Below are 59,416 nucleotides of genomic sequence, written 5' to 3' on the forward strand. Positions count from 1 at the left end.
TCAATCTACAGGAGAGGAAATTTAGGTTTGTGACTAGGAGGAACTTTCTGACTATACGAGTTGTCAAGGATTGGAACAGGGTACCTAGAGAAAGTGTGGAATCTGCATTCTTGAAAGTTTTCAAGAGCCCACTGGAAAAAATGCTTGGCTGGGGGTGTTAGTCAGGGAAGATCCTGACTTGAGAAGGAGGCTGGACTAGATTACTTTGTGAGCTCTCTTACTTTCCTATGACAGTGGAGAGAGTAGATTAGTATCTTATAAGATGGACAGGACTTGTAAGAGAGGGCAGGAGAGTGCTCGGTGTCATACATGTTAGCTTCATCCTTCTGGAATGAAAATCAGAGACCTTCACATTGTTAATAACAATCCCTCAGGCTTTATTTTCCTCTCTGCAAACACAAGTACACATGCCTTCCTGTTAAGGTTTCTGGGTAATGTCTTTCAACAGACCTTTCCTGCAAGAAAAAAGTACTATAATGAAGATTCTTTATACATTTTGGGGATATATTACAGTCACACTAGGAAACAGTTTCAAGGACCATTAAAGAAGCCTGCTCTCTACTCCATAACTATATAATGATAAATACACAAAAACATTGGTAGCAAGGATTCATTTCCTCCATGACAAGAGGAAGTCCATATCCCTGGGCTACTATATCAGAATGCTTTTTGCTTTTTCTCCTTCCACCCCATGATTCTTTTGCTCTTGTCTGCCTAGTCGTTTAGCTTCAGCAGGTGGAAATGGACCTAGACCCTACACCTCCTATATTAAAGGGTAAATGCTTTGTCCACTAGGCCCGTGATTCTTTTTTCACCAGCAGGCCAAAACTTAAAATCAAAAATGAGCTGAATGGCATTTCTAGAGCTCCACACACACAGTGAGCTTTCACTAGTTGTTTGTGTGGACTGTGGCCGGAGCCACTGATTCCACATGGTTCCAGAGCCCAGGGGGTAAATGCTACGGCCACTCATCACTTCCTTCCCCCTTACTATCAGATTCCAATGGGCACCTCTGATCAGTTTTATTTCAATGAATATGTAATAGAAAATATTTAAATATTCAAAAGTATATTGTTGTATATCGTATAAAAAGGCATGGGAGATGAGCAAGGTCCTAGAGGACTGGAAAAGGACCAATATAGTGCCCCTCTTTAAAAAAGACAAAAAGAGGGCATGGGGAATTATGGACTGATTAAGCTCACTTCTTTACCTGGGTAATTACTGGAGCATTTCTTTAGGAGGTTTGCAAGTGTCTGGAGCATGAAAAGCTGATCACAAGCACCCAGTATGGATTTACTAAAAATGAATTGTGTCAAATAAACTTGATCTTCTTTTACAAAGTAAATACTTGGGTGGATGAAGGGAATGCTATGGGTATAGTGTATCTGGACTTCAGCAAAACTTTTGACAAGGTCCCACATGACCTTCTCATAAACAAATTGGAGAAATTCAGGCTGGACAAATCTACTTCGAGGTGGATAGACAACTGTCTCAATATCCACAAAGAAAGGGTAATGATAAATTGATCCATATCAGAATGGCAGGAAGTTTCAAGTGGAGTCCATAAACTTCTGTTTTGGGATCAGTGCTGTTCAGCATTTTATTAATGATTTGGATGCTGAAACTGAAAAATTTTAAAGCGATTTTGCAAACGACACAAAACCAGGAAGACTTGCGAATAGGTTGCTGGACAGAAGCATGATTCAGAAGGTTTTTGACAGATTGGGCAGCAAAGCTTGGGCTAATAGAATGAAGCTCAGTGTTGACAAATGCAAGGTACTACACCTTGGGAAAAATAATATAAATATACAAATACAAATACAAAGTGGTTGACACCTGGCTGAATGGTAACATTGAATGGAGGCTTAGTAGATCACAGACTCAGTATGAGTCTGCAGTGTGATGCAGCTGCGTCAAAAGTGAATGCAGTTTTGGGTACAGAAATATGGAAGTACTAGGTATAATTGTAGAATAGAAGTTTTATGTGCAAGACATAGGAGGTGATAGTGCCCCTCTACTTAGCACTGGTTAGGCCTCATCTAGAGTACTAAGTACAGTTTGCAGCTTCACATTTTAACAAGAGAAGTAAAGAAACTTCAGAAATGGGAAACAAGATAAAGGGCTTGAAAGGCAGGTCACATGCAGAGCAGCTGAAGGAAATGTTCAGCTTACAGAAAAGAAACTTAAGATGAGACATGATAGCAGTCTTCAAGTACCTGAAGGGCTGCTAGAAGGAAGAGGGAGAACACTTTTCCACTCTTGCTATAGAGAGTAGGACATAAAGTTGCAGCAAAGTAGGCTGCATTGCAGATACCTTAGAGCACTTTGTGAGTTTAGCTCCCTTCAGGCAAGAGAGAAAGAGAGAGAGAGAATTTAGTCTCTTTGAGGCCAAAGGGCCTAGAAGGAGGTCCAGAGCCCAGACTGTGGGGCTTAAAGCTGCAGCCACACAGCTGCTGTTGAGAAGCCAAGGCCAGAATAAGTGGTCCTATGGCTAAAGCTGGCCACCAAAGTAAGTAGGATCAGACCAAGAGGGTTGGAGTATACACAGATTCACATAGTGGAGCCAGGTGACCTAAAGGAAAAAACCACTCTAAGGCTGGGACACCTCCCATATAATTGGCTATTCCATCAAGACATGGCAGGAAAGACACAGGACGGCAGTTCAGAAAAGTTCAGGTGGGGGCAGGCTAGCTGGCTTCTGGGTGTTGCTCCTGCCCAGGAAGGCTAGTTCTGTCACAACAGGCATTGGTCAGGGATGATCTAGTTGTATCTATGCCTATTTATTCCCCATGCTTCTACTGTTTGCTGGTTGCTACATGAGGGTAGGAGATACTTTTTCCCCCTCCTGCTACTACATGTGTTAAGATTTTTTTAAGCCCCTCTGCAGAAGCATTGGGTGCTGGGTGCAGCCAAGGCTTGGGATTTTCCCTGGGGTGTGCCAGTAATCCTGTTGGGACTTAAATCCAGAGGTTCCTAGATAAAGATTCTTGTTCCTCTTCTTGGGGTCAGGCTGATCACCGTACTTAGGGTTAGGAAGGAATTTTACCGTATGGTCATATTGGTATAGATTTTTTACCTTCCTCTGTAGCGGGTTTTTGCCTTTCTCTGTAGTGAGGGGCATGGTCCTCTTCTTTGGGTCTCTTAGATTTCAAAGATTTCATAGATTTCATAGACATTTGGGCTGGAAGGGACCCCAGAGGATCATCAAGTCCAGGCCCCTGCCCCAGGGTCAGAAAGTCAGCAGGGATCATAGGATCCCAGCAAAATAAGCATCCAAACGTGTCTTGAAGGTGTTCAAAGTGTGTGCTCGAACCGCCTCCGGTGGCAGTCTGTTCCAAACCTTGGGGGCTCGGACAGTGAAGAAGTTCTTTCTTATGTCCAGCCTGAATCAGTCACAGTGGAGTTTGTGACTGTTCGGTCTTGTTATCCCTTGGGGCGCTCTGGTGAACAGACGTTCCCCCAGATCCTGATGAGCACCCCTGATAAACTTATAGGTGTCCATCAGATCATCCCTGAGCCTGCGCTTTTCCAGGCTGAATACCCCCGTTGCTCTCAGCCTGTCATCATAAGGTCTGTTTTCCTGACCTCTGATCGTGCAGATGGCTCTCCTCTGCACCCTCTCGAGCTTCTCCACATCCTTTTTGAATTGTGGAGCCCAAAACTGGATGCAGTACTCTAGCTGTGGCCTCACCAAGGTCGAGTACAGCAGGAGAATGACATCCCCGGATCTGCCTGAGAAGCCTCTATGGATGCAAGTCAGCGTTTTGCTCGCTTTACTAGCCACAGCATCACACTGAAGGCTCATGTTCATCTTGTGGTCAACCATGACCCCCAAGTCCCTTTCATCTGTAGTGCTAACCAGCATAGCATATTTTAGCATATTTTAACAGCCATAGCAGCAGCAGCAATTCTTTAACTGTGTTATGTCTTGTGTTGTGTCAGGATTGACTGCATAGTTTTGCTAAGAGGTTAGATAATGAATTTGTCTGGGATTTTATGGCTGGTGGTGGATTATCCCGACTTGGGTAAGTGGTTGGACAGGATGGCCTCTGGAGTTCCCTTCCACATCTACGTCTCTATAATTCTATGACTAACTCAGGACTCCCAGTCTAACATGAATGCCATAACCACTAGGCCATGTAGACATGCTCACTTTCTCTGACTAAATGAATATTTAATTATTCGACATAAAAACTAACAGAACCTTCCCACAATAGCTTGTAACCTAGTAATTAGGACCTCATTAGAAAATGAAAAATGCAGGTTCAGTTATCCTAAAGTACAGGAGGAAATTGATCTCTTATTTTCTACATTTTCATTAAGTTCAGAACCGTTAAAGAAATGGGGAACCCCATTAACCATACTTTGTTCAGAAGCTAATCTATAAATTATGTTCTAAGAGTGCTTATCATATGAAAAATCTCATGAAATACAGGCAGAAAATGACCTATATTATAGAGTTTAGGTTTGCTTAGCTGTTCAGATATATTCAGACTAAAGTACTTCTGTGTACCTGTTGAAAATGAATGTTAAAAATGTGCCTCCAGGGGAAGTAGCAAAGATTTTGAAGATGTAGGTTTGGGACATAAGCACCTAAAAGGAAGGTAGGCAGGACACAGGCATCTTTTTTGTAGCTTTAGCACTGAGTATATTCATCTTTTCACAATGCCAGTGAGAATAGTGAGAATTCAGCAGCTCTCAGGAAGAACTCAAGGAATTACAGGAATTTAAGAGGAAGAAAAACCTAAATTATGTGCTAATGAGACACTGAGAACCTCTCTAGATGTACAGGTAAAGGTGTGATGGGATTTGATGTGATGCACAATCCATTCAATTTTGCTTCCTGCTATGCCATATATTCATGGCAGGAATGTGTGGCACATCAGATCCCATCACTCCCTTTTGCTAGTGCTGGAGGAACCTGAAATCATAGTCCTGGGCTCCCTTTCCCCAGCAAGTAGCAAGCTCCCACAGCTGGGACCCCCATCAGCTGATGTGGGTTGACTACCACCTGATTCATCAGCTGGAGACTCACAGGCTCGGGGGCATATGTGAGTCCCCTGTCTGGCAGCCAGTCAGCTAACAGGGTTCACAGCCACATGAGCCCATAGTCACTTGTTCAATTAATGCTGTGACAGAAAGGAGACACAAAGTTATTCCACATATTTTGTAGAATAATTTTGTGGCTTATTCCTCCTTTTTCATGCCATTAATTGATTAAACATGTAGCTGGGTAACAAATTATGACATGATTAACTGGTTAATCACATCATAAGTGTAACGTGGCAGGGGCTTGATATAGCTAAGTACAATTGCAGCAGGATTGGGCTTTCATTCTATGAATCAGATGCACAATGTAGCAAATGAGAAGCTACAGAAGGAACAGGCAAAACACAAACAGCACAAGCACAATTGAGGATGACAAGTGGCTTAATGTGACTTTTTAGTATTTCTTTTTATGTATTACTCAGAAGAGTTTGCTGTCAGACCATTTATTTCAAATGTAAATAACAAGTACATTCAAATAAATATCATATCCTAAGGAAGTAAATTTGCTTTTAAATAGAGGTTAGCCAGAGATATCCACTGTTTGTGTGAAAAAATATTACTAGAAAGGAACTTCCACATATCAGTTAATGTTTACTAATGCTCTAAACATCTGAAAATATTATTTTTCCTGTTTGGAAAAAGAAGTATTCTTCCACTGAATTGATGCTATAATTATAACTTAACACATGCAAAATCCAGGAATGATTCTTTCGAAAAAAACCTGTTTCCAGAAAAAATAACTTTTGTAATAAAGACTCTTGTTTGAAAGCACCCACTGTTTCAGGACTAAACTTTTCCATCAGTTCCATAACACTGGTTACAGATAACCAGCTTCAAAGCACTGATATAGAATTGTTGACTTCTCTGATGTTTCTGTGGTCCAGATCAGCACAACAATGTTGTAAAACATTTCAAACAAGTCTTCAGAAGACGGGGTGTTTCTACTGAAACAGGATATGAATAGCTTCAAAATCATTTTTATTTTTCCTTACTCAGATTGCAAAAAAATCTGAACAGGTCAAAGCCCTGAATGAATGTAACAGTCCATTTGGATGCTAAATATGCTTAAGTCAATAGCACATAAAGGAGCAATGTGGCTAGCATCAGATTCAGCTGGCTTTGACTTCTAAGCCTGAATAACTAGGTATTTATTTACAGGTGGGTCAAATAAGGGCAACCTTCAGCAAAAGTCCAGAAAGGAACCTTAAAATCACAGTGCCATCCCTTGTACTGGTAATAGTATGACTCCAAATGTATTTATACAGGGTGCCTACAGCCATTAACTGTACTCGGTCTATGTTCACACAGATTATTTTAAGTTGCCTAAACATCAATCATCAACTGGCATTCGACAATCCTACAAACCATGCAAGGAACCCATGTAAATAATTTGGAGTTTGGGAGGGGCAGGTGGGAATAGGAGAGTTAAGCACCAGAACATAGGCAGTCTTTCCTGGGAGCAGTTACCTGAAGTACAGATGTACCCCCAACTGGTTTCCCAGGGAGCTGGTTTCCCAGGGATCCCAATGTGGTCTGCTGTCAGAACTGGATTCAGAAGCTATTGATAAAGTCAGACAAGTTGGGGTCAGAAGGTAAAGCCAGAGACAAGGTAACTCAAGAGTTAACCAGGATCAGAAGACAGAATCAAAGGTCAAATCAGAATCACAAGCAGAGCACCAGAATCACGAAATGCCTGGAGTCTTATTAGAGTCTGAAGCTGAAGTTAGAACAGAGTCAAACCAGAAGATCAGCAAGGAAGCACATAGAGAGTCTGCAACAAGAACTGTTGCTTTTGCCCAGATAAAGAGAGTGTGGGTGGGTCTGGCTTTTTAAGGTTCAAGTTGGTGGGGCCTGCTACCTGTGGCTTGCCTGCTCTGATTGCCTCCCTCAGTCCAGCTGGGACCAGGACACTGCTCTGGGATTGCTGCAGGTGATGCTTGTTCTGGACATGACTTGCCCTGATCTGTTGATTGGGACTGGCCGAGTCTAGATTCTGGCCTGGCCTCATTACAGGGTGGGGTGGGGTGGGGGAGAGGTTAGCAGGTCCAAATGGGGGGGTTGGCAGGGCTGGGAAGGCTGGTGGGTCCATGGGGGTTGTGGCAGAGCACCTTTGGTGCCTGCCACTTTAAGGGCTGAAAGCAGTTGGCAGATGTAGGCCAGCCCTGATGTGGCAGTTGCAGGACCTCAGAAGAGCCCTGTGATTAGAGTAGAGAACTGAGCGGCCTGCATTTTAGCTCAGGCCTTCAGGGCTAAGACAGCAGTTTGCTGGCAGGTAAGGGCAGGAGCTATGGGTATGACAGGAGGCTCCTGGTCCTGGGTATGACCAAAAACTGCACCCTGCTGGGGAAGGATGGCTTGGTGAGACTGCCTGTGGTGGGCAGTGCTCCAGAAATGCCAGGCCAGTTTCCTCCCCAGTGAAAGGCAGGTAGGGGTGCCTTATAACCCCAGCCCACACATCCTGGTGGGTCACCCAGATCTAAAGACAGGCATAGGGGCCAGGTACCTCTGCAGACACCTGAGCCCTGTGGGATGTAAGACCCCAGAGGCCCCAGTGAGGGGGAGCAGAGAGATAGAGTGGCCCAAGTGAGTGTGGGGGCGGAAGTCTGTATGGTAGCCCCCAGAGAGAAGAGTGCACCGTTGCAGCCTGAAGGACTGTGTGTTGGGGTATAGAGTAGGGTTGCAAGGGAGACCTGAAAGGCTGCACCGGGGATGTACTGAGTAGGACTGTAGAGGCAGCCTGAAGGGCACCACATGGGCCAACCCCCATAAGAATATGAACTTGTAAAGTTGCTTGGAGAGGGATTAGGGGCAGAGTCAGCCCAGTGAGAGGCACAAAGCCAGTGCCACATAGAGTAAGGTTGCTCAAATGACCCAAAGGGCTGTGTGTGGACTGGCCAGATAAGCCTGATGGCCCAAAGAGGCTGCTCATGGAGCAGGGTGGGTTGAAAGTGGCCCAGTGAGGGGAAGTGTAAAAGAGGCCCTGTGAGAAGGGGCATATGAAAGAGGCCCTGTGAGAAAGGGTGGTATGAAAGAGACCCTGTGAAAGGCAGAGTATGTGAGATGAATATTAGGGGCCCTACAAGGGGTAGAGTTTGACCCAGCCACGTGGCAAAGCTGTTACCAACTTATGATGCCATCTGAGACGCATGGGACATGGTAAGAGAAAGTTAGAGCCATGTGTAATGCCCTTAGCATCAGGATACTAAATGGGCAGCCTCCCACACCTTACATTCATTTTATTAACCAGAAAGTCATGGCAGGCCCTAGACAGAGGGGCAGGCTGCTGTTAAGATCTGGTCCTGACTTAGCCCCCTGTCACAGGAGGGTTGGTGGGTCTTTGGGGAAAGGGGTCTGGGGCTAAAGATATCCCCATCAGTGTCGAAAAGCTCAGCCCCAGAACTGGGAGGAGTGGCTGGGTTTTCCCAGCCCCAGAGATGCACCGCAAACATGTGCAGGTGTTCATGAGATTAGTGTCAGGATATCACAGGATATGGACGTGGGGCCCTGTGTCCTGATGACATCCACTTGCCTTACTTGTACCAGGGCGGGTGTCAGTCAGCAAAACTCAGTCCGACTTCTTCTCCACTATCCTTTCTGCCACAACTTTGATGATTTGATTAAATTTGGGAGGACGGTGGTTTCCTGACCCAAAGCCGACTGCTACTTATTCAGATGGAAGGTATGGCCAGATACAAAAAAAAGGAAAAAGAAAACTAAAGAAAACTCAAAAATCCTGACCGTGTCCTCTCATTCTCCTTCTCTCTTTCCCTCTGCCCACAGTTCAGGATCTCAGGGGCTCCTCTCCTTCCCTGTTCACCTTCTGGGGCTCTCAGTTGTGACTCCAGCAATCAAGCAATTTTTTTTTCATCTGCTCCCCACTAATTGCTGTTCCACTGACTTAACTGAGCACCAGCCTCAATCAATTAACATGGAGCTGGGGTTTCCTCTCTCTGACTCTCTCTTTTTTTTTTTCTCTGAGCTCCTCCAAGCTTTGAAGACCCAATAGGTCTGTTGCCCCATTCCCGGGGACTTCAGTCCTGCCCAGCAGGTGTGGTTTCCTCTCACTACCAACCCCTCTTCCTCTCTTTTACTTCTTTTCTTGTTGCTGGCTCCCAGCAGCGTAATTAAACTAATTTGGTTCACCCAAGGAGCTGATAAGGCTCCGCTGGAGTGGATTGGGAGAACCCTCTGGAGCCAGGCCAGGTTGCAATGGCTGAATAGATCTCTTCAGTTGGGGCCCTCCTCAAAGCAGGTACCCCTGACCTTTCCACAATTAAGTTAACTGTTTCTTAGACTGGGTTAACCCAATCTCAGTCTAAGTTAGTGCACCTCATTAGATGAAATAACTTCATAGTTTCATAGTTTCATAGATTGAGGGTCGGAAGGGACCTAGTAGATCTTCTAGCCCGACCCCCCGCCAGGGCGGGAGAACAACAAAACCCCAAAACTTAGATCAGGTGAGCCATTTTGGGGAGGTTTAAGACTTCTAAATGACTACATGATTGGGCATTTAGACTGACCTAATGTCTGTATGTACCCTCAGTGAATGAAAGCTGGCAACAAAACACACTGAACCAAATGCATGGTTTAAGACTGATCTAGATATAGGACTGATATTGTTCATTTATTAAATTACTACAGGTTTGGGAAACCATTTCCAGAGATTCACAGTGTGGCTGATATGAATGATTTGGTCAGAGGCAGAGATATATCCCTCAGATTGATTTCCATTGCCTTGCCCATCCCAGAGATTGATAGGCAAAGAATACTAATTACACAGCCATATATATGCACACACATCACACATAATCATTCCTATCTAGCAGTAGCTATCAGTTTTAGCATTTTTTCTCAGATACCATTAAGTGGTCCATGTGTGCAAAATATTTTTCAAGTTGACTTGTTTCTCAACAGACATAACCACGCCTATGCTTCCTGACATAAATACATATGTTTTCTCAGCTATGCAGTGTTCTAAAAGAATACAAATAAGGCAATGTCCTTGCAGTGTGCAGTTTCTTCACTCTACACTTTAATTATGCAGGGTTCATGTTTCCCTCTTCTATCCAGTAAATCATGTTCTTTATTCATAAATTAGTGGCACCAATTAATAGTATTAAATTACACCTCATTGTTTGTAACAAAAATTCCCTGCAAAATGCTCATATGCAGTAATATAATTAGTATTAGTATTCAAACCTTGGCACAGGCTACAACCTCCAGCAGGTCTTACGTATCAGCATTACCTTATACTTGGTAGGAGCCATCAGTGAGACACAAGATGTCTCTGTCCAGTTTTTTGAAGCCTGATTTCAGAAGAGATAAGTCATCAGTTCAGGTACTTCGTTTGTAAATTGAAAAAATTTAACAAGCAGATTTGAATATTTCTATTTATGTTTTTACAAACAAAAATAAGAAAGACATTTCATAAAAGCTAATCTACAAGGAATTTAGTGGTGTATTGCCTTCTGCATGTAATGGGTCTATAGAATGGTTGGTATACAGTAAAACTAACATGCTATATAGTTTTATAACCTATACAGAATATAACCCATTAATAAGAAATGATTAATAATTCTCTTATTGTTTAGGGTCACCTTCTGATAGTGCTTCTGTTATAAACAAAGAGGGGAAAAGTAGATGAGGAGCTGATTGTTTTAGTGGATACATAATTGTTCATTAATTAACATTCTGCCCTGAGTCCTGGCAGATTTTTTCTTCTCTCTATTCCTACACAGTAACACTATTTTCCATTTCTTGTGCCCATTCCTGTTGTTTTCTCAGCTCATCATTTTTGTATCTAATCACCTTTCAGGATATAGTACAATAATCTGTATGTTTATGAATATGCTATGTACAGCTATCAGTTCTCTGCAGCAGTGTACAACGTTATGGGAAATAATATTGTGAAAATGATACAACAAAGCCAGGGCATGTCCTGGAGATTTCACTCCCCTGGAGCCATATCACATCTAAATCAGTGTACAGATTTTCAATAAATGGCACAGTTGGCTTGGTTTGATTTTGTTTAGCTGGTCTTTAGTTGTAATAGGAATCCAGAACATATATTTGATTCCCTTTCACCCAAAAATAAACTGTTGCTGAACATAACAGTAAGATTTCCACTGATATCCTATGTAACAGTAGAAGTACATTTCTGATATTGTCTTGAGCTAACATCTCTATCAAGAGAGATACTGGAACTTTCTTTAACTTAACTGACCAAAGCCCCTTATTACTTTCAATAGTATATATTTCCTAAATTCTGAAATACTTTCTAGAGTTGCAATTTAAAAGTCTTGTTCTACTTTTAAAATACTGTAAAAATGGCACTTTCATCCTCCCTAGAGCTATTGCTTGTGTGTAATAAATCATAACTATATACTTCTTACATGCTAAAGTATCACAGAGTCAATACATGTGTGGAAAATAGGATGGATTCTTATGCATATTGTGCATTCTTAATAACATTGTCTCCTAGATTCTCACTAGTTACACTTGTGCAGATGCAGGGAAGTCAGTGACAATGCACAGATACTCAAGAACATAGTTTGGCTTTATTACTGGGGAAGACTTGCAAGAAATAAAGTTACGTAGCTCAACTATCAGGCCTTGGGATGAGCCTGTTGTCCCAAGCAGGACTGAAAAACAAACGTGGAACCTCATGGTATTATTTTTAGAAACTCAATTTCCAGGCCTACTCTGTTTAAAGTGCTGTTACTGCTGAACAAGTTATCAATGTCTACATTAACTTTAATGAAAGTTTGGTGATTTTTTTCCCCAGCTGTAACACTAAATACTAAAGTAAATATATGATTAACTTGTTGCTAACTCTAAATAATTTCATGAAACATTACATGTCTAAAAGGTGAAAACCATGATATGTATCTATCTGGATAGATAGATATGTGTGTATGTATTAAATAATGTCATTTTTGCTTTTAAATGATTAAAAGTTGGTTGATAGCTGCTACTAGACTCAGTCTGGGCACTGTAATAGTTTATAATGAAAGGACTACAAAAGAAAACTGATATTGTAGCTTCTATAGACTCTAGTCACAGTAAAGATTCAAGAAATATAATGAAACTCTTCAATACTGAAAACCTGGGAAAGTTGTCTTTATGAGCTGTCTTCAAAGTCACAGCAAGGACACCACTATTTTAGGGTCCATTTTAAAGCAAAAGGCCCTGCATTTTCACCAGGACTTGAATCTTGATACCCCATTTGTTGCTAGTGAATGATAGTTTAAAAATTTCAAAAAGACATGTGGCATGGCATGAGACATCATGTCAGGTTCTAATGAGTTCATTGTCGTTTTCCAGCAAAAGGTTCTCCATTTAATGGCAAAAGAAAAATGATAGAAAAGTAAATTAAGGATACAGAGGAAACTGGTTTATTTTAGAGATTTCTTCCCTAAAATAATCTGGCCCCATATTCTGTATGTAATGCACCCATTTTGAGAACAGAAACAGTTTTTAACATACTTGGAGCCTACATGCTGCAATTAATGTTTGTTCTTAAAATATCAGTGTTTCAAGCATCCTACCATATACTTTACTGAAAAAAATCCTAAACTATTAAAAACCTCTCTCTTCAAAATTTATTCTCAAATATTTTCCTTGTGTTTAAAATTCATGCAGAATCTAACAGCTTCCTGATAACAGCTCTAGATTTGATGATAGTTCCAGACTGCTCCTACATAGTGAATTTTTAATGACCAAAGGTAAACTAAAATATGAATTCCTCCAACAAATACTACCTCATACTATCAGGTATGGATCAAAGAATCTTGGCTTTACTGAAGCAAACTTTTACAAGCAAGCTTGTAAAAGAAGAATAATTCCATCTTCCTAGATAGCATTGTTAAATCAATAAGTATATATGATGGACTTTACTGCTTGCTGGTTCAAAAAACTAGATACCCAGTTAGAGTAGAGACAGTTATAAATCCAGAGTGCTTCAAATGTGTCTTTGAGGTGGCATGAACTTCAAAATGTTCTCTGTACTGATATTATTTTGGGTTAGCCGTAAATGATTCAGAAGGCAGTTGTCCTAACACAACAAGCAAGGAATAACAATAATTTTAGATTCTGAAAAAAACATTTTCAATAGTAATCTAAAGAAAATTAAGTTGTTACCCCCAGGGATGCATGACATTTAGATCCTCACTTGAAGTAGATTATGATATAAGTTAGATACAATACAAAAAGTAATGATGCACAGAAGAGAGTGATTGTGGCAGGCTGCATAGAGTTCCTGCCAGCTTAAGGAGAGAAGCAGCTGGCATATCAGCCTGCAGGCAGGGCCAGAACTGAATACAGGGTCATCTGACCCAGGGAGCCTGCAAGTGGTGTCCAGGGCTGATTGGCAGGAGTCATCTGACCCAGGAGGAGCACTGGGCTTAAGGTGAACATAAATCCAGGCCCTGAGCAAAGCTGGCAGTAAGATCTTGGAGCTTTCTGAGAGTACACCACCTCAGCAGGATGGCTGCAGCTCCAGGGGTGCCTATACATGAGCAGGAAGGCTGCTCTGAAGCACTGTAATTCCAGAGCAGACTCAATTAACCTAGTCTGCTGGAGCAAGGCAATTACCATGCCCCAGCAGCCTCCCACATTTCATGTATCAATGTCCCCACACTTCAACAAGGAGACAGGTGGGTTTCATCTAAAGTTCATTTGATGAACTTTAAATAAAGCGCCCCTGCTGCCATTTTGAAGTTCAGGAGCAGTGTTACATGAGATACTCCAGGCACTTTAAGTACAGTGGCTATCACAGTCTCTCTAATTAAAGCACTACCCCCTTGCCCAACAACTCTTGGAGCACCTGTATAAATGTCCCAGAAGGTCAGCATGGAGGGTAACACCTAGAGCAGTTTGGTGGTTTGGGAAGGAACTATAGGGGTGGAGGAGGTCCTTAGGAACCCAGAGAAGAGTCCAGGTCCCAGAGAAAAGGGCCAAGTGTATGCAACCTATTGAGGGGTCTGCGTAAGCCTAGAGAGAGGCCAAGCATGTGGGGCCTGATGAGGAGTCTGAAGCCTAAAAAGGGGCCATGTGCATGGGATCTAATGAGGAGACCAGAGCCTACTGAGGGGCTGAATATGGGAGTCCACAGAGACCAGGGGCAGAGAGAGCCAGGGCCAGAGGTGAGACTGAGCTGGGGCCAGGGTGCCAGAGGTCTGTAGCCCAAGAGGAACAAGGAATGGGGCTGGAAGTCCATGGCCCAGGAGGAACAAGTAACATCAGAATCACCAGGGCAGGATAACCCAAAGGAGGATCCTAGGTATGAATGAGAACTGCACCTTACTGAGGTTTGTGATCAGAGTGGTGGGGCTTCTTGTGGTGGGTCTCCCCTCGAAAGTTCTATTGGTGGCAAACCCCAGGGCAGGGTGAGTATGGGGTGCCTGAAAATCCCAGCTCCCACTGCCTTGTGGGTCAGTCTTTAGCAGAGGAAAGCTAGGGGAGCTTACCCTAAGAAAAAAGCACTAAAAGGAGGTTTCTAGTGGTCCTAGGGCCCAAGAGGGGGCTGTGTAGACGGTCCACAGCCAGGGTGGTTGTCAGCAAGGCAGAAGAGCCCATTGACCTAGGGACCCAGTGAGGAGTGAATTGGAGCCAGGAAGGCCTGAGAGATCTTGGGCCTGTAGATGGGAGTTTGTTAGTAGACCAATCAGACCCACAGATGAGTAAGGACTGGCAGCCAAAGATTGATCCAGGGAATCTCAACTGGCCCATGTGGGGCCAGGGCCCAAGAGGGGTCAAAAGGTCCAGGAGGGACCATTGCAGAGACTGCCAGAGCCTTGGGATCCTGGAGATCTCAACTGGCCCAAGGCAGGGCCAGGGCCTTGGAATAGATAGGCCAGAGGTTCATGTGTGGCTACAGCCTGAGAAGAATGGAATCAAGGAGACTGTAGTCCAGCATGATGATGGCTGAGATGGTACCATCCAAGTTGGGGAGGGTCCGAAGGGAAAAGGGAAGATAGGAACCCTAAGACAGACAGTGGGGCCAGCAAGAAGTACAGGAGTCCTGAGGCTGAGTGTGGGGCCCAGTAGGGAGAGCAGAAGCCTAGATACAGTAGGACCTGTAGGATCCAGAAGCCCAGCAAGTGACTTGGGAAAGAGTGGAACCAGAAGGGTTCAGAGGCCTAGCAAGTGACCAGGAAAATAGTGGGACTGGATGGGTTCAGAGGCCCAGTGAGGGGCTGGGAACAGGGCAAGACCAGCAGCTCAGTCAGAGGGCAGTGAAGAGTGAGACCAAGGGATCTGAGAACCCAGGGAAGGGAATGAGTGAGAAACTATACAGCTCACACAGGGGCTGAAGGAGAGACTGAGGGTGCTGGCAGCCCACAAAAAGGTTGAATGCGAGACCAAGGGGTCTGAGGGCCCAGGGAGGGCTGTGTGTGTAATAAGAGAGCACCAATGAGGATGACAACTGAGAGGCTTGGGGCAATATGTAGGGGTGGAACAGAGCCATGCAAATAGTCCATAAGGCTTGGACCACAGACAGCTGGTAGTTATTCAGTTGAGACCCAGGCAGCCTCCCATATTTTAATGACAATTAACACCAAAGCATGGCAGGAAAGGAGAGCAGACTGCCATGTTTTACAAAGAGCAAGGTAAAAGTATTTGTTTTCATCCCCAGGGGCTTTAAGGCCACCCCTGGAGATGGTCCCCTTGTGACAATGATAAGAGTAAGTTAAGGGTTATAAATAGAGGAACTCATTTGTAGAAAGCAACTCTAAACTTTAAAATGATAAGTGCATGAAGTTAATCTCTTATCTTCATATTTGATATCTTTTATTAGACCAACTTAAATAGTTGGAAACTTTTTTCTTAGCAAGCTTTCAGGTTTAAAAACCTGACAAAGGGTTTTTAAACCCAAAAACTTCCTAAGAAATTATTTTTCCAGCTATTTAAGTTGGTCTAATAAAAGATATCAGATTCACCCAAAGAACCCTGTCTGCCTATGTCCTTAGACCAACATGGCTATGACCTTCACTCCTATATCTATATTTAGATTTCAAAATGATTTTCAAATTAGCAGAGAATTCAGCAACTACAAAGTCTGTAAGTATAGTCAGCATCGTATTAAACTATACTTTTTATATATCTAGGTATTTGTTAGAATACAAAATTGTTTCTAAGATATCATTACAGACGGTCCAAATGTAGGAATTTCCATTTGGTGATACCATTTTCAAACTATTTTTATCTAAAAGAAAAAGATGTTATGCTAATATGAGGATACCAAAACAGCTGTTCCTTTAATTACTAATCTCCAGCTAATGTTGGAATTGACTTTGATTTAGAACAGAATATAAGATGTTTCAATTACTATTAAGTAGTAACTGCATTGAATGATTTAAGCATAAAATAAATATAACAAATTATTTAAAATGCTTTATATTAATTATATTTTTATGTCACTAGTCCTTCCTTCCCTCCATTTTCTTCACAGTAGTGACTCAAGGTGATCAATCACATGTTGTGCTCCAACTCCAGATTGCGCTCTGGTTTAGGTTTGGCATATGAACTACCTGTCACATTATTCTTTTATGTCGTCTAGCCATGTCCAGTATGATCTATCTCCTGGCCTCCTGCCCTCACAAAGGCTAACGGGCATTACCTTTAGCACATATTAATCTCTCATGTAGTAGATGTGTCCAAACCACTGGAACTTTCCCCACATTGCCACATCACTGCCTCTTTTTCACACAGATCATCATGTCTGATGATGTCTTACCTACTGACCTCAAGTAGTTGTGTAACATTTCACTTCAAAGGTCAGCAGTCTTTGTGCATCAGTCTTTTTTGAATCTCCAAGTCTGTATTGCATGACATCAGATCAAGAGAAGCCTGATTTTTCTATTTAAGAAGATTTTGAGCCTCTGCAGACCACATTTGCCCGAATCACTTGTATTCTCCTTGTAATTTCTTTTGAACAATCATCCCATATTACAAAGTTTCCCAGGAAGACATGGTTTATCTGCCATGTTGTCTCCTACTTTAAAATCTACATCACTTTTCCCCTATCTTCTGCAGAAGACAACAATATTAATATTGTCCTGCTGCCCAAATAATTTTCCATTCCTGTGGAGTGTTTTGACCTGATTCTGCAAGCCCTTATTCTGCATTGTCAGCAACTCAGTGTTAACAATGAAATTCAGGCTGATCTCTGTGCTGTGTAGTTCTTTATATAGTAGGCACATCTACATGAAATGCTATGTCACCATCAGAACAAGCTACAGTGATGTAGCTCATTACTATGGTGACGTAGCATCAGCAGACATGAACCATGATGCCAGTTTCTCCTGCGCAGTAACAATGAGTGTTGGAAATGAGCTGTTTGGAACCAGGACTGTGCAGTAACAACTGGGGTACGTGTAAACGGGCCCATTTTGTATTATTTTTCTACAGGTATGTCTTGAAATAATAAAGAATAAAAGATAGGAAAACAACCAAAACATTGAAATTCTGTAACAAAATTTTGAATTTTCTAAACTTTCTTAAAATAAAAATATCTTGTTTAATTTATTCCACCGTAAAATTTTTTGAAATCTATACATAATAAAGTTGGCTTCTTCAAAACAGCTTATTTTTTCTGAAAAGGGGCTGGCAAACTTTCCAATCAACTATAATTTTATAGCCTTTTTAAGATACTCTTCACTTAATGAATAAGCACCTCTCAAAAATAAATTATCATTGGGAGATCCATTTGATTAGCTCCTATTTACAGTTGGGGAATACTGGCATCAACACATCCAGTGATTTATCCAGCAAATCACAGACATTTTATGGTATAGGAAAACAAGTCAAATGCTTTGAACCCTTCCAGAATATACCACAATAAATCATTTCTTTATAATATTAGGTGTGACTAGGGATTAAAACATATGGTGTGGTTATGGTGGGGGGAGGTTAAATCCTTTTTAGAGTAAACTCAGAAAATGGAGATTGGTACAAGAACTCTGACATTTTTATAAGAATTGTCAAAAGAGGTAATGTTGGGTTGTATTAAAACAGAAACTATCGTGCTGGAGAGAGGTTACTAGCTGAATGACTTAGGAGTCTGTCCTGAGACCAATCTCATTTATTTTTTCTTTTACTTACTAATTACATTGGCACAAAAAGCAGAGGCATTCTAATGATATGTGCTAATAACATAAAATTAGAAAGTATTGTTTATACAGAGAAAGACTAGAATATTATACAGAAAGAACTAAATGATCATGATGACTGTAGCAATAGAAATGGGATGAAATGTTATAGTACAAAGTGTGCAATCGTGCACTTGGGACTAATACGAATTTTTATGATGAGAGATCATCGTGAAGAAATCAGAGGAGGAAAAATCAGTTCTGTCCATGTGATATGATTGTAAAGAAAAAAAAAACCATCAGGTGAGATCTATTAGGCAAAGTATTTCCTGTCAGGATAGAGAAGTGATGATGTCTTTTTACAACTGGTGATGCTTTTCTAGATTACTATATTCTACCATGTTTAAAATAGATGAATTCAAGCTAGAATAAGTACAAAAAACCCCCGAAAATAGGGCAGGCATAAAAAGCTTTCTAGCAGAAACAAAGGCTATGAGGAGATATCATTGCTCTCTATAAATAAATCAGGGGAGTAACTCTAGAGATATAAAAAAGCTATTTAATTCAATGGACAAAATCAGGACAAGCACAAATTATGCCAAATGTCCATAGTAAATTTAGGGTGGAAATTAGAGGAAGGTTTGTAACTATTAAAGGAGTGAAGATTTAGAGCAGCCCTCCAATAAAGTGATGGGAGTCAAGAAATTTAAAGATGGAGCTTGTTCAGTTGTACCCTTGAAGCACTTCCTAAAATTAAATGTAAATATAAAAGTCATTTTATGGATTACTGTTTTTAAAATACCAGAAATAAGACAAACAGAATACTGAATAATGTAAATGTAATATGGTGGAAATGGATTTATTCAATAAAATACTGTATAGCAGTATTCCTAAAGTACTGTTGAGGCCAAATCCCTTAGTTATGCTAATGGGGTCATTAATCCCAATTAAGGATCAGGTCAATAAAAGAAAAGGTGTGGGGGCTTGCTCTCATCAGATTGTTAGCCTGTAGCCTGGCTCTCACGTGACACTAGATAGTTAATTAACGAACCAGAGACAAAGACTCAAGATTGAGGGGTAATAACAATCAGTATATTCAACAACAAGGTAAGCAACAACAACCAATATCAACAACAGTACAGGCATTCCTCATTTGAACCTAAGATGATGCGAACCCAGTCAACCCACAATCCCATTTGTTCACTGACCCTCAGGTGCAGGCTGTTTTATGACACTCACTCCACTGAAAGTTGTCCGTCACTCATACAGCCAATCACATGCCCATGCACATGACACTTGTGTCCATTTCGCATGGCACACTTCTATGCGCACAACACACAGCCGTCTTGCTCAGGTCAGTTTAACATTTACCTCATAACAACAAAGCCCCAACTGGGCATGCTCGATGTCATAGACTAGGTCAGTGCCTCAGAACAGGTCAGCAGTTCATCATTTCTGGAACCTTCTGCCAACACTGACTAGGCCAGGGAACACTGAAGCTTGTAGCCTACAGTGCCATGCCAGTCAAGATGAATGGACACTTCCATTATGAAAACTTTGGCCGTTTGAAATGATGCTTCCTCTGCCTGAAGAAGGGTGTTTGCACCTGAAAGCTTGCAAAGAAGAATTTTTCTAACTATTTTAATTGGTCTAACAAAATATACTACGAAACCTTAGCATTCAGCTTGGGAATGAAAATCTTTTACACATTTAGTGTTAGCCTTTCTTTTCTCCAAAGGCTGAAATATTTGGTCTGGTCATTTTTGAGCTATGAAAATGTATGTTTTTACATTTGGGCTAGTTTTATGATCACATAATCCCCAACTAATTGTTTTGCAAAGCTACTTCTGTAACTGATTATAGCCTTTGTAAATAAATAATATAATGCATTGGGAAATGCTGACACAAATACTGACTCGCAGTTGAATTTGCTCAGGGCTGCCATTTTGAAATCATTCTTTTCCTTATATGCTGATTGGATTACTACTTGGGACGACATCGAAAGACCTTTTGGAAACTTCAGTGGCAACTGAAAGAATCTCCTGCTTGCTTAGGTTGCATACAAACATTTGCTGCACCGAGTCCACATGTATGCAACTTATGTCACATTAATTTAGACTGGCAGCAGCATGTATAAGCACTCACTGCTCCCAGGAGCTGTGCAGGGAAGATGGTGCAAGTAACTCATCGTGGTGTAGGGGCCTTTTCAGCATGTGCTGGTCCACTTTTTTTCCCCCATAGGTTTTTTTGATCCCTGGATATCCAGGGGCCAAGAAAACCCATGGAAAAACAAAAACCTGGAGCAGCGCATGCACAGGCAGCGTGCCCTTTCCAGCAAGGAAAATGCCTGACTGTGAGGAATGTGGCGCTGCAGACATGTTTGTGGCACCACATACCACACAGCCATGCTCATTTGGCTGTGCCCAGGAGCAAGATAGATTGAGTTAACCCATTCCTGATCTAAGCTAGTTCACATCCTCAGGTGAACTAACTCAAATCAGGCCTACCATTTTGGGGGGAATATATTCCCCCGGTCTCCTAATTAAATCTGTCTAAATGTCACAGCTGTACATAGCCTTAGATTTTTTTTACAGCATGTCATGTCTCAGTTCCAACGATTGCACTATTTTAATTTTATTTCTGTATATATTTCAAAATGTTGGTTTTAATCTGTAATATCCTTTATAAGCTAAGTTAGTAGCATGTTAGGTTCCTAGTTCCATAACTGTACATGGTCAATAAGTTCTGGCACAGGCTTTTTAAAGGATCAGAAAAAAATATCATATAGACTGTATGTCACTTTACATTGAGTATCTGTTTTAACCTTTAATTTTTTTTCCTTCCATTCTACTTCTTGGTAAATTAAAGCAAAGTAATTTCTTTCCTTATACCTTTTGAGCATCACACCTATTCTATTCATATTTTCCTAACTTGTCCTTGGGAGTATGGTCTTAGGCCACAAATTTGAATGATTTGGAATATTATCTTACATATTTTAAAATATAGCATGCAGGTGAAAATCCAGACAAGAAAGGTTAGTAATAAAAATCAGAGCAATAAACACTTCATGTTACAAGTAAAAGTTTAATTAAAAAAATAAATAAACCTTCTTGGCCAGCTTTTGGAAATCCACATGGCACTGTACTTAGTTAAATATAATGTGCAATAACCAAAAAGTCTGGGGCCTCTAGATTTTACTAGCTAGCAGCAAACTTAGAGTTAAATATTGCAGTACTTTCTTATAACGAGCTAAGGACTATGGGTTGGATGAATGGACTGTAGGGTGAATAGAAAGCTGGCTGGATCATCAGGATCAAAGAGTATAAATTAATGGTTTGATGTCTGTTTGGCACCCCATATCAAATGGAGTGCCCCAGGAATTCATCCTGGGACTGGTTTTGTTCAATATCTTCATAAAAAACCTGGATGGAATGCACCCTTAACAAGTATGAAGATTACATCAAGCTAGGGGTAATAGTAGATATGTTGGAGAACAGGGCTAGGATTCAGAGAGATCTGGAGTATTGGACCAAAAGAATCTCATGAGGTTCAATAAGGACAACTGCAAAGCCCTTAACTTAGAACAGAAAAGTCCCATGCACCAGTACAGTCTAGGGACTGAATGGTTAAGCAGCAGCTCTTCAGAAAAGAACCTGGAGGTTACAGTGGACAATAAGCTGAATATGAGCCAAAAGTGTGGCTTTGTTGCCAAGAAGGCTAATGGCATTCTGGGCTGCATTATTAGATGCATTGCCAGCAGCCCAGGAAGTAATTATTCCCTCTATTCAGCATTGGTGAGGCCACATATGGAATACTGTGTCCAGTTTTAGGCCCACCCACTACAGAAAGGATGTGAAAAAATTGGAGAAAGTCCAGCAGAGGCCAATGAAAATGGTGAGGGAGCTGGGGCATGTGACTTAGGAGGAGAGGCTGAGGGAACTGGGCTTATTTAGGGTGGAGAAGAGAAGACTGAGGGGAGATTTAATAGCAACATTCAACTATTGAAGGGTGGTTAGAAAGAGGATTTAACTAGTAGGGCTGTGCAAAATGGCACTGTTCCATTTTGACTTCAGTTTTGAGGTTTGGACGGAACAGTGTTTTGTTTTGAATTTCATTTCAGGTCAAAACAGCTGTTCCATTTCACTTCATTGAAACAGTGAGGTTGTTTCAATGCTGTTTCGACATTTTACCTGACAGTCAGGCTGAGGAAAAGAACTCAGCCCAGCCCGATCATAGGGCTGGGAAGGAGAACTCTGAGATCAGGATCAGTTCCTTTCCCCAGCCTGATCGCAGTGCTTGGGAGGGAAACTGAGCCTGGGCTCCATTCCCTTCCCCTGCACTGTGATCGGCTTCCCAAAGCCCAGTGGCAGGAGATGGGAAGAGCCAGCGGTGCGCTCCCAGCTGCTGCTTGAAGTACAGCCATGGTTATCCCGTCTGCCACTACCTCACTGCTGGCTGCTTCGAAACTCAAAACATTTCACAACTTTTGAAATGTTTCAACTAGCCTCATTTTGTTTTGAGGTTATTTCAAAGTCCTTTGTTTTGATTCAATTTTGCTGTTTTGAGCTCAGAATGAGTAGAAACAATGTTGAATCAAAACAGCCAGAAAAATGTTGCCCAGCCCTAGTAGCTAGACTGTTCCCAATGGTGAAAGTTGATAGAACAAAGGGCACAGACAGAAATGACAATTTTTGCCTGATCTGGCCATAGGAAGTCATCTATAGCCATGACCAAACACAAGTGCATTGCTGCAGACTGCTTCAAAAATGGCTGATTGGGTGACAGTCTGAACTCCTATTGTATGATGGTTCAGAAGAAGATATTTTAAAACATAGCATCTTCTGTAATTTGTGTCTGCACTGCCTGCCAGCCTCTGGGCTGTTTTCCGAATGGGAGGTGGGAAAGGGACTGGACGGAGTTTGGTCTGGGGTTTTTTGAGCCCCTGCTGGAGGGTGTGGCAGGTGTTTTGGAGACCCTCAAGGTGGGGGAGCTCCAATTCACCCACCCCACCCTCCAATACTGGGTGGAGAACCCCTAGAATGAGCTTCTTCTGGTCCCTTTCCTTCCTTCCACTAAGAAAACAGGGACAGACTGGGAGGGAGGAGGGGGCTCTTGCTAAGAGTAATGGGCTGCAGGCTAGCCACCAGAAGCTAGATTCCTCTTGCCCCTGAAACCAGCAGTGACCTTCTGTTTTTTCTGGGGAATTGTTGTAACTCAAAGCACTTTCTGCAAAGCATTCTGAGTTTCAGGAGAGAGCTGTGCTTCTGTCTGCACCCAAAGAGCAACAAGGGAAGTTTAAGTTAGATGTTAGGAAAAACTTCCTCACTATGGGGGTAGTAAAGCACAGGAACAGATTATGCAGGGAGGTTGTGAAAGCTCCATCCTTGGAGGTTTTTAAGGTCCACTTAGACAAAGTCTGGGATGGGATGATATATTTGGGGATGGTCTTGCTTTAAGTAGGGGGTTGACCTCCTGAGGTCCCTTTCAGCCCTAATGTTCTGATTTAATTGTTGGCTACAAAGGACCAGCTCTCAGGATCAGATTAAATTCTAATTTATTGTATAGGATGTGAAGTTACTAATAAAATCATAAATGCGAACTTTGAGTTATGACAGGTACTGGTCACCTTAGTGCACTTGCACATGTGCACACACACACACATTCACTCATTCAAACCCATGTCATTCAGACCCATGTAGTATAGTGTATAGTAGCTGATGTAGAGATTGTGAGAGCACTGGTTTCAATATATCTACCTATCTGATGCCCTGGAGTCTACTGTCGATGGTCAACTTCCTTCAAAGCGATATCTTCTCCAGAAGAGGGTCACCTGCTTGACCTTCTGTCTTGGTAGGTAAGGTGCTGAATGAGAGGGTGCTCCTGAGGGTCAAGCTTCACTGCCTTTCATCCATTTCTGGCAGACTTGTGTGATCCCCCAGCATCATCTTGGCTGCCCAATCTGGAGGTTGCTGTCCCACGTGGGTTTTGAATAGTACATGACAGCTGCTAGTCACAGGGGTCTCTGCCTGCTGGTATCTGAAGTTTTGGGAGTCCACCCTTGACTTATTGACTTAATGGCTGTATTGTCATGGGTTACAGGAATAGTCAATAGGGTGGGTGCTCAGTTCCAGGAATCAGTTCCTTGGCTTGGTTAGGTTAAAATGGATTGTAGAGTAGAATTTTGTAATGTTAAGTTCCCCTGGCTAGGTTACTGTCAGTTAAGAGCCAGAGGTACTTGGTTTGTCATTCATGCTCACATTCATTCAAGGCCAATATAGCAAATTTTATCACTTTACAATTACTATTTCAATGCAGTTTTAACAATGGTCCAAGGTGTAATGTCATTCTACAGGGAGGACATTCCTTAAGAGTTTAAAAGTATAAAATATAAAATACAAAATGCCATGGTAAAGATGAGACAGATGAAATATAAAAATGCACTGTGAGAAATATATAAAAATGCTATGTGAAGTAGTAAGGATCAAAGGCTACTGGGTACAGTAAGTGAGTTAGCACCAGGATGTATTTACAGTCTTTGAAGTGGATATTTTAGATCTTTTGTTTTCTTTAGTGACACTGAGCTTAATTGATATGTAGATGTAGTTTGTAGGTTTCTCCTACAGAAAGCCACTTCAGCTTTCTGGCTGACTCTGAGTCTTGCCACACCCATGCAATGAGTGTGCTAGGTCTCTGCCATTACTTAGAAGGAAAAAGAAATGCACAAAATTGGAGTGGGGGGATGCAGGCAAGAAGGGGCTTCTGTTATATCAATGTCAAGAAGGGAAATGTACAAAGGGGGCTTTTTGCTACACTATAATACTGAGTGGGCATGTCTACATGTGCATTAATGCACTTTTCCTAATGCACATTAAATTTAGTGCCTCCAATATGAGGTACTAAATTCATGCACTTTAGACTGCCCTACTGTGCAGTAGCACCTGTGCATGCTTTTTAGTTGACGCTTAATGCACAGCAGCCTATTTTACTGCACAATAGTGTAACAATATGGTTTTTTACACACTTCTTTAATGCACAGTAAAATAGGCTGCTGCATATTAAAGTGCATGTGTAGACATGGCCAGTGGAGATTTTGCCTCAAGTAGCTAACAAATAGGTGTACTGAGCCATTTTATCTTTTCTTACAAATAACTGTATGTCAAAACTTTCTTGCCTTACTTAAATCAATGTTAGTCTGGCTTCAGTCTTCAAACATAAAGGGTTTTTTCCCCCATTAGCTCCTTTTTTCCTTATTATTGCTGCCAAACAACAAGGGTATATTGCCATAATTAAATCATTCCATTCTCATAGGCATTGCCACTTAGGTGTTCCAGTTCCTAAAGTTTAGCTGTCTTAGCCCAAGAGAGTGATCCAAGTTAATGCACTGAGGTGCTGTACCTAGACGCTAAATAGTCAATGGCTACAGTTATCACAAATTGCCTAAATGTAAGGTTAGGCACTAGGGCTGTGCGAAACAACACCATTCTGCTTTGACTTCTGTTTCAATATTTTGGTGGAACAGTGTTTCATTTTGAGCTTTGTTTCATTTCAAAAGCATTGTTCCATTTCATTTTGTCGAAACTGTCTCACTGTTTTGATGCTGTTTTGATGTGTCACCCATAGGCTATAAAGGGGAAGCACAAAACTGCCTATAACTTTGTTATTTCCAGCCTGATTTGAATGAAACTTGCAGAGATGGTAGTCCCTTGCATCTAAGGCATGAAGGCTACCAAGCTTCAAGGAGATAGGTGCAGAGGTTTTTGGGAAACTGCACCTCAAGTTGCTGACAATCAAAACTGTCACTTGCTGGATGCGGCAGCCTCCTGTCATTCAGCAGGCAGATCCAGGGGCCCACACCCCCGGGAGGGCTGTGGGGCTACACAAAACTCCTCCTGGTGGTGCGGCCCCCAATCTGACTTCTGGATGACAGGAGGTTACTGTTGCTGCCTGGGACCAACACTGGGCACAGCCTACACCCAACACCAGGAAGACTGGTGCTGCTGCCAGTCCCAGCAGCAGGACTAGGCTCCTGTCATCTGGCAGGCAGCTTGCAGGCCTGCACTCCTTGCACAGGGTGGCACAGTCTGGCGTGGCTCCTGCAATCCTCCTGGGGGTGTGGCCAGGCCCCCGATCTGCTTGCCAGATGACAGGAGGCTGCTGCTGCTGGCTGGAGCCAATGGCAGCAACAATCTTCCCACACTGGTCTCAGGTGCCAGGAGCAGCCTCCTGTCATCTGGAAGGCAGATCGGGGGCTCTCTGCACCCCCAGGAGGAGTTGTCAGAGCCCCACAGCCCTCCCAGGGTTGCGGGGGGGCAGGGGCTGACCTGATCCTGCCAGCTGGGACGGCAGTGGACACAGCTCACACCCAGTGCCAGGAAGATTGGTGCTGCTGCCCATGCCAGGAGGCAGGAGCAGCCTTTTGTGATTCAGCAGGAAGATCAGGGGCCCCAAACACCCCCAGAAGGGCTGTGGGGCTCTGCCAACTCCTCTCAGGGGTGCAGGGGGTCCCCAATCTGCCTGCCAGAAGACAGGAGGCTGCTCCTGCTACCTGGGATGTTGCTGAGTGTAGCCCGCACCCAGCACCAGCAAGATTGGTGCTGCCACCCATCCCAGGTGGCAGGAGCAGCCTCCTGTGATCCAGCAGGCAGATCAGCAGCCTGCACCCCTGCGAGGAATTCGGGGCTCTTCCAGACTCCTCCCAGAGGTGTGGGTAGGCCCCCAATCTGCCTAGTAGATTACAGGAGGCTGCTGCTGCTGGCTGGGACTGGTGCTGGGCGCAGCCCACACCCAGCTCTAGGATGTTTGGTGCTGCCGTTGGTCCCAGCTGGCAGCAGCAGCATGCTGTCATCCAGCATGCAGATCTGGGAGCTGGTGCCCCCCTGGAAGGATGGGGGCTGTGCCAGAATCCTCCCAGGGGGTGCAGCCCCCAGATCTGCATGGGATGACAGGAGGCTGCTGCTGTTGGCTAGGACCGGCACTGAAGCCAAGCCCAGTTGCGAAACTCAAAACATTTTGAAAGTTTCAAAATGTTATGAGAGCCCTTGTTTCATTTCAAAGCTGTTTTGAAGGCTTTTGTTCCATTTTGATTTTGCTTTTTCGAGCTTGAAATGCATCAAAATAGTTTCAAAATGAAACACCTGGTGAAATTTTGCACAGCCCTATTAAGCACAGGGGTATGTCCAAACTCTGGTTCTTTGTCTGACTTAGGTGTCTATCTCAGAGCTGAAAATTGGCTTCCTCTACAACTTCATAATCAAAAACACCCAGAAAGGAGGGGCACCTGTAGACATGTGGGACACCTGCTCTCATGCACTGTAATTACAGCGCATTGGAGCATACTCAATTAATCGAGTTTGCTTGAACCTGCTAATTAGCATACTCGGGCAGCCTCAGCACCCCCTGTATTCAGCATCCCCGCACTTCAAAATGGTGACAGGGGTGATTTAACTAAAGCTCACCAAACAAGCTTTAGTTAAAGCACCCCCGCTGCCAGTTTGAAGTGCAGGATGCTGAATACATGAGATGCTGCAGGCACTTTAATTGAAGCAGCTCCCAAAAGTTGTTCTAATTAAAGTGCTCTCCCCTCCCCCACCAGGACCATATGTAAAGACTCCCAAACAGCCTAAGTCATTCTGACAATAGCAGCGAATTCTCACTTTTGCCCCACTAGCTAATGGTTAAAGCACTTAATACTAGACCTCAGAGCCAAGTCATTTTCAGAGATTCTAGATATGTGCTCAAAATTCTTTGGATACTAAATAAAACTTGCCAAGCTCATGAGGATATAACCGCCTCCACACCATATCAAACCATCTACCTTCTTTTCTACCCAAAAAGTCACCATGTCCACCTCCCAGTGATGGTCAAAACTTATAACTTGATGAAAACCACAATTTAATTTCTATTTCAGTAGAGCAAAGAAATCCCCATCTGAAAATACTGAGTTAGGATTATTTATCTGTTCTTTTAATTTGCCTTAATCTGTTTTTAAGTTTTGACTTTGTTTATGAGGGGGGAAAAAGTAGGGTATTTTATTTCTTGGTGCTCAAGCATGATGTCTATGTAACTACATGAAATGAATTTGAAGAGTGTACATGGAAATTGTGGGGAGAAAGCGTTAGCCAATTTGGGCAGGAGATAAAGAATATGACAGATGTTGGGACAGGAGGACAATACTGAGAATGACATGTCTAAAAACTTGCATGGCTCTTTATCTGAAATATTACCTCTTCCATTAACAAAAAAGTTATTTTGTATTTTATACAATGTGGTGTAAACATTTTCAAATGTCTGTGAATGACTTAGAATTCCAAATCCAGTAATGGAAACAAGTCTTTTAAGTCATGTAGGTAATGTTGAAAATATTTCCTGTAATATTAAAATTCACTTGTAGTTCTCCCTTAAGCAGTCTGAAATTATTGGACCATCCTATATTTTACCTTTTTTATTCATTGTACATTATTTTTACAGCATACACGTATTGCAAAAAAGGGTCACTAAAAGTTATTTTCCTAATAACAGTAGTTCCTAGTGAATCCTTTAGAATAATCATACTTATCATATGTAATGGGTTATCTATATATATCCTGGTCCATAAACTGTGATTGAAATTAAGTAGATATGTTTTTAGAGTTGATTTAATCTATTTTACTGAATAACCTTTAAAGTGAAAATTATTTTACAGGGTGTTCAAGTCAAAATGAGGAGCTTGATAATAAATACTGGGTAATAAAAATGAATTAAAAAATCAAGCCTTTATTATGTATTTTTTTCCATCAAAATGCAAAGACCAATTGAAAACAATAACGATACTCATCCACAGTTACAGTTCCAACAAAACATCTCAGGATTTGATTTACAATTAGTAGCATCTTGAAAATGAACCATCATTTTACATTTAAAACTGCTACCACTCAATCCATCAAACCCTAAAATCTTGCTGTTGATTAATTGCATTCTCTCATGCTATTTCTCTCAACAAGTCTTGAGAAAATCAAGCCTATGTTATTCAAAATGTTATTAGAATGATATGCATCCCCAGCTAGCCAATTCAATCACAACTAAGTTCACAAACAGTAGGTGGTTTGTATGCTTGCAAATGTTGGATTCATTATTGAGGTATTAGAATATGATATACTACTTCAAGGCATACCACATCATATTCACCCAGGGTTTGAAAAATCTTATGCTCTGTACTATGAGAGTCTGTAAGCACAGTGGACTATGCTCAAAACAGTGTAATGAAGGGAGCTACACTCCCTACTCTGCCTCATTGCCCCCTCTAACTCCAGTTGATTAAGCAATGCATTCATTGGCTCTGACCTACATTAACAAACTCTTCACTTGGAAGGAATACATCTCTATGGTTTTATATCTGACATAAGATTCTTCGGAGGAAGATACAAGAAACATGCATTAAGAAGTGTTCCCCACAAAGTTTTAATACTACTTCTCAATATTTATTTGATACAGGCCCCCTCCACATGTTACAGGTATCACACAAATAACTGGTTAATTGCACAATTACCTTGGGCATTTGTACATGTGATGGGTTTTTAATTGTCAAAGTTATATTCTATGCACCCTAAATTGAAATGATGGGTTTTTAATTGAAACCAATCATTTTGATTTTTCTATCACATTACACTGAGGGGCCCAATCCAATTGTTTATTTTTATTTTCTTTAGCCACAGACAGATCCTGTCCACAGGCAGGGGGTGAGTTGCTGGCAAGCCAGTGGCCCCTGAGCTGGGGGTGGGGGTATCCTAGTCTTCCCTCCACAGTGGCAGAGCCCCCTGGGGCCACCCAGACAGGCTGCTAGTGGGCCAGGTGCTGCCCCAGCTTGGGATTAGGGAAAAATTGGATTGCCCTGCTAGCAGCTCACCCAGGCAGCCCTGGGGGGGCACCACCACTGCAGAAGAAAGGACCAGGGGCCCGTGCAGCTCAGCAGCTGGTTGGCCCATCAGCAGCTTGCCCCTCAGCTATGGGAGAGGTGGGCAGGCTCTGCCGAAAAAAAGGATCGGGCACCTTGCTGTTTCTAATAATTTTTCTGTGTAATCTGCCCACCTTTCCCACAGCTGGAAGGTGAGCTGCCAGTGGGCTGAGGAGCCCCTAAGCTGCAAAGGGCCCCAATCCTTCCTTCTGCAATGGCGGCACCCCCTGGGGCGGCCTGGGTGGACTGCTAGTGGGTTGGGTGCTGCCCCAGCTGGGAGGCAGCACCCAGCCCATTCCAACTCTTCCCTGATCCCAAGGTGGGGCAGGACCCAGCCTGCTAGCAGCTTGCCTGTGTGACTCCAAGGGGTGCCGCCACTGCAAAGGGAAGGATTGGGGTGCCCCACAGCTAAGGAGCTGCTCAGCCTACCAGCAACTCACCCCTGTGGGCTGTGGGAGGGGTGAGTAGGCTCCACCAAAAAGAAAAAAAAAGGAAAAGTAGGCATCTGTTGAAGGTAGAAGTGGTGAGGGTCCCAATTTTTTTTTCCCTGCAGATCCTCCCTACTTCTCCCATAGCCAAGAGACAAGCTGACAGCTGCATTGTTGCAATTCCCATATTACAAACTAAAATACATCTGTATGTAGTTTAGTTTTCAATGATGCAAAATCATTTTAAACCCCCGAAAAGTCTTGCACGTGTATACTGTGATGCCATTAAACCACACAAAGTTACATTTTTGTCACATGTACATGTTAAGGGCATTATATGCACAAGCACCCCTTGAGACCAGCTATACATGCACAGCCACAGGGGTGCAATCCTAAAACCCTGGGGATCATGGCTGCCGTGATTCCCAAGACTCAAGGAACAATGAAATGCCCAGGACCTTGGTCCCAGCTGTGCCTCATCTACAGCTGGCACTGGGAGTCCTGCACCTGACAGAGCTCTGGGTCCTAGCTATGCCTCACATGCAGCTGAGACTCACAGCCCCATCAGCTGTAGGGTCTCTAGGTCCAGTCCCAGCTGCACATGGGTACTGCAGCTGGGATCCCCTTCAGCAAAGGGAGCTCCCAGCTGTGAGAGCCTGCTTCTTGACCATATGGGGAAGCCCAGGTTCAGGCTCCCCCTACACCAGCAGTAAGCCATGATTGGATCTAGCATGTGATTGTACAATCATGCCTTCTGTCCTGCAACTATCTGTAGAAAGGACCTCTGAAACATGAACTGTTATATCCCTTCCAAAGTTTGTCATTGTTTATTATTAGAAATGTAGCTAACCTTGTCCATATATATTTATACTTTGAATCTCACTGACTTATCATTTTCAATATTATCCTGTGGCTACTAGTTCTACAGTCCAATTAAATACCATATTTAACAGCACTCCTTTTTGTCAATGTTTATTTTCCACCTTTTGATTTAATTCTATACCTTGATGGCTTTTTTACATCATGAATTGAGAGAAAGAAAAGTTCTCCAGTCTCTTGTTTTATCTATTTTTATCATGGTACAGAGCTTGTCTACACAGCCAAGAGAGTCACGGAGAAGCAAGTCCCATTCCCTTGTTCCTTTCTACTCTATACATGTCAAACCCCAGCAATGAATCAACTTAAGCATGTAAAGTAGTAGTGAGCAGGTGCTGAGAGCCATTCTCAGGCTCTCTGTCTCAGGCATACCTGTTGCCTGAATTTCTGCCTCCAATGCCATATTTCTGGGTTTCGGCACTTGCAGAAGAGGAAGTGGTAAGTGGTTTCGACATGCTTTTCTGTAGTGGTCCTGGGCTTGGCACAGAAATATAGTAGAGTTCCCATGGAACAGGGAAGATAGAAAAGGGGAATATACACAACTTCATGAATGGTTTCATAGTTTCATAGTTGGTAGGGTCGGAAGGGACCTGAGCAGATCATCAAGTCCGAACCCCTGCCATGGCAGGAAAAAGTACTGGGGTCAAATGACCCTGGCAAGGTGTTCATCCAGTGTCCTCTTAAAGACCCACAGAGTAGGAGCCAGCACCACTTTGCTTGGAAGTTGGTTCCAGATCCCAGCTGCCCTGACAATGAAATAGCGCCTCCTGATGTCTAGCCTAAATCTACCCTCTGCCAGCTTGTGACCGTTATTCCTGGTCACTCCTGGTAGTGCTCGGGGGAACAGGGACTCCCCCAATGCCTGCTGGTCCCTTCTGATTTGTTTGTAGCAGGCCACTGGTGTAGTAGAAACTCTCTTGATACTCTACAGGAAAGGTAACATATAACATTATAGTGTGACATCTACAAATAAAAAGCAATGCTTCAACTAGAGAGGGGTAAGAAGACTGAGAAAGTGGTATTTTAGCTGTACTTGTTGCATCAGCTGAGACCATAAGTAATACAGTTCCTCTCAATTACCTGTTATTGAATATAGGGGGGTTGTTTTTCTTTTCTCATTATTATTATTTAAAATGCAGCAATGAATGAGAATATTAGGAGGTCATCAGTTTAAGAATAAATTCCTATTTAGTTAATAAACTTTTAACTTACATGAACATTAAGCCTTCCCTTTTATGAAAATCTGCAGGGATCATTAGCACATAACAGCAATGGGGTGCAGCACAGAGCAAATAAGAACTTTAAAAAAGCAGTGTGTTAGTGCTGCTATCATTGCAGGGTACTGTGAAGCTTCAATGAATGATAATAACTGGTTGTCTTTCTGGAAAAATGCATATAATTATTCACACTAGCCAAATTAAAATTGAGTTTCATCTTGTACAAAATTGTATTAGAATAGCATAATTTGGAAACATGACATTTAAATACTTGCTCCATTTAAATACAATGATGATGAATTTATTAACCTATTTACCATTTAAGAATATGGAAATGACGGGTTAAAAGGGCCTATGTGAAGTGCCATATACTTATTCTGTCATGATTCCCCTACAACTGGGGACCTTGTTACACATTCACTTGCAAGAGTTGCAGATCAGTGGGATGTAGTGACCTATTAAAGTTAGGATGTTTTAAGGATAATCATTGCCTGAAAGGGAACAACTTTGCAATGCTAAGAGGGCACTTACCATGTGGTAAAGTACTTGAACTTCAAGCTGCTCCAGGTTTAACTGCTTGAATTTTAGTAAGTATTGAGCTGGATGTGTGACACCACCTAAGACAATCACAATAGAACTATAACTTGGCTTTCTTTTTTTAGAAAAGCAACAAGTTTAACTTTTTATTAACTTCTTCAGCAACACAAGTAACATCTAGTTCTAGTGTTTCCATTCTGTATCAGCATAGGACCTAAAAAAATTACAGTAAGAAGTACTATCACCTCTACCCATTTTCTTTAAGTTAAAGTTCCAAAATTTCAATTTTCTTTACAAAAAAGCACCCTGTAATCAGAGTAGGCCATTCCTAATGGCAGTCATGGTACTTTGCCTCCAGGGCAAGTGTCTCTTTCCACATCATTCTTCCTAATGTTACCACTTCTTTACATTGCTTCAGAATATCAAGAGCTTCCTCCAACATTGTTACATAATACTTTTCTTACTTGACTTTGTTACGAGATGTTTGGAGTTTGTTTATTTTTTTTTTGTAAAACAATGGAGGTAACAATTATTGGTTATCACTAAAAAGAATATGATTATGACCTACAGATGGGAATAACAAAGACTAAGTTTCAGTGACCTCTTTCCCTAGATTTCATTTTTTTTAAGTTAACAGTGTATGAAAGAAGGGACAGGGAGGAATCAAAGAGAAATGAAGTGAGTCTTTATTCGCTTTTTCCATTTTAATTAATCATCCATCATGCATTCTTACTGTAATTCATTCAACAAAGGAGGAAAAAAACCCAAGAATGCTAAATAACAAAGTAGTAACAACAATCAGATGACAATTTAAAGAAAAAATAAGAAACTAAAAATCCACCACATAGAATAAACACATAATTAGAGCTGTTGTGAAGCATCCATGTGAGAAGAGATTGTCAGTGAATTTTAATGATCCTTCAGAAGATAATGATAGTGGTTGGAAGGAAAATGTAACATGAATTAGCATGTTTGCTTGAAAAAAGAATCAAGTCTCTTGCTGCAAGCTGTTGATCATGGGCTCAAACAGGAGTAGAAAAAGTGTGACAATATCTGATCCCTCATGCTCTTTTTTCTCAATTCAAATTACACCAAACGCATGGTAAAAAATGTGAAAAGAAAACACAGAAGATATGTATGTGAATAAAATATATCAGAAATATATCAGAGAGAGAGAGAGAAAGAGAGAGAGAGAATACAAACTCATTGTCTTTCTCTCTCTCTCTCAGACTTCAAAAAAACATGTTTATCACAGGATTAGCAGTGGCAGGTTGTCCAGTTGATTGGCAGGTACAGATATTCCCTGTGTTTCCATTTCCCTGCAAAATCAGGCCACTGCCACTCCCAGGACTTCTAAGGTCTCATGGTCGTGGGTACCGGGCCTTAACCCATGGTGCCTGTCTGCAAGTATGTATAAGGGAATCACACAGGGTTCTCTTGCTCTATAGTATGAAACCTGCACCCTGGAATCACCTGTTTGGGGCAGCTGGAGAGTGTGGGTGGCCCCAGGCTGTAGGGATCATGCCATAACTGAACAGATGTTCACCACAATAAAGCAGCACAGACTATTAATAGGAACCATCGTGCTCACATGTTTGGGCATCTGGGGCATAACACGGGGCAAGAACATCTGTTCACTCATGTTTTGCGCCGCCATAAAAATTAATCTGTGCAACAAAGGCAATGTCTTCTTGTCAGTCTATATATACATGCCTGTATACATGTATATAGACTTCATAGACATAGACTTCATAGACTTTAGGGGCTGGAAAGGACCTCATGAGATCATCAAATCCAGCCCCTCTACTATAGGCAGGAAGTCTGCTAGAGTCAAATGATCCCAGAAAGATTGTGGCATGGCACTGTTGGTGTCTGCCACTTTAAGGGCCAAGCCAAGCAGCCAGCAGGTGCTTAATTGTGGCAGCCATTTTAGATCCATGGCTACCTATATAAACAGGTCATTTTGCTGCTGGCAGGCCAGGCAGTAACATTGCTTGGCTGCTAGGCTGAACACAACATTCTGGAGATAAAGGCAGGAGCTGTAGGGGAAGGTTTGGAGGCTCCTGGTCCTGGGCATGTGAGATCTCTGGGGTCTTACATGTTGCACGGCCTGTTGGGTGTGTAGCCCTTCCCCTCAACTCACCTGCCACGACTTTGATGTTAAACTATCAAGAGAGGGGGTTCAGTGGAGATCTTCCTAGGTGGGCCTCCCAACAAACGGCAGTACTCACAGTTGTTTGGCGTGTTGTTCCACAGGGCTCTGCCTCCCTTACACGCTATCCACTCACCAACTGGATGCATGTTCATAGAATGGGGATTTTGGCCCTGAGGGGCTGCCTGCAGCTTGTTTCAGGTGGGGTCCCATGTTGGCGCGGATGCAAATGGCTCTCCTCCCTCCGGCCTTGAAGCATGGCCCACCTTCTCTAGGCTCTTTGATTTTCCCCTTTTTTCTGTTTTTGGGTTTTGGGGGTTTTTTTGTCTCAGAAGAAATACTCCCCTGAGGAGAAGAAGGCTGTGGAGCTGCCTCCTTGTCTCCAGCCTCCTCCAGGGGGCTCAAATGCCTCCTCTGCCCTGCTCCCTACAGGAACCTTAAATGCTTCCCTTGGCTCACCTTCAGCGGGGAGCTGGAGGGCTTCCCCTGCTTTGCCTCCTGCAGGGGGCTCAGAAGTTTCCCCTCCGTGGCCTGCAGGAGCTATGCAGGCTCTGCTGTTCCTCTTCCATGCTGGAGCCTCAGCACGTCTAGCATGCTGCCCACCAGCACTCTCTCTCCCTGGCTCACCCCCTGCCTTGGTTCTGGTGGGGCTTTTAAACTTTCCCACGGTGGCCAGTATGGCCGCCGTGATTGGTCCAGCTGTTTCCCACACGGGAAACAGCTCATTAAACAGTCGGCATAATTCTGTAGCTTTTAAGGATGTTATTTATTTTGACCAAGCTTTCATTTTATTTGATCTTTATGAAAACTTTTGCATAAATTTATATAAGATCCATAGAGCAATTTTCTCAGAGAATTCCATGTAGCATTTGCAATTATAGTTCAGCATATTTAAGAGGGGGGAAAGGTCTGATTTTATTTCTTTCTTTTTGAAAAACCATTGATTTCTAAGAAAGAATTACTCTCTACCTCAATTAATTACATTCTACCTAGAACATAAAGATGCGCACAATTTTATAGCTCTGTGAAAGGAAATTCTTATTGCTGAGAGAAAGTAAAGCATATGCTGTATTCTGTCTAAGAGACCAATTTACCTGTCTGACCCTTGATTAAGTATTTCATTAGCCTTTTGCCCTCATCAGGAAGAGTTCTTTGGATATGGGTTAGTGTGATTTATTTAAGAGAAATTCCAGCTAAAAAGATTTTCACACCTCCTAATGACTTGGCAAGATGGAAATTTCTCTATAGAGCACCTGATAAAGTAACTACAGTTGTTTGATTATGCAATGATGTGCACTTTTTGTAGTCCAGCACTGGGGAAATTCACTTTTGGGCTAAGTCTGCTCTGGTGGGTTCCCTGCCAATTAACAATGTATATTTACACTGTGGATGCATATGTGAAAAGATATGCAATTATATGAGATGCAATTATATAATTGCAGATATGCAATTATAAGAGATAGGTAGACATTCATACCCATGGGCTTTGCTGAAGTAAATTTAGGGGCAAGCACACAAAAACTAGAGGATTGATGGTACAATTTTTCGTATAAGTAGAGGGCTCTAGTACTTTGCTTTATGTTGCATGATGATAACTTCTACCAGTGTTGACATTCAATAGCAGGGGACACATTACAATCCTCCTTCAGTTCTTCATAAATCCATCCACTTGTTTTCCTTCCAAAGTCTTTAGGCAATACATTACCTCAGTTTAAATCCAATAGATGCTCTTCATGGTCTGCCTTAAACTGCCTGTTGTTGCATTCAAGAAACTGTTCTTCCACTGGGTTAGCAAATATTTTAAGGACATGTCCATTTCAAACTTTTCTAATGCAATGCTAAGATTTGAGCAGTAAGCCTACATCTCTGTGGTTTCATACATTTTTATCCACAAAGAAGTTATTTGTATTCTTTTCTGTTTTTTCTGAACGTCCCAGAATAAAATGCACTACGCATTTGTTTACCTCAGTCAGTCTTTTTTCCCCATTATACTCTCCATGCATATCTAGGGTTCCTCCAACAATGCATTCACTCTTTTATCATTTTCCCTGTTTGTCATCAGGATTTTAATTGTGTTATAAGTCCATCCTTATTATAATACTGTTTTAATCTGCCTATTCCTAATTCTGTAGATATAATCCTGTAGTTTCTGGAATACATTTCTAAAAAACAATATACATTTTGTCATTTTGCAATTGCTTTAATTCTGGACAGTGCTCTATTTCAGCATGTCTCCAGCTTCTTTATTTTGCTTTCCAGTTTTTCTTGATATGGCCTTTTTAATGTTAGTGAAAAATGCTAATCTGATAATACCAGCTATTGCTGCCCTCTCTGTTTTATGAGCAAAGACCAGCTGCCCCAGTAATAATCCTTAACTCTGAGCCTAGGTTTACCAAAGGATGAAAGGGTATCTCAACTTTTATGTCCAATCTTTCATTAAGTCCCTCTGCTATGGCTGCTAAAAGGAATACATGTATTTGAAAGATTCTTTATAAACTGGGACTGAAAAATTATCACTACATTCCCATCTGTCATCCACCAGGCTCGCAAGTTGAGAAAGAACAATGTAATCTTTTTTAAATCTATTTTTGGCAACTTTGGAAGGATTTAAGAAATTTAATTTGGATATTAAGACAAAATCTTTCACTATGAGGCTACTTGAGCTTTGGAACAAGTTACCTAGAGATGTTGTGGAATCTACATTCTTAGACATATTTAAAAACAGATGACATAAACACTTATTTAAAGTGGTTTAGATGGGGTGATCCTGTCTTGGGCTACGGGCTGGATCAGATGATTTCCTGAGGTCTTTTTTAGCCCTATTTTTATAGGATTCTATGATAGCACAAGATGAAAATTCAGTAACACAAATATTTGCAAAAAATAATTTTAGGTGGATTCCTTGATTATTCTCTGAAGGCAAATTATGTACTGTATTTTTCCTAACAGTCTGTGTACTACTTCCTGGTTCTTACAATAAATTAGTGCCCAGGGCTCATTCTCCACTTGCCTCCCCTCACTAGTTAAAGTATTGTTGAAGTAATTCTGAAAGAGAATCAACATTATAGTCTAGTCCCTGAAATCCAGATGTGATCAGTTAGGTCTTTATGTTCTTACAACCACCAAAATGCATAAAGCATATTTTAAAAAGAAAAAATGTGTTTGTAATAAAGACATACATGTCTGGTATAACAAAGCAAGCCTATTGTAACAACTAGATGCAAAGCAACTGGATATACCTATAAAATTGTCCTGTTGTGAGCATTTATTTTATGTACCCTGCAGGAAATCTCTTAACAGAGGCCCATATTTTTAGAAATCTCTCTAGATTATATTTTAATGGCATCCACTTGTTCCCATTTATTAGCATATTCTAAATCAAACCAAGAGCTGAAATTTATTTGTGAGATCTTTTCCAGCTGTTTGTAATTACTTCTCTGAACGAAAAAAATCAATGTTACACCAACAAGCTTCTTTTTAAAAGTATTTTAATATGAATTTCAGCAGTTAAAAATTGGTCTAGTAATGTTTTCTTTCCCTTCCTTCCCCAACTTTAAATTTCTTCAGTCAATTTGGGATCAAAAGGTGGCAATTAAAATGCTCAGATTTGTTGTTGGGTTTTTTTGTTTAGTTTCTTTTGTTTGTTTTTTAAACATACTGATGATGATGAAGATGATGATGAGGTTTGAATTTATTCTCTGATCTGCATTGTTTTCTCAACAATATGATTATAATTTATCAATACTTTCTAATATATGGTTAAAATTAATACTTCTTTGCAATGCTTGCTATCTTTCTGCAAAAAAGATATTTCCTGATATGAGAAACTAAATGTCCAGTCTATCCATCTACACACTGGAACAGGTGTGAGAAAGAGGGAGAGAGGGTTAGAGAGTGCATACCACTGGATAGAATTTCCATTGTGAAAAATGGTCGTGTCTTAAGGCACTTATGGAAATCTTTATTTGGAATAATAAAAACTTCACATTTTTAGTGAAAGGTTAGGTCCTACAAAACTGATGGAGGCCACCAGCAAAAGCCTAGTGGGGTGGGGTATAGTGGTACATACTTGCTCAGTCTGTTTCCTGAATTTTCATCTTCACAGCACATCTGATACATGTGAATGTGTGAGGGTTTGATGTGGCAATCTGGGGGAATCCCTGAGTGAATTTTTTTTGTGTACACAGGGGACTGTACCCAATGGCTTTTATCAAAAAGCTTCAGTCCTGTAGGTTTCTCGAGTAAGCTAAAACAACTTGATGCATTCAAACCCCTTGACAGCTTTCTGGCTGAAAATAAGTTGATGCTAGACAATAATGTGAAAAGTGCAATCAAGGAACATTTGCTAGCATTGAAATCTCAGTTTCACCAGTACTTTCCTGAAATGGGCAATGAGAATAAATACATAACCTGTTTGTAGCAAACTGCAAATCCAGGTCCTGTCTAACAGGTAAAGAAAAAGAGAAACTACCTGAGTTATCCTATGGTGGTAGACTGAAACATGAATTCAAATGGAAACTTCTTGCCCAATTCTGCTTGAAAATAAAAAAGTGTACCCTGATCTGACAGATAAGGACATTAAATCTTGATGCTCTTCACAGTCACATATTTATGTAAAAGTGGGTTTTCAACCTTAGTATTTGTAACAGGGGGCCCTCTTGGGGCTGATTTGCATATGCCCCACACACCTGTTTCTGGGCCAACCACCCGCCCTTTCACCGTCCACACCTTATTGTTAATTAATTGATTTTAATTAGGCAGTAGGCTGCCCATTTTCTTGCCCTGATGCCAAGGGGCACTATCTGCGGCTCCATACTTCCCCTACACCGCAGCCCATGCCCCGCAGATGGTATCCAGCTGTTACTCTCACCAATCCCACACTGGGCCCCAGAATCCTTCTATCAGGACCCCTCCAAGATCCCTCCACTCAGGTGGCCTACCCCACCCTCATTCAGGCTAACTAGCTCGCTGAAACCATTTTCTCCTCTTGGGCGTGGTCCCCCTCAGGACCTTTGGCCATACAGGCCCTGGCCCCACCCCAAAGGTCAGTCAGGAACCCCAGGCCCTCCAAGCTCTAGGTGTCCCTTGCCATGGGCCCCCGGCCCTTTTGACCATTCTGGTCCTGGCCCCAGCCCGTGGGGGGTACTCTCTCGATCAGGTAGAAGTCTCTAGCCCCACTCTCACTTCTGGGGTCCACCCTCACTGGACCCTACCAGCGGATGACCCACCCAGTTATGGGAGCTGGGGTTAAGGTGCCCTGACCCGCCTTTCATCGGGGTGGTAACTGACCTGGCATTTCTTGGGGACTCCAGCACCACTGAGAGCCCCACCAGCCCACCCACTCCAGGCAGGGTGCAGTTTTAGGTCATGCCCAGGACCAGGAACCTCCGGACCATCCCCTATAGCTCCTCCCTTACCTCCAGGATGATCCATAAGGCCTTGCAGCCACGCAAGGTTACTGACTGGCCTGCCAGCAGCAAAATGTCCTGCTTATATAGGCATCCCTGAATCTAAAAATGGCTGCCATAATCAGGCACCTGCTGGCTGCTTGGCTCTGATCTTAAAGTGGCAGGCACAAACAGTACCCTGCCACAGTATCAATAAAAATGAAAAAATTGAAACTAATTGGATATTGAAGGAGACCTAAGACTGAACCTGTCACCTATCCTATCAAACTTTTATGTGCTTTCTGCCAAGAAGCAGGCTTAAACATCTTATATGAACTGACAACAAAATAGTGAGGTCACAAAATTGTATTATTGTTATTGTTGTTGATGGTATTATTTTAACACAACAGTTTGACAGTAATTATCTACTTATGTTCACTATATGCACAATAGATTCCCAAAGGGGTCCATGCCTGTATTCTAAGTATTTTAGGGGTCTGCAAATGAAAAAGGTTGAAAAGCATTGATATACCAAACTTCAACTATTTAATATACTAGCACAGTATATTTAGTAAATAATTGATTTAGGATCATGATGACTGTCTGTGTATGGATAGGATGAGTGAAAAGAAGAGATGGGTCAACTGTGAAAAACATTTTAATTATTCAAATTCTTTCTATCTCACCAGGTATAACACAAGCTTCCCATACCTAGATGATAAAACAAGTTACTACATGTCATTAAGAATACAGTATAACCTCATAAATCTGTATATCGAAAATCTGGAATTCTTGAAAATTTGGTACATTGGGGAGTAGCAATGACTGGTTCCAGAGCAGCAGAGGGGGAAGCAGCAGCCAGTTCTGGAGCAGCGGAGGGGGAATCTTGCACATGACAGATGCCTCTTTGAGACTGGCTGCTGCTGCCCCCCACTCCCTACTCCATCACCGACCACCACTCCAGTTTCAAAAATCTGGAATTTTCAAATTTCCATTACGTGCTCAGTCCTGAGTATGCCAAATTTATGAGGTTATATGTATTTTGTAAATAGCTTTGCTAAGCTCTATACAGATTAACCAATATAGAAAGAGGGACTACCAAATTAACACACACACTCCTAGAAGCACTGAAGATATCCTGCATGGACCAATTAAAATTTCTGCATTCGATCAGTTGATTCCACACTTCCTGTTTTTCTCTCTTACTTCCTGTTTTTCTCACATACATAGATTTCATAGATTCATAGACATTAGGGCTGGATGGGACCTTAAAGATCATCAAGTCCAGCCCCCTGCCCCAAGGGCATGAAGTCAGCTAGGGTCAAAGGATCCCAGCAAGATAAGAATCCAACCATTTATTGAATGAATCCAGAGTAGGTGCCTGCACCATTTCTGGAGGGAGTCTATTCCAGGCCTTGGGGGCTTGGACAGTAAAGAAGTTTTTCCTTATGTCCAGCCTAAAATGGTCATGGAGAAGTTTATGACCATTGGTCCTTGTTATCCCTTCGGGCACTCTGGTGAACAGACATTCCCCCAGATCCTGATGCACATCCCTTATGAACTTATAGACACCCACCAGGTCACCCCTGAGCCTGCACTTTTCCAGGCCGAAGAGTCCCATGGCTCTCAGCCTCTCATCATAAGGCCTATTCTCTTGCCCTCTGATCATGCATATGGCTCTCCTCTAGACTCTCTCAAGCTTCTCAACATCCTTCTTGAATTGTGGAGCCAGAATTGGATGCAGTACTCCAGCTGTGGCCTCACCAAGGCTGAGTACAGCAGGAGGATGACAACCTCAGATTTACTTGAGAAGCATCTATGGATACAAGCCAGAGTTTTGTTTGCTTTACCAGCTCTGACATCACATTGGTGGCTGTAAGGGGTTCCCTTTGGGCACAAGTCCCTCCCACTCCCAGTCTTCGGGGAAGGGTCCCCGGACTCCCCACTCACAATGAAGGCTCACCCGACCCGCACGCATGTATGCGCCTGCCTCGCCTGCCACGACTTGACGTTCCGATATGCTGTTCAGTTTGGTGCGGCGTGTACCGTCCGATGATGAGACCTTCATCGCCGTCTGGCTTGGCCCCGGATACCTGCGTCCTGAGGGCTCCTCCACCCCTACACCCTCGCCCTGGCCTCCGGTGTCTTGGGTGGGCTGCAGGCCTCTCTCCCCACGATAAAGTACGATAAGTCCAAACCGTATGAAAAAGGGGAACAAAATTCTTGGCCCTGCTCCCCTACGGGCCTTGTGCTGCACCTCGCGGCGCCTTGGCTCCTTTGCCCTTCTGAGGCTTCCCGTCTGGTGTGCAGACCCCTGCCTCGGGGTCCCACTTACCCCAAAAGGTCCAGCTGCTCCGTCCGCTGCTCCGTCCGCTGGCCCTGCTCCACTGGGGCGCTGTTGCTTCCGCAGCTCTCCTGGCCTCGGCAGTGTCAGATTCCGTCGCCTCGGGTGCCACCGTCCCAGGATCCACTGCTCCCAACCACCCTGCCTCTGGCCTGTTTTTGGCCACTCTGCTCCCTTCGGGCCCGGTTCGCCCGGCTCCTATGTCTCTTGACCCGTCTCTCTCTGCTCTGCCGCTGCCGCTGCCGCTGCCGCTGCCGTCAGACCCAGTTCCCTCAGGTCCGCCGCTGCCACTGCCGCTGCTTCCGGGTTCCTGCAGGGTTCAAATTCCCGCCGCTCGCCGCTGACCACTACGTGCAAGTGGTGTCGGCTCGTGCCCGGCTGGGTTCCCTCCCAGCCCGGCCCTGGCTCTGGCTCTCCTCCCTTACAGTGGCTTATGTTCATCTTGTGGTCAATCATAACCCCCAAGTCTCTTTCAGCCATGGTGCTAGTGAACGTAGCACTGCCAAGCCTATAAGCATGCTACGGGGTGGTTTTTCTTGAGATGGAGTACCTTGCATTTTTTGGTATTGAACATCATCAGGTTTATATCTGTCCACTTACTAAGCTTATTCAAGTCATCCTGGATCACTAGCCTATCCTCAGGTGTGGACGCTATGCCCCAAAGTTTAGTGTCATCGGCAAACTTGGCCAGTGTGCTTCTGACACCAATGTCCATATCCTTGATAAAGATATTAAAGAGAATCGGTCCAAGGACAGAACCTTGGGGGACACCACCGGTCATGGAGCACCATAATGATTCGATTCCATCGACCACTACTCTCTGAGTCCAACCTCAGAGCTGAGGGCCAAGAACTTAGGGTCCTGGTGTGGTGGACCTGGGTTGTGGGACTCAGCCAGATTAAAAGTGAGAAAAAGCCTGGAAGAGTCTGAGTTCAGACAAGGACCTACACCAAAACCCACATCTGTCTTCTGGGGCATCCTCCCTACAAACCTATAATATCAAGTCATGGCAGGTGAGTTAACTATGAAGGACCAGGACTCAGAAAGCCTTGAAGCAAGGGTGAAGATGTCAGAACCCAGTGCCAAGCCAGGCCAGGAAACTTGTCACATCAGCACTGAATCTTTTTATATTACAACATATTGATTAATTATAATAATATAATATTTTTGTTTTTATAAAAACCCACAGCAGCAGGACTAGTTTGCAGTTCAAAAATACCCAAATTTTGCATTTTCAAAAACTACACAACTTGGTAATATCATAATGTAATTTAAATAAATTGAATGTAATTATATGTAACACAGCCTTACAAATGAAAGTAAGCACTGCAGAACATGACTTAAGAAAAGAGAGCAAATATTTGTTTTAAAATGAACCCAATGTAGGAGGGAAACTTTGTACATTTTCCTGGGCACAGGGAAAATGTACCTAGAAAACATTAGATATTTTTTAATAAATGCTGATTTCTTTATTGCAATTGACCTCAATTCTTTGAACTTTCCTGAGAGAGCAACAGAAACTGCTTCCTTGTTTGAATTCACTAATAATGAAAATCTGTTGTTGATCAACTTTGTCCTCTGCAGTTATGAGAAGATGGCCACAGATAAACAATAGGATTCTGTAGGTTGTCCTCTGGACAGGTTAAAAACCTATGATCATGTGGGTTTTTTACCTGAGTGGAAGAACTTTGTTTAGTACAGGAGGTGAATGGCTGACCAGGGGGAAGGCTTTTTTGGATTTGGGTCTGGCCAAGTGGGGTAACCTGGTGGGAGATCTGAGGATTTCATAGATTTCATAGACATTATGGCTGGAAGAGACCTCAGAAGAACATCAAGTCCAGTCCCCTGCCCAAAGGGCAGGAAGTCAGCTGGGGTCATAGGATCCCAGCAAGATAAGCATCCAATTTTCTCTTGAAGGTGTTCAATGTAAGTGCTTGAACCACCTCCAATCACTATTCCAGACCTTGGGGGCTTGAACAGTAAAGAAATTCTTCCTTATGTCCAGCCTGAAATGGTAGTTTATAACCATTTGATCTCGTCATCCCTTGGGGCACTCTGGTGAATAAACATTCCACCAAATACTGGTGCTCACCCCTGATAAACTTATAGGTGGCCATCAGATCACCCCTGAGCCTGCACTTTTCCAGGCTAAAGAGCCCCATAGCTCTCAGCCTGTCGTCGAAAGGTCTGTTTTCATCTGATCTTGGCTCTTCTCTGGACTTTCTCAAGCTTCTCCACATCCTTTTGGAATTGTGGGGCCCAAACCTGGATGCAGTACTCCAGCTGTAGCCTCACGGGAATGACGTCCCAGGATTTGCTTGAGAAGCATCTATGGATGCAAGCCAGAGTTTTGGTCGCTTTACTAGCCACAGCATCGCATTGAAGGGTCATGTTCATCTTGCAGTCAATGATGACCCCCAAGTCTCTTTCTTCCGTAGTGCTAGCCAGTGTAGCACTGCTGAGCCTATAAGGATGCTGCAGGTTTTTCCTCCCAAGGTGGAGAAGCTTGCATTTTTCAGTGTTAAACACCATGAGGTTCTCGTTGGCCCATTTGCTGAGCCTGTCCAGGTCAGCCTGGATCACCCTCCTGTCTTCAGGTGTGGATGCTTTGCCCCAAAGTTTGGTGTCATTGGTGAACTTGGTCAGTCCACTTCTGACTCCAATGTCCACATCATTAATGAAGATGTTGAACAATATGGGTCCAAGGACAGAGCCTTGGAGAACCCCACTGGTCACAGGGCATCATGACGATTGACTTCCATCAATTACCACCCTCTGGGTCCAACCATGGAGCCAATTTCCCAGCCAGTAGATTGTGGTGGACTGAAGGTCACAATTGGCCAGTTTCACCAAGAGGTGATCATGGGCTACCAGATCAAAGCTTTTTTGAAGTCAAGATATATGACACCAATCAGGACTGAGGGTAATCTGGGAGATAGTGATAGTGATCAATAGAATTCATTATTCAATGTATGGCAAGGAAGTCAGCCAGTAGGGCAGAGGTGCCTGACATCAGGAAGACTGACTTCAATGAGCTTAGGATAATAGTGAGAGAGACCCTATGGGAAGAGGGACTGGAGGGGAAGGAAGTTCTGGAAGGGTGGTTGTTCCTCAATGGAGCAATCCTCAGAGGGCAGGAAAGGTCCATTCCTTTATGTAGGAAAGGTGGTAAAAGGACAGGGAAGCCCTCTTGGCTTTCCAGAAGAGTCAACGAGTGCTTAAAAAAGACCAGAGAGGCTTACAGGCCATGGAAACAAAGGGTAATCACCAAGGAGGAATATACAAGTATAGCCCATATTTGTAGGGAGAGGATAAGGAAAACAAGGGTGGTAACCAAGATCAGGTCGGCAAATGAAATCAGGACAATAAGAAGCCCTTTTTTAGGTATATAGGGAGCTGGAGGAAGACCAAGAGTAATGTGGGTCCCTTGCAGAATGGGATAGGACAGCTGGTAACAGACAGGAGAAAGCCAAACTCTTTAATGATTGCTTTGCATCAGTATCCTACATACAAATGGTGGTCACCCACCTGGTCAGATACTGGATGGATGAGGGGGTAATTGCCAACCAGTGGTCAGTGTCATACTGGTGAGGGAGCACTTAGAGCAGCTGAATGTCGGCAAGTTGGCAGGACCAGATGGACCATGCCTGCTGAAGGAACTGGCTGGAGACATTGTGGGACTGTTGATGAAGGTATTTGAAGACTTATGAGTGTTTAGGAGAGGTCCCAGAGGACTGGAAGAGGAACAATGTGGTGCCATTTTTAAGAAAGAGAGGAGGGAAGCTCTAGGAAACTATAGGCCAATCAGTTTGACCTTGATACTGGGTAAAATGTTGGGAAAAAATATCAAGAAATCCATTTGTGGGAGTCTGGGAGAAGGCATGATGCTGAGGGATAACCAACATGGTTTCGCTGTGGGCAGGTTGTGTCTGACCAACCGCATCTCCTTCTATGACCAAGTAATGAACTACTTAGATGTGGGAGATGTGGTTGATGTCATATACTTGGATTTTAAAAAGGCCTTTAGTATGATCTCCCATGATACCTTTACAAGAAAACTAGGAGACTGTGGGCTGGCAGAGTCCACAGTCAGGTGAGTTGGGAACTGGCTAAGGGGTCAAACGCAGAGAGTCTGTATTAGTGGACAGGTCTGTATTGTCTTGGACGGAGGAGGCCACTGGTGTCCTGAAGGGTTCAGTTCTTGGCCCCATGCTATCCAACATCTTTATCAACAATTGAGATGAGGATGTGGAAAGCACACTGGCCAAGTTTGTGGATGATAGTAAAATACGGGGAAAAGCAGTCATGCTAGGGGATAGGATACAGATCCAAATGGACAAGCTGGGAAGGTGGGCAGAGTGGAACTGGATGCAATTCAATAAGGATAAATGCAGAGTGCTACATCTGGGGAGAAGTAACCAGTGACATAAATATAAGTTAGGAGATGTCCTAGCCAGCACAATGGCTGAAAGGGACCTCAGGGTTATGCTTGATCACAGGATGAACATGAGGCTTCAGTGCAATGTGGTAATCAACAGAGCTTATACCACACTGGGATGCATTAGCTGATAAGCCACAAGCAGGGCTAAGGAAGTGATACTTCCTCTCTACTTGGTGCTGGTGAGACCCCATCTGGAGTTATATGTCCAGTTCTGGATGCTGCACATCAAAAAAGACATGGAGAATCTTGAAAGGGTGTAGAGAAGGGCCACAAGAATGATTAAGGGCCTGGAGGGAATATCTTATGAGGAAAGACTAAGGGATCTGGGAAGAGAAGACTGAGAGGGGACTTGGTGGCCATCTACAAATATCTAAGGGGTGAATATCAGGAGCTGGGAGAAAAACTGTTTACTAGGGTGCCCCAGGGAGGACAGGGAGAAATGACCATAAATGGTTAGAGGATGGTTTCAGGTTGGGTGAAGGAAGAACTTCTTTATGGTAAGGGTGACCAGAATCTGGAATAGACTTCCCAAGGATGTGGTGCAGTCCAGAACCTTGGAAGTCTTCAAGAGGAGACTGGACAGATACCTTGCTGGTATCATTTGATCTCAGCAATATTCCTGCCCAGAGCAAGGGGATTGGACTTGATCTTTCTAGGTCCCTTACAGCCCTTAATTTCTGTGATTCTGTATAACATTTTATTATAACCTACCTACAAGATATGGTCCCTGCAAATTTCTATTTATCTATTTCAGGCCATGTCCAAATAGTCAGTTTCTACTGGGAGAGTCACTGATCTCCCAGTAGAACCCAAGAACACACAGATGTTTAGGATTTTTCTTCCAAAGCAAACACGGACATGTTCCTTTCTAAGAGAAGTCACAGCACAGTCATTCAGCATCCCAGGGTGCTTTGCTCCCTGCCCCCTTACCCCTACCAGGGAGATAGTTTCTCACTTGGACTGGACTCTACTAATCCAGCTAAGCAGGTAGCAAAACAAACCATCTTCACAACCCCATATTGTGCCATAGGGAGACAGGCTGACTCTGAGCAGTTTGAGTCAAAAAATCAGGGCTGCCCTTCACACTGATTCACCTGTCTCCAGGCAGACAGAATGACCCTTGCAAATCAAGCTGAGTTATGTGCACAGGGGCCCCCTGGCTGGGCAGCATTAGTATTGCAAGCTCACTGTTTCTCAGGGGCTCGGTTTTTGAATGTCTGAGTAAATTTGTCTACCAGAAAAACAAACCTGGGAGAATTCTCCCAGATCGTTTGAATGTGTGTATTCAGTTGCTTTAAATTATCCTTGAAATATTAGTTGAAACAGATACCAATTGAGAAAAACCAGTACATTTCAGAAATAAGCTTTAGTTTTATTTCCAGTGATTGAAACAGGAATAAATCCTGTTTTTGTCAAACCAATGATTTTTCTCTGCTCAAAAGCAACTCCTAGCTGAGGCACAGCTGTAGTGTCTGTGACAACCACAAAAGAGTTAATGAGCTTTCAATAGTCGTTAATCACAGTATCCTGCTGCTCTCACTGTATCACTGATCAGCAAATGGAAGTGTTTTGCGATGATGTAGTGATTCTAGGCTTGTCATTCATTGGCTAATTGTGTATTATTTCAACACCCTGCTTATGTATGTGCAGAGGCTGATGAACTGTAAGTGTAATTCTCGGTGGTTATGTGGTTATCACTAAAAAGTCAGTATTTGCCAACGCCTGCTATATACCTGCATTATATTGTAGCTACATTAATTATTTTCTAACATACACATAGGAAAAAAAATACTTCTGTGTAGGGTTTATTAGAAAATGTTGACCTTCTAAAGGCAACTATTGCAAAATATTAAGGATGTTTTATTAAAAAAACCCATATGTACTTATATTACTGGATTATATGGTTCTATTAATATTTTGAGGTAGACAGTCATGTCTTTTTATTCACTTTTTAATGATTCATTTTGCATCCTGAGAGAAGGAAAATTACTTTTAATTATACATCACTACCTTTATTAACTTTGCTTACTAAAAAGAGAGAAAATAAAAAAGTTCTGCTTTAAAAGAATTTAAACAAATGAGAATTAGTGAGAACTTTTAGTACTGCATATGCAGGGTGTTCATTTAGTCAAAAGATGAGGAAAATTGAATGATTTTTTATTTATTCCTATTAACACCAAGTTTGAGAATTTGATAAGTAAAAGTGAGAATAATGTGTCTGCTTTAAATACTAGTTGTAGTGGGATAGGTTTAGTAGTATAGGCACTATGTTATTTACTGTATGTTGTTTACATTATATATTGTACAGTAGTGATGACCTTGCTGTTATGGAGGAGAAGCATGTAGGTAGCCGTTGCAAAGACTTGCAAAGAACCCAAAAGTACAATTAGGCCTAACGCTGGCAGCCTTTCTAGTTAAAAAACTATATCTCTGCAAAGGGACATCCTGAGCATAGACTGAGATTTCTGAGAAAAGAAGAAAAAATAAATTAAGCATTCTGAATAGCAGTGTAGTCATAAAGCAATTCAATACATTTCTTAAATGAAGAATGATATTTTCCAAGGCCAAGACTTCTGAGACTAATAAGAGGATGTCTTGCCCTTTCTATGAATATGATTATTTATTTATTGAACGTATGTTGAAATTGAGATATTATTATCATTATTACTTTCTACCATTGAGAACATTTCTTGCAAATTAAGATATGATTATTTTTGCTGCATGGAATCACCTTATAAAGTACTATGGCCATGGTCCTGTAATGTATACGAGCAATTTCATGCACAAGAGTAATCTAGTTGAATTCACTGGGACTACCAGCAAGATGTAAGTTATGTTTTCAGGGTTAGTGTTTATTAGTAGCATGACATAGTACATGACAAAGTAGGCTAGGAATTTTCTTTTCCCTGTAACTATTTTCCAGAGAGAAAAGAAGTGAATGAGTTGCAAACCTGAATGAGCTCAACCACCATATAAAGCTACCGAGGCCTTGCTCTTAAAGTAACCTCTTGTAAGAAGAGGATGCTGAGAGCATGATGATTTACACAACATCCTTTGATCAAGCTCCAAGGGTGAAATATGTTATAATAATTTGTTTTACCTCAGTCCTTTTGAAACATCATCTGGGAAAAGATGGTAAGGTGTTTTCATCTATGTCTTTATGCATCTTACAGAGCAGGGTCTACTAAATAAAAATAGTTTAACAATGTAAAAAATAAAGTCACCTTGTGTAGAGCTGCCACACTTCATCTTAAACTCCCACTTAGGCAGAACCTGGTTCTTAAGTCATGGGTAGGGCCTTGTACTCACAGGCGATAATTCCATAAGGAGTATTTTTGTTTAATTTTCTCTATTTTTTTTAATTTGCAGAAATGCTACCATGTTCTGACCTTTTGTACTAAAGAAATGCTACATTTACAAAGCTCTTTTGTTTTAAAACCTTATGCTGCTGTCACTGTTTTAAATAAGTTGTTTTTTTTCCTTTCTGAAAGTATCCCTGAGTGCTACCATAGTGAATGATGTCATAGATAAGGTCAATTTTCACTCAAGCTTATAGTAAGACCTGGAAAGTGGATGATTTAGCAAAATATTTTGTGCGCTTATATTCCTACAACTGCCTCTGCAGAACCCGGTAAATAGCAAATACCGTTCAAGGAATTACTTTGGTGTTAATGCAGAGAAAAAAACTAGAAAAATACTATTTATTGAAATCAGTTTCATAAAGAGATGGGGAAAACACATGTAGCATAAGTCATGATGATGAAACTGGAACATTAAAAGCACTGTGAATACTGAAAAAGAAAAAAAAAACCTTAAGTCACACATTTATCTAAGTTATTTCTAGTTATTTCATTCCCATAAAATCTAATGCCTCTGAGCACACCCCTGAAAGTTAAAGATATTATTTAGTGCCAGCAACAACATCATAAATATTTTTCTAAGTTACAAACGTAACTAAAAAGTATAGTTTCACCCTACAGGGCTAGGTACAGACTTTCAAAAAGCCTGAGGCAGAAATGATCTAAGTGATGTGGTTTTCTGTAAGCAGTATAGTTTAGATCGGTAGCAAACAGAACATACATTCACTCTTTGGTTGAAGCGGGGAGGCAGATCTTAGGCTGGGTTCTTCCATTTTTAAACCAGTGTGTGTGCACCAAAATTCTGTTCTGTTATGGGTGTACATCTTTTTCCAATCACTTATGCCAGTAAAAGTGTAATGCTTGTACCTGGTTCAGATAAATAACACGTGCTGTAAAGAATCATTTGTTTAAATTGCATCCATCAGCCTTTCCTCCTTTTTCACCTTCAGTGATCCTCATATTCATGGTTCAATATCATACCCATTATGGGCATTTGTACACTCGATGCCATTAACATGTACACACGACAAAAATGAAACTTTGTGTGGCTTAATGCCATCACAGTGTATATGTGCAAGACTGGAGGGGTTAAAATGATTTTGCATTGTTGCAAACTAAACTATACCTGGATGTAGTTTAGTTTGCAATGTTGCACATTGCAATGATGCAGCAATTCCCTGCTGCAGGAGAGGTAGGCGGGCTCTGCAAAAAAAAGGATCAGCCCCCTTGCCCCTTCTGCCTTCAGCAGGTGCCTGCTGAGAGCAGAAGCAGCAAGGGGGCCAATCATTTGGGGGTTTTTTGGTGGAGCCTGCCCACCACTCCCACAGTTGGGGGGGGACGGGGGGCTACATGCCAGTGGGCCAAGTGTTCCCTGAGCTGTGGGGGGCCTGGTCCTTCCCTCCATGGTGTTGCCACCCCACTGTTGAGACTGCTGAAATAAGAAAAGTATCTTTGAGCATCAGGAAGTTTATGATTGTGGAAAGAAAACTGATAATGATGATAGTTCTCATTAGCTTCTATAACAAAACTTCCATTGTATGAAGTAGAAATCCTGTGTCCCTTTCTAAATCCCAGGAGAGAATATGTCTTTTTTATGCTATATTAAAATTGCATTCTATGATTTAAAAAAAAAAATACCACACACAGTGTCTTTGGACATTCTTACTCACTGTAATAAGCTGCTATTGCTTTGGTGCTGCAGATGTTAGCATTACTTACAGTTCTATCACTTCCATTTTAATGCATTGATTGAGTGACTCACTTCAACCTTCTCTTCTGAAATAGCACTACATCTGTGTATTTGAACACTTGCGTTCTTTACCACTTAATGTATCACTTGAGAAGCTTATGCACAGAGACTTGTGAATGATGAATCTGTCACTGAGTCATATCCATAAATCCATTATAAAATCTACACAGTCTTATATATGCATGTCTTTCCATGTGCGTGTATGCACATACAAGTATATAGTGATACACAGACATGCATTTTTATTCACTGTGCTTTTTTCAAAAACCATGGGTGAAATCTAGGCATCACTAAAGCCAATGATAAATGCTCTTTTTGACTCCAATAGGATAGAGGTTCTCCTTCTAAAATGGAAAGCTCTTCACTACAAAATGGAATTACATTTAGTATTCTTTTGTCAGCATTTTGCCAAGATAATGATACTCAGACAGTCAGCTGTATAAGACTAATATCTATCTAGTTTAAACCTTTAAATAATGGAAATATTTTTGTATAAATCCATTGTCTAACGTGTGTGTGTAGACGCACACATCAATATAAATATACATAAATGTATGTACATAAATATACATAAATGTATGTATATATATACTTGTCGACTCTTTATGTAGTAAGTATTACATCTTGCTCTGTGCTAGCCCTGTTGCTCCATGAGGAGCTAAGTGTTCATTTCTCCCCCACCTATTATGTTCCTGTGTCAGGAGTTAAGTGATACAATATCATAGTATCATAGACAAGTAGGGTTGAAAGGGACCCTGAGAGGTCATCTAGTCAAACTCCCTGCCTAAGGCAGGTTTATCCCTATCCAAACCATCCTTTACAAATCCACTGTCTAACCTTCTAGCAAAACTACACAGTCAACCCTGACAACACAAGACTTAACACCATCATATGCCATACATAAAGCTGGGGGGACCACAGTGTCCAATGTCCTGTTGCTGCAAAGTTGGTAAAATTCACCCATGAGAGCCAAGGAAGAAGGCTGCATCTCCCAGTACAGAGGAAGGCCAAAATCCCCACAGTTCATATCAATCCCTCCTGACCCTAAATATAACAGCTGGTCTTATCCAGAGTGGAGGGGCAAGACTTTCTGGGCTCCTGACCCCAAGTTCGCTGTTTTTGGACTTTCCCTGTGGATTGCGCTCCAGATTGGTACTCAGCATCTGACTCCTGGATCCTGACCATGGATTATTTCATAGACTGCTTCTGGATCTCCTTCTGACTTTGGTATATGGCTCTTGCCCTTTGACCCAGCCCCAGCCCCACTTTCCCTTGGTGGTCTAACCATTAGGCCAGACCACTTGTGCCCTGCTTCCTTACATATGGCAACTCTTCAGATATTTGAAGATTGTCATTAAGTTCCCTCTTCAATGCCTTTTTCATGAGGAACCTCACTGTTTCCTTCAACTTTCCTTGTTTGACTTATTTTTCAAGCCCAGTATCATTTTTGTTGCCTGCCTCTGGACAGTCTTTAACTTCCCTTTTTAAAATGTGGAGGCTAAAACTGCACACAATACTCTAGATGAGGCCTAACCAGTACCTAACCAGAGGCACTATCACCTCCTGTGTCTTATACCTAATGCTTCTATTGACGCTTTGCAAAATAGCTTTAGCCTTTTGTGCAGCTGTATCAAACTGCAGACTCATAAAATCATTATGGAAATGGGGTGCCACGCAATTCACAGGCATTATGGAGCGATGTCAGGAACCTAAACACTTCTGTTCCTAGTACTTCCTGGTGGCTAACAGAAGATGTCTCCTTGCTGAGTTCACCTTTGGGAGGCACCTAGGTCTCCTGGTCTACTGTATAGCAAAATTACACACCTCACTCTACTGATTAGGATCACACCCTAGTGTAAATTTTCTAACTTTAGATGTCATGACACCGTTCGGGTTAATTATGATCTTGTGTTATGTATAGGGACCACTGTAATTTAGGCTGCAAGGGATTTCAGGGGAAAGCCTGAAATTTAGCATTCCCCCCAGGAAACTGTTATTTGGCCTGGGATGAATGGCCTGAAATTGTGGGGGAGAGGGAGGGCTGGGGAAAAAGTTAAAAAAAAAACTTACTTGAAGAACAGAGAAGAAAGGGAGCAGAACTTCAGAAACACTGTGGAAGCCCCATGCATTTCCAGGGGCAGCCTAATACAGGCTGAGCCCTGTCAGAGCTCAGCCAATCAAGTAGTTTAATTCCCTGCTTTGGCAGGGAGTTTAAAAGCCCTGCCCAGAGTAGAATAGGGGCAGTAGCATGCTACCAGGGACTGGAGTGGCAGCTTTGTTGACCTGCCACCCAGCCCAGCACCCCAACTGTGTGCTTGAAGCTGAGCTGTATCATTAGCACCAGGTAAATACCCCCTGCCTTAGGGGCTGCAGCCTTTTTTAAATTTAAATTATCCATATTCCAAGCCAAATTAGCCAAAACAAATTCCAAATGCATGGGTTAGTCCAGAACAGTAAGTGGCCCTACTACTGGCAAACATCCTCCACCCCCATCCAGGGCTTCAGAAGTTTTCAAAAGTTCTAAGTGGTGATCTTTCCATAAAAGTTTTTGTTTAATAAGTGGTGAGCTTTACTTTCTTAAAACAGCAGAAGAGCAGCTTGTGTACTGCTGTTTAGTGATAATCAGCCCCATGGCAGGCTCTTCCAGCCAATCAGAGGCATGGGAGAGCCTGCCCTGAAAAACACCTGAAAGGGAATCTATTCCCCCTCCTTCTCCTCCCCCCTCCCCATCCCCCTTTCCCCTTCTCTCTCTTGCTGGAACCTGAATTGCAGTGGTCCCAAGTTATGTACCTAACTCTCTTTGAGGAATGAGTGTCAGAGCCACCAGTTCACCTGATTCCTACTGGTTAGCTTTAAATGGTTTCCTGTTTAGCTTTCTGGATTTTAAAGATCCTGTTCTTAAGCACAATACTATCTTAGGTATTGTATCCAATTGTATGGAGAAGCTAGGGACCAAACCTGGAGCTTTAAATCCCACTGGGCTGCATGATATGAAAAACAGCGTAATGGCTTTTTTAGATCTAGCCCTTTGTCATTATTTGGACACAGAATATGTCTTTACAGATTTGTAAATTTTCTCAAGTCTAGTGAGGATCTATGAACCAAGTAGCCAATTTACTTAAGCCATTGAATTTAAGATTGATTCAATATATCTATGTATTTCCAGGCAAACATTCTTGTTGATGTCTACTGAGGCAACAAATCTCAAAGCGTTTACTCTCTACAATGCAGTGGCATGTAAAGATAGTCAACTAACAAAAGAAACTAACTTAAGTACAAGAATAAGAACATCCATGTTAGTGCAGGGTTCAGGTGAAGATAATTTCATCTGCTTGTGAGAAGCATATGTCTAAGGCTAAATACAGATGCTTGGGAAGGTGATTAGGGGAGGTTAGATTACATAAAAAATGGCCACCCAATCTAATTTAGTTTGCCAAGGTGGGACCTTACATTTAGGCTAGATACAGGCATTACACTTAATGTGCTCTAAGCACACAGAAGACAACTACAGCTGTAATGGAACAGACATTCACAGCACATAACATGCTTTAAAAATGATGGATCCCACTTTAAGTTAACCCTGGATGGATGTGTACTCACCTAAAAAACTTTTTGTTAGAGTGATTTATCAAATGTCTGTACCAGATCATATCAAGGGTTAACTTACAGCATGATTGCTGCCATCCCAGAGAGCATTGCAAAAAGCTATTCTAACCTCAGGTACAGCTCATTTGCTCTGCCTGAGTGCCAGACTGGCCATGCCCCCTCGGCTGTCAGACCTGATTCAGTGATAGCCTCTGATCCCAGCCCCACATGTAGCCTGGCTGGGGGGATGGGAAGGGTTTTTTTCTGTGCACAGTCACAGTAGCCCTGTAACCACAGCCCTGCCACAGCCCAGCCACTGGGGTACTGGGTACTGTGGTGGAAGGAGTCCAGGATATCTTTCCCAGTGCTGCTACTGAAGTGGGCCCTCTCCCCAGTCCCACCCCCATGCCAGCTGGGGACTGTCAGCCTTGGCTATGGGGGGACAGGGCAAAAAGGGAACCTCCCTGCCACTAGCACTCCCCCCCTGCCCCAAATTGCTGGCTTCGGGCTTGGAGAGGGTCCAAGTCAGGTCTGTGGCCAGGGGCTCTATTCACCCACCCCCTTATCCAAGTGATGTGGCAGCTGCAACCAAAAGCTGAAGACTGAGGCTGCTCTGGCTTTTCACTGCATCAGGAACTGCAGCTGGAGGGGAAGGGAGCTTGTTGGCTTGGGGGGTCAGGGGCATTGGCCTGGCTTGCACAGCATGGGGGTCCCTTCCCTTTGTTACTTAAAATTTCCAATAGCTCAAATTAAGAGCGAGACCTTAAAAGGGGGATAAAGCAAAATGCCGTGTTTATTGGTTACATGAAGCAAATACATAAGCTTGGACATATCAGTCATACAAACAGACATATGCAGACATACATACAAACAGACACACAGACAAAACCACTCCTGTAAGATTTTATAGTTACCGGCAGATGTCACTCAATATTAGCACTGGATGGCTGGGTCCAGGCTTATTGAGGGTGATAGGAGCAGGGGAAGAACAGACATGCATGTCTGTGCTCCATGAGGTTGCAGAAAGTGGATGCCCCATCTTGGCTTGTCTGCATCCCACTTTTATAGGGATTTCAAGTCTTTGTTCAGCATTGGGGTTTTTCCATGCTCAGTCTTTAGGTCATTCTAGTGCGTCTTCGATGAGGTCATTCCAATCATTGTATAGTTGGTATGTTGGTCTTGAAGCATTGTGTCTTTGAAGAGTTGTAGTTGGTATCTCTGCCTTGAAGTATTGTGTAGTTCAAATGGCAGGATATGCAAAATTCCTTTTTTTTACTACCTTCTTTGCACCTGATCACAGATGAGTTCTTCAGCCATCCATTAATTAGCTGAATAACTAATATGCAAAAATTCATACTACACCTTGCCCTGCCCTGTGCCTGGAGCTGGGCTAGGCAGCTCTACTATAACTTCTGGTTGTTGATATCAAGAGGCTAGGGCAGGGAGAAAGGGAAGTCCTCATTTCTGGTCCTCCTCATGGACTCTGCTTGCCCCCTGATGCCTTCTCTATCCTCTTTGTCCCCCCCTTCCCCCAACTCCTCCTGCTAGCCCCTCTATCAAGACTTAGCTTAGATTGGATGGCTATTTTTAACTTGATCTAACCTCCCCCTAGCGTCCCCAGATGTATGTACTTACTACTTACCCTATATGACACTACATTAAGTAATGCAGATATTCACAGAGACTTTGAGGTATTTAGTAATAACAAAAACCCTCAAGAACAAAACAAATTTAGCAATCATCTGTACTAGCATAGTCAATAGGCCACTTATAAGTTACTCAAATGAATATGATGTTGGACAATGTTGGAGTAATTTCTTATATTGGACAAAAAGATCTCTAGGGCTTTAGACCAGTGGTTTTCAACTCTTTTCATTTTCAGACCCCTAACAAATTTCACATGGAGGTGTGGACCACTTTGGAAATTTAGAATGGAAGTACAGACCCCTTTGACTTGTAAGTGTGGGTATTCACATACTTTTTATTGACCATAGTCATAATTTGCAAACCGCTTACACAGCCTGTGGCCCTCCATGGGTTCATGGACCACAAGTTGAAAACCATTGCTTTAGACTGTGATGATTAAAATTCAATCTTAACAATTTTCAGTAAATACTCTGATTGGCTTTAAGCAAATAGGTAACAGGAGTAGCCACATGAGCAAAAATGACTTGATTTGTACCCCTCCACAGGAACGCATTCATTTTGAAAGCCTGGCTTTAAAATAACAATAGGGTCAAATGATAATGAGCAGTAATATATCATGAGATGCAAATATAATTCCTGCAAAGTACAATGAGCAAAATGTTATGCAACCCAACAATGTAAAATCTTCTCTCATCAAAACTGTCTAATATTCTAGTCATCAATTTGTTGCAAGCAGTTATGAACTTTGATTTGTATTTATTTCATTCAGCCACCGTCAGGAAGCCACTGAGTTCTTTTTCCTAAACCCACAGGAGTTGTAGACTTTCTGGATGAAAATCAGACTAAGCTTTTTACAGTAATCAAAGAAAATCACATTTGAATTAGAATACTTCCTCAGTTGTAGTAATACTTCAGATCTGAAGTATTATTTTCCTTAATTGACTGCAGAGGAATAACATTTTTGAATACTGAACTCTTACTAAAGGCACCTGCTCACAGACGAGAGGAGGCTCAGTGTCCAGCCCAAGAATGTACAGGCGTTGCATGGCAGTCAAAGCCTGCTAACTGAACCAAGTGAGGCTGCAGTAAACTGTGTCCCACCAAGATGGGCTCTGAAGCATTAAGCCAGAGAGATGCAGACAGGAACTCTGATTGAGATGATGGCTTACCCATAGGATATGTACCACAATGTGGCATGGGAGGCCTGTGGGGTTTGGTATATGAGCTCCCAAAGCTGAATTATAGTGGGTACCAGTGACTGGAGTCTAGGTGGCACTAAGGGAGGGAAGACGATTGGAACAGCATACCAGGAGGAGGTGGGGATCCGTGTCAGCCCGGCAGGAGACAGGGATGGAAGGAACAGTCAGGTCATTGCTGGCTCAAGAGTTTGGCTGTTCTGGAGCAGCAAAGGATGGCTCCACCAAATTCAATGTTGCCATGTCCCACTGGTAACAGGATCCAGTGGCCCTGGATGATGTTGATAACTGTCTCATACTTCAGATTTAACTTATGGCATACTTGATGTAGAGCAGCAAGAGCCATCTTTTTTGGCAGGTGTGCAACATATTAAACCCTACCCCCTCCTTAACTGTCACTGCAATGCCCTTCCCCTGCCCAATCTGAT

At 42.4% G+C, this 59,416-nt stretch overlaps 2 long non-coding RNA genes across 2 annotated transcripts in view; both read right to left on the reverse strand.

Annotated features, from left to right (window-relative positions):
* LOC109300984 overlaps nt 1–6,835 on the reverse strand; it is a 27,120-nt gene extending 20,285 nt beyond the window's left edge. The window contains exons 1-2 of the long non-coding RNA XR_002098384.1: nt 6,727–6,835; nt 6,517–6,607 (exon numbers count right to left, since the gene is read on the reverse strand). This is a non-coding gene — a long non-coding RNA (uncharacterized LOC109300984). The remainder of the gene's footprint in view (nt 1–6,516; nt 6,608–6,726) is intronic.
* A 25,342-nt stretch (nt 6,836–32,177) lies between these two features.
* On the reverse strand, nt 32,178–52,589 carry LOC109300985. Its single transcript, XR_002098385.1, has 3 exons — nt 52,579–52,589; nt 42,243–42,258; nt 32,178–32,270 (listed from the first exon to the last, which is right to left on the reverse strand). It is a non-coding gene; the product is annotated as an uncharacterized LOC109300985 (long non-coding RNA).
* Between the last annotated feature and the right edge of the window lie 6,827 nt (nt 52,590–59,416).

The sequence above is a fragment of the Gavialis gangeticus genome, unplaced genomic scaffold (genome assembly GCF_001723915.1).
Source record: "Gavialis gangeticus isolate Ggan-Ray unplaced genomic scaffold, GavGan_comp1, whole genome shotgun sequence".
Lineage (NCBI taxonomy): Eukaryota > Metazoa > Chordata > Crocodylia > Gavialidae > Gavialis > Gavialis gangeticus.